This window comes from Haliotis asinina, chromosome 1 (assembly GCF_037392515.1).
Source record: "Haliotis asinina isolate JCU_RB_2024 chromosome 1, JCU_Hal_asi_v2, whole genome shotgun sequence".
Lineage (NCBI taxonomy): Eukaryota > Metazoa > Mollusca > Gastropoda > Lepetellida > Haliotidae > Haliotis > Haliotis asinina.
The window spans coordinates 12,909,917-12,981,583 of NC_090280.1; the positions used below are offsets into that span (position 1 = coordinate 12,909,917).

The 71,667-nt window shown below is 41.7% G+C and overlaps 1 protein-coding gene across 1 annotated transcript; it reads right to left on the reverse strand.

Moving 5' to 3' along the window:
- Positions 1-7,555: 7,555 nt before the first annotated feature.
- Positions 7,556-50,388, reverse strand: LOC137292047 (uncharacterized). Its single transcript, XM_067823624.1, has 9 exons — positions 50,313-50,388; positions 50,106-50,182; positions 12,831-12,840; positions 12,199-12,288; positions 9,975-9,996; positions 9,821-9,864; positions 9,389-9,487; positions 8,596-8,691; positions 7,556-7,786 (listed from the first exon to the last, which is right to left on the reverse strand). The coding sequence occupies exons 1-9, from the start codon at positions 50,386-50,388 to the stop codon at positions 7,764-7,766; spliced, it is 537 nt and encodes a 178-aa protein (XP_067679725.1). The 3' UTR covers positions 7,556-7,763.
- Positions 50,389-71,667: the final 21,279 nt, after the last annotated feature.

Consider the following 71,667-nt stretch of genomic DNA (forward strand, 5'->3'; position numbering starts at 1 on the left):
AACCGAGGACGGGTGGTTAGAAGTTTTTCATAGCATTTTCATCGATACTATGGCAAGGTGTACGTCACCAGAACAACGACCATCTGTACTTTCAGTGTTGGAAAACGTTATTTAAGCAGTTTCGAGACACGAAAATCGTCGTTACATAGGCGATATGTAAACAATGACACACCTCCTACTTTCATCACCGACATGTGCTTTGATATTTCATGTCAGTTCGCTATTACCATGAAATCGTACACCAGAGACCATATATATGGTCTCTGCGTACACATAAAACATAGATCTGAACGACCACACTGATTGGAAATAGTTAGCATCTTCATTTTAGCACGTTTGATAACGAAAATATCGCCCATTTTTACGTCCCGTGTCATCCATCGCGTCAGGGTAGGTTTAGCGGATATATTTTTCGACGGCCTTGCGAAATTACAAGGTAAAGCGCTTAGATTGATAGGAATGAGGTTAATGACAGGTAGGGTTTGGCATTCTGATATTTAGCCTCTACAAAAGAAATTGAAACAGTTAACGTATATGCCAGTATCATTGAGAAATGTTTATGATTATAATAAACATAGTGAATCAAATTATCAATCAATCACTGATTGGAAATAGTTAGCATCTTCATTTTGGGGAAATTTGATGGCGTGTAATTCGTTGATTTGGCCCTATTTTCTCCTGTTATGTGTGTTGGAAACAAACTGAAATTCCAGTCATTGTTACTAGAAAATGGTTCTTACGTTACATTATTATAAGTAATAATAATTAGATCTAACACTTTTGAAACACATAAATGATGTTTTTGCATTTATTATTTGTATCTGTATTTGTATTCATTTGGTATATTATTGGTATTCATTTGGTATATATCATTTCAATATAACACTGGGCTACATCATAGTTGCATTGATCTTCAAAAGGTTAACAGTACTCATGGTTTGGCAATATCTGGGTGATTCTACTGGGAAGTTGATTAGATATTGGAGCATTATATATAACGTTGAATAAACCCAGTTCCCCAACCCATATATAGCTGCAGTTTTGTATACAATATGAAAACAGATACATCATGAAATATTCTTAACTGTGTGTGTATTAGATTGTTTTGAAAGAGCCCATTCATAAAAGGAAAGTGTGATTGTCTAAAAGACACTGATACACACCACTCCAAGATGGGGCTCATGTTTGTTGAAGACATGTTAAGTAAAGAAACAGTCATTGATATTTCATAATGTGTCCATTTCCTATTACATAAAACACTGTAGCTATATCTGGGGTTGGAGAGGGGTGGGGAGAGGGATACATTCAATTTTGATACCTCTTGTTATTGAAATCACAATAAACAGTTTAATACAGACAATGCTGGATTGCATGACACAAGCATGTCAGTGAAGCAATCTATTACAATTCCTTTGGCTTTTTAACATAAATATAGACATGAGTTATATACAGCATCAGAGGTCTGTCTGTCAACGTTTTCAGATAAAAGATGTTGGTTGGTTTGTTGTTTAAGGCTGCACTCAGCTCTAAAAAATGTTATAATGCAGGACTGTACATATCATTGTTTAAGATACATACAAAATTCTAATGGTTGAGTAGTGGTCACATACAAGCAATACATGCATATGAAACTCATATTCAACAAAATATCTTCCCCTTAATATACAAAATTTACAGTCATTAAGCGTTTGGGACATTTGTGTATCTTCCAAAATCGACTGGAAGTTTAAACCTAATACACCTGAAAAGAACTGTGGGTGGTCTAAAGTGTATAGGGATAGGGAATGTAAGATTCTTTTCCACATTTAACAGTGATTTAAAATGCTGTTAATAGAAGGAATCAGACAAACTATTGATAGAACTGCATCGTTGTTGTAGGTTTTAAAATGATCTTTGTTTCGAAAAGTGAATAATTATCTTCACACCTTGTGCCAATCACGTATGTTAAAATTCAAATCTAAACAGAATATTTTAATGAGCAGCCCATCCTGGCGAGACAGTTTGCGTTCATCCAGTTACAGTAGTCTCCACCAATACCTTATAGCCCTTGTGGTGTGCACAAGCTTTTTAACTTGAAGAGGGATTCTGCCACATTCTCCTCAAACAATAGCATTGTTTGCAGTTTTGAGAAACCTTTCACACATTGTTGCAGTACATCTTCAATAATTTTACAGCATCTGTACATCTTCAATAATTTTACAGCATGAGGTCCCCTATACTTCTGCACACTTACACACCATAGGAACAATCATAGCATTAAATATCATATGAATCTTGAGGTTATTTTATTTTCAACTTTCTTTTGACATGTGTACAATACCATAATATCCTTTTCACTGTGTGCACCAAGAGTAGTTAGTGCTTTAGTACAAATAAGTTTAGGTTTTAACATACTACGTACATACTACATATCTACATCAAGACATAATTTCTAGATACACACTGTAAAATTAAGATGTAAAAAAATATAATCACAATAATGAACTGGTTAACAAGAGCAAATGACTCAAAATTCAAAAGCAAAACCACTGATGATGAGTTAATTTATGTATGCATGCACTGATGTAAAGTATAATAAAGTAAAGCAAAAAGTGAAGAGCAGCCTTTAACTTTTTTATTTTATTTATTAAATGATATCTGTCTGAATAATTGCTCATGTCAGATGATTTGTATCAGATGTACTCTGAGAACAGCAGTGTTATCATGCTCAAAATAATCAAAGTACACTGATGCTGGCTTCAAGCCACAAAAAATACAGTTCTCATGACAGGTTTCATAGGTAAAAATCACCCTTAACTCAACAGTTCAGAAACATTGGAATGTTTATCTATCTTATAAGTTCTTAAGAATGAAGATTTTTATGGATATCAACTTCTTTATGAGAGAACACAACGTTTCGGAGTTAATGCTTACTCCTTCATCAGGTGATTGAGAAAGGGATACAGAGGAGTATTTATATGTACAGGTAAAACAATAACAAAGTAACAAGTGGAATGAGTTAACGAAAGCTAGTATAAACAAGCACTGATAGGAAGCCGATAGTTAAGATAACAATGATGGAAGCCAATGGTAATGCATTACAGTTGATTGGATATGTTTACATAACACAGATACGGGGTAAGGACGATGTACATGACTGGGGATAAGGATGGAAGCCAATGGTGATACATTACGCATGATAGGATGATGTACATAACACACGATAGGGGGTGAGCATGTTTACATGAGGGTTGATGATGTACAAACACAAGTAGGTAAGGATGTACTCGGGTAGATTGGCTATACATGAATTACATAGATAGAATGTACACAGATAGATGAGATTAATTTATCAATAAGTCCCAGGCACTTGGTAGGTACACTCCTTGGTCACGGTTGATGGCTGGTTTCTGTCTCCGGATCTCAATGGCCTCTTGCAGTTTCCTTTGGCGCCAGTTGTTGTTGTTGGTAGATAGTATCCTAGTGTCCTCCCATCGAATTGAGTGTTCAGGGTTCTTGAGAATGTGTTCAGAGATGGCCGATTTCTGGTCGAGTTTCCTGACTGAGGTCTGATGTTCCTTCATTCTGGTGTTGATTGGTCTCAGCGTTTCTCCAATGTATAGGTCGCCACAGTTGCAAGGGATCTGGTAGATGCATCCTCTCGGGTTAGGGTGTTCACAGCTGGGTCCTTTACCGTTGGCTTTTAGGTAGGTCTTGATGGTCTTGCCACTGGAGAAGGTGACATCGATGCTGGCTTTGGTCTTGATTAGGCGTGATATTTGATGACTGATGGGGCCAAGGTAGGGTATGGTTACTCTGATGGGTGATGGAGAAGGTTTGGGGCGGGGTTCTCGGTCCTTGAGGGTCTTGTTGATGGTGGCTGTGACGAGCTGGGGAGGGTAACCGTTGAGTGTGGTGAATGTCTTTCTGAGGTGGTCCAGTTCATTGTTTAGGGCATCGGGGTGGCAGAGGGCTTTGGCACGTCTGGTAAGGGTGGCGATGATAGCTTGCTTGATCTGAGGATGGTGGCAGGAGTTGTAGTAGATGTACTGGTCGGTGTGCGTCGGCTTGCGGTAAATTGAGGTTCTAAGTCCATCGTCTGTGTAGTGGAGGGATACATCGAGGAAGGGCAGGTGTTGGTTGGTCTCAGTCTCCATGGTGAACTTGATTCTTGGATGTTGGTCGTTGAGGTGGTTGAGGAGCTCATTGGGGTCGTTGTCATAGGCGATGGTGGTGAAGGTGTCGTCGACTTTGCGGTACCAACAGAGGGGCTGGAACGGAGCTGTGGAGAGGGCTGCTTCCTCGAAGGAGGTCATGAAGATTTCTGTAATGAGAGGAGAAAGAGGTGAGCCCATGGGGAGACCGTGGATCTGCTTGTATATCTTAGCATTGAATGTGAAGTAGGAGGTGTCAAAGCAGCTGCGGGCGAGGTTGGTGATGCTGTCTATGGTGAGCTGGGTGTCCAAGTCTTCTATCCGGTTGGCTAACTTGCTGCGAAGGATGTCCAGGGCTTCTTCTAGTGGGATGTTGGTGAAGAGGTCCACGACGTCGTAGCTGACCATGGTGCCTGTGGGGTTGGATTCTTTCAGCTGGTTAACAAAGGATGAAGAGTCGCTGATGTAGGACTTGCCATCTTTGCCAAGTGGAGCGAGGAGACGTGTGAGGAACTGGGCGGTGTTGTAGAAAACTGAACCTCTTGAGCAGACTAGGATCCGGGCTTTGGGCGGGTTCTTGTGGATCTTGATGGTGGCTCTTCCGTATGGGGCTTGGGAGTTGATAGGGTTCAGCTGGTTGAAGATGATCTCGTTGATTTCTCTCTTCTCATGGAGGTCCTTCAGGGTTTTCTTGTGTTGTCTTTCCAGTCTGGCCGTCGGATCTTTCTTGATGTTGAGGTAGGTGGTGGTGTCTGAGAGGCTGTTGTTGACGAGCTGGAGGAATTCCGGGGTGTCCATGATGACTGTTGCTTTGCCCTTGTCAGCTTCGGTGATGGTGATGCTGTCATCCTTCTTGAGTTCGGTGATGGCCTGTCTCTCTTGGTGCGTGAGGTTGGGGCGGGGCTTGGGAGCTTGCTTGACGGTGTCTATAATGTGGTGTCGGAGGTAGTGCACTCAATTCGATGGGAGGACACTAGGATACTATCTACCAACAACAACAACTGGCGCCAAAGGAAACTGCAAGAGGCCATTGAGATCCGGAGACAGAAACCAGCCATCAACCGTGACCAAGGAGTGTACCTACCAAGTGCCTGGGACTTATTGATAAATTAATCTCATCTATCTGTGTACATTCTATCTATGTAATTCATGTATAGCCAATCTACCCGAGTACATCCTTACCTACTTGTGTTTGTACATCATCAACCCTCATGTAAACATGCTCACCCCCAATCGTGTGTTATGTACATCATCCTATCATGCGTAATGTATCACCATTGGCTTCCATCCTTATCCCCAGTCATGTACATCGTCCTTACCCCGTATCTGTGTTATGTAAACATATCCAATCAACTGTAATGCATTACCATTGGCTTCCATCATTGTTATCTTAACTATCGGCTTCCTATCAGTGCTTGTTTATACTAGCTTTCGTTAACTCATTCCACTTGTTACTTTGTTATTGTTTTACCTGTACATATAAATACTCCTCTGTATCCCTTTCTCAATCACCTGATGAAGGAGTAAGCATTAACTCCGAAACGTTGTGTTCTCTCATAAAGAAGTTGATATCCATAAAAATCTTCATTCTTATGTATTTTCACTTCTAAATGACATTCAAAGACTTATAAGTTCTTCCCTTATATGTATGCCAATGTATTAACATACTAATCATACCATTATTTTTGTGTATTCAGTTTAGGAATATAAAGTACCAAATTCATTTTTTGAGCTGTATATGTGTGTGTATTTTTGTAGATTGATAATTTGATTCACTATGTTTATTATAATCATAAACATTTCTCAATGATACTGGCATATACGTTAACTGTTTCAATTTCTTTTGTAGAGGCTAAATATCAGAATGCCAAACCCTACCTGTCATTAACCTCATTCCTATCAATCTAAGCGCTTTACCTTGTAATTTCGCAAGGCCGTCGAAAAATATATCCGCTAAACCTACCCTGACGCGATGGATGACACGGGACGTAAAAATGGGCGATATTTTCGTTATCAAACGTGCTAAAATGAAGATGCTAACTATTTCCAATCAGTGTGGTCGTTCAGATCTATGTTTTATGTGTACGCAGAGACCATATATATGGTCTCTGGTGTACGATTTCATGGTAATAGCGAGCTGACATGAAATATCAAAGCACATGTCGGTGATGAAAGTAGGAGGTGTGTCATTGTTTACATATCGCCTATGTAACGACGATTTTCGTGTCTCGAAACTGCTTAAATAACGTTTTCCAACACTGAAAGTACAGATGGTCGTTGTTCTGGTGACGTACACCTTGCCATAGTATCGATGAAAATGCTATGAAAAACTTCTAACCACCCGTCCTCGGATTTTTCTATAGTAAATGTATGGCGCGTCTCCCTGCAGTGAACGCCGCCATGCGGCAGTGGTTGCCTGGGTCAGTGTCGGAGCGTTAGCGCAGGCGCATCAGACCCAGGGAACCAGGCTGCATGTAGATGTAATCTATCAGTTCTAAGCCGGGTCTTCTCTGGTTCACACAGACCGAATAAAGATGGGTGCAGTGCCAAACAACAAAAACAAATACGCAGTCAGTACAGTCAAACTTTAATACCATGCAAGTGCAAACACAATCAATTGGTTGTGCACATATCAAAATATCCATAGACTGGATCTCCATTTTACGAATATTCCAAAATGAGCAATGTCACACATCCACCACCATACGACCCGTGAAGGTCCCGGGGTAGAATAGGCTCATGTTGTTGGTCACTGGATTGTCTGGTCCAGACTCGACTGTTTACAGACCGCCGCCATATAGCTGGGATATTGCTGAGTGTGGCGTAAAACTAAACTCACTCACTCACTCCACCAACACACGGTGGGCGTTGTCCCTATGAAATATTCCTGAAATCCCACAGGGTTGTATAGTAATTGTGTCATGTATGATGTGCTAATGTATACTGGGTTTTGCCAAGGTTATGTGCCACATTACAATTAAAGTGAATAAATTAGAGTTAAAACAACTTTAGAAGAAGGAAAGAAAATCTTTAATATAAACAGCACCCGAATAGCAAAACGCACCTGTTCAGCACTTATGCACTCAGATATAGCAATCAAATGAGCCATATGAGTATATTAGCTATGCTCTGGAAATCTCACTTAGCATCGGAATCAATTGGTTGACTAAAAAATTAAAAGGAAATAAAATTATACAAAAGACTATAATGAATACATAATAAAAGTGACCAGCAAAACGTACTAGTATATAGTGTTCAGTGTTATGCAAGCATCTGATGCATGTTGCATAATGAGTGAAGAATCTAATACTAAAGTAGTGATGTTACTGAAAAGTATCTCTCTTTTTACACCACCACCAACAACAACAACAAAATTATGTCTTCTTTTTCAGATCAAACATTACACATAGCACGATTGTAGCAATAATTCTGTGAGCAATACCAGTGTTGACATAAGAATCAGTACAGAAAGGTGTGACTGAAAAAGAGGACATTCGATCATGTTTACAAATGATCACTGATAGGCAAGATCTCATGGTTCAGTTTGATCACAGAAAGCAAGATAAACCATAATTCGACTATTAAAAATATCCATTCTTTGTCAAATACATGGAGTGCTATTGGGCCTGGTCATGTGTTCATGTAGGTAGCATCTGAAACGAAACAGAAACTGGTGATGAATCGTGTCTGAATATATTTAGCAGGTAACAATTATTCTTATCCATTAGATTTCACTGTAAAGTTCAAATCATGATAAAGATGTAGCGTGAGGTAATCACAAGGCCACAAGAAATATATGATCATCGCTTCTTCCAGCTTCTTTTCGTAAACTAAAACATATTTTAAAACTGTTCAAGACAGGACTGCCAGTTGATGTGATTTCAACTTCTCATTCATTGTTAAAGACTCGCACAACATCTGAATAAAGAGACTGGTGATTACGAATTCTGATTATATATACTGTTCTGGAATAATTGATAGTTACGCCAATGGTGGCAAATTTACCTGTGGGTCAGACTGATCTGTTTGAAGATGATTGTCTTCCTTATCAAATTCGAACTTACCTTTACATTCTAGACAGAAAATAACTTCATTTTTCATGCCAAAGGAATTAACCATGTCTCTGGCATTTTAATCTTTTCCCAACCGACCCTATGCTCACTTAAAAGTCCATATATTGAAAACTATTTGATTGAGTTTAGTCAAATTTTGCAAGCATGTAGGTAGCAGTATATGCAATAGCGGTTTCATTTTTTAAATTGGGCCCTTTGGAAGGACTTCGTCCGAAAAACCGCTATTGTATATATTACTACACATGACAAGATTCAACGCCATATTTTGCACAATGTCCGCTTCTGACTCGACTATGTACAGACCATCACCATGAAAGGAGTTTTTGTTAAAATTTAATCTCATCATCATCAGTATACCATATTGTGATCGTGATAATTAGAACATTTACCTTTGCCAGTATTTCCATACATGGCTAATTTGATAGCTTCATAGTGTTGTTGATCTTTCCTTTCAAGACCTTCATACTCATTCGTTGAATCTGTTCCTACAAGAAAATAGCTTAGTCAACACAGAGGCTGGTTTAGGTTGACTGCAGAAATGAGTGAGTTCCAATTCTATCTGACAAAACTATTGGTTTACTGTCCCTCGGCAAATTGAACCTACCTGAACCAATTTTTCTACTGGTCAACACATAATATTTTGTGCATCTTTTATTTCCCCTGACCGAACACTTCACTGGAAACATTAAATAGTGAATCAACCAGACAGTGAATTATTGGATCGTGCCTTCACACATCACAACATACATATTTTGGGCAGTTTCAATGTCAGGCATTGTTTGAGGATATGAGAAAGGTACATCAAAAGTGTAAAGACAGAAGCATCATACATTCAGCTGGGTTGTGTTTTGCTAGGGGGCAAAGAGCAGTGCCATTTTCTTATGAGTACTTCTAAAGTGAGGGCACAAAAGTTCTGAGTGTTTTTAAATCATCAATGATATATTCTACAAGCATTACATCACACATTTTGGGCATGACTAATTCAATTGATAACTCTCAACTAGCTGCAAAAGCAGTCCAGTGAAAACAGGCTTCAGCATGGAAACCAGGGGTATACATAGTCCACATTGATGTACATGTGATATATATTGACACAGGCAGGACTGTATCCCTGTAAATGTGTGATATATGTGACCAACATATATCAGGCTCGCTAATATTAGTCTTTGTCAGGAAGAATACCTGTTGAGGCAGCAACTCCAGCATTTTCATAAGTCTTCAAATAGGTGTAAGTCTGTTTGTCATTCTCCCTGTCTTGTAGGCCACTGTATAGGTTGACATCTTTGTGAAAAAACACAATGAAAAAGGAGTAACAACTGAGGTAAAATGATATATGATATATGATATGACATTTGAAGGATAAATATAAATCATAATGTAAAACTGATCAAGATGAAAGAGACTGACTGTTTTACCATGTAAATGTTCCCTCTGCCACATGAATGTTATTGTGACAATGCTTTACCTCAACAAAAACTTGATACCATGTTTTATAGCAATATATTATGGTGTTTATTATGAGACGTACTGGCGAGATTTGAAATATGTGTGATCATATCATCTACTTCTACATCATGATACCTGCTTTGAATCAATTGTTGATACATTACTTACCTCCTGCTTCCACATGTTCCCTCTGAGTGGCATGGCCCTCAGGTCTATTAGAAAGATAAATGACGTTTGAATCATAAATATCTGGATGTACTGAACCCCAGTTGTTCTCTTATAATAATAAGCAGTAACATTAAACTAAAGGTGAAACACTTACCTATTCTGTAAAACTTTTGAGCCTGTTGATGGAATGAAGATAGCTTGTCAAGACAATACTTATTATATTATATATTGATATGTAATCCAGATATATTTTGTTTAAAAAATTTAAGATCAATTACCAGAAATAATCATACGGGACAATTATGGTGAGTTTTCTAATAGAATGCATTTGATTTCAGCTCCCCATTTGCGCAAAGTTAACACCCATATACAAATAGAGACATAGAGCAAATAGTCAACCAATTACAATAATAGAAGTGTACATGCCTGGTTTCAGGAGCACACATCTGAATCCTTTTCTATGCATGATGACAACAACAACAACAAGAACTGCCAGAACAAGCATCCCAACAGTAACCCCTGCAATCAGTCCGCCTTGTGGAGCAGTTAAACCACCTGCAGGAAGAAAATGATGGAGTAGTGTCACAACTTCCTATGTTAGTGTTGGCTTTACTATGGACTAGGCAATTCTCAAGGAGTTATATTAAAGATAAAACTAAATCAGGGACACCAGAAACAGAGCTTCACACACTGACCCAAATCTTAAGCATGATGAGCCAATGCTTTAACCATTAGGCTACCCTACCGTTTATTTAATGTTTGAAAATTGCGACAGGTCATTTCCACCCCTCATTCAAATTAACAAGAGAAAGTGCATAGCTAACTTTAAAAACAGTATTTTGTGAGTGCATATGTATTTAGGTTGTAAATGACATCAGGGATTAGATTTCCTACAGAAAGGGTGAGGTCCCAGTTGCATTGTTCCAGTTACATTCCACTGTGTCCCTTCACATTTCAGTTGCAGATTGAATTACAAATTTTGATGTTATGAATGTGACAGCACCAGGAAGTCAGTGTCAAGTCAAGATCACATCCACATCTGACAAGTTGGTGTGCAAACACTGAAGCAACAGGTTCAACCAGTACTTTTCAAAGTGATCTGCCTTTCATTTTTGACTGAGTGTTCCAGATCCATTCTAGTGACATTTCACAAAAGTTGAGCGTTGGAAAAAGCCACAGCGATGCTTACTAGTAACTTTCACCTCTTTTCCAGTCAGTCCTCGCACACTGTTTGTACCAAAACGTCTTCCATTGACGTTCTCTGCAGTCACTCTGACATAATAAACAGTCTGTGGCTGGAGACCTGTGATATTTGTCTGGTATTCCTCCAGTCCATTCTCTACATACTTTCCAGCTTCTTTCCAAGATGCATCATCTGTGCTGTATTCTACGATGAATGTTTGAGTATCACCACCATTAAAGCCTTTGATCCAAGACACTTGAAGGGAAGATGGACCAAGAGGAATGACTGTGACATTTGTTGGTGGACCTGGTGGACCTAAATATTTATTATTTATTTCATTTGTATGTGGGTGTCCAATATTCAGTTGAAAAAAATATTGTTTTCAAACTGTTTCAAATATACAGTTGCATTTGTGAAATTGGTGAGATGAGGTAAGCTGAAATGGTGTTAAAAGTCGTGCTTAAGAATATTTCGCATGTGAGTGTATGTGTGGTTGCTTGTACTAACCCTGACTTAAGCTGGTTAAGTAAGGGCACGAATAGCCTACTCAGGCACATTATACTCACTCCGGGCCGAGCAAGCTTGTTGTGCCTATTGATGTTAAGCGCAAGAAAGGGAACAAAGAGTATGATATTTTATCACGTCTTTTAGTATGATGTGACTGGGGTTCAAACCCACAATAAAAATGTGATTGCCAAATAGTCAGATCCTCCGACACTGCATCGTCCATTTTCCAAATATTGTCGTAAAATATGCACCATCCCAGAACAAGAAATGACAAAAACGATAAAAAGTAAAGCTTCCTTTTCTTAAACGTATGTCATTTATTTCAACATCACTTACTGTTCATAAAATCCAAACTATCAAAAGTCAAATGTCAAGGAAAAAACAAAGGTCACTAATCATACTGGGTACTCATGAATGGGTAAACAAATTTGCATAAACTGGTCACTTCCATAACTTGATTGCTGTACACTTTTTAAAACTAAGTGTTACTAGAAACAAAATTTCACATATGTTGTATCTGTATTGCGGTAACAACAAAACTTTGCCATTATACAACTTGAAAGCAAATCTTGTAATCTACCTTGCCATAATACTACCATATTTACAAGGAAATATCAAAAACATACTGGTGAAATGTTGCTATCCTGTGGAAGTGAAGAAGGGCAACCGTCAAAGTTATTCAACATACTATCTCCTACGAAGGAGATATTAAGACCCAGGTTGGACACACTATCTGCTGTGTAGGACTTCCGATCTCCTATGTAGGACTTATTATCTCCTACGCAGGACATTAAAAATTATGAAATAAATTAACTGTTTCTTCCTTCTTTCATTATTATCTCTTACATAGGACTTAATATCTCGTACGTAGGAGATACTAAGTTCTACATGGGAAACATAAAGTCCTATGTGGGAGATATTAAGTACTATGTAGGAGTCCTACGTAGGAAAAACTACATCCTACGGTTGATATACCATGACCTGCATAGGAGACATTAAGTCCTATGTAGGCGATACTATGTCATTATACTATCTCCTCCTAGCTTCTGTACTATTCTGTTACACAGTTACATTACAAAATACAATATAGATTAACTGTTTCTTCTTTCATTCATATTCAAAGAACAGACAATTCATAAGCACAGTGCAAATTCATCCAAATAGTAATCATGTCACCTGTTTACTTTGATATAGATTATCAAGAATTATAGGTCAATAAAAGTAAATAAGTATGAAAAGTAAATTAAAAGTAATTATTTAAAGTTCAGAAGAGGTCATGTCAGAAAAAAAACTTAAAACAGATCCATAGAACTGTCTTACCTGAGTAGCCCTGATAGAGTAAAGCGTCAAAGGTTAGCTGTAAACTGTCACTAGACAATCGTACCAATTTAAATCATGTTACAGAATAAAATGTTCATGATGCCATGTGCTTTTGGTGCTTGGATGACTATTCTGCCAATATAACTACTGGAGCCGTTGGACGATCATGGCCACTGTGTGCAATCCGAGCAAAAGATGATACCTTTTTGGAAATATGGTCATGTAGATTACACAGACATTCTTCACACCCACCAAATGTTAAAAAGGTAAAGGAAGAGTATTTCTTTTGCTTAGGTATTACTATATAATACGTCTGTCCACCTTTAATAGACACTGGGTGTACAGTTTTGATGTTATTGTGGTCATGTAGATTACATCCTGAAAAAAATTATTGCAAATAAACTACAAATGGGGCACATTTGATGAGAACAGGTTTTTCACAACAACAATCTGTTCCATCCAGTCACATGAAATCACCCATACCTGTTGCACCCGTATCCTGACGGATTGTCAAACCAATTGCCAGACATGAATCAGCGTCAGGGCAATGTGATCACCAGAAAGTTCTGGCAGTGCCCATCACTTCATTTACCTTTTCCAGAGATACATGTATGCACAAAGTATGAGGATCCAGAAGTGCAGACGTTGGTTCTCTGAGTTCCTTCATTACCTTAGGTACACTTTTCAGGCAATGTCGGGACTATATATACCGATCATGTATCAAAACTGTTACAGCCAGATTAAGATGAGATATGCTATGAGTTATCAAAACATGTAAATGATGATGGGCATGAAATGGGGTTATAACACAAAAGCAACAGTTCATAATAACAATGTCACAAACTCAAAGAAAATGCAATCATTCATGCTTGTTATGTAAACCTGAAATATTATCAAAACATGTTAGTGATAAAGGGCATGAAATAGAGGTCATGAATTCATAAAGAAAATGTCACAGGTTAAGATAAAATATGATCAAAACGTAAAATTTTACAAATTCTTACACATGAGCATTAATCAAGCAACAGCTACATTTGTACAAACTACAGCGTGAGTCAAAAAACATAAAATAACTCCCCAGAGATTTTAAACTTTTGCTAAGAAACTGGCTTCATCTATGTGTCTTAAGGTAATGATGAGAAGATAACTAATCGTTTGTGGTAGATCATGTGGTGACATGTTGGTTAATTGGATAAACTCTTTAGACAAGCTCACTGTTTGGACTGTTAGGTGAGTCATCAACAAGTAACTAATTAAAGTCCGGAAAAATGCGGCTAGCAAAGTGTCCAACTCCTATTACATGCTAAACTAGCGTCCAACAGAAACGCCAACAAATATTTGTTTCTGGTCCACATCAAAACTTAAGCTAAAAATGGTAACGTTAAATGTTTTATTGGAAAGTCAATTATTCAGCAAACGTTTTTCATGGATAACCGGAAGAAAAATGATGCAGCCCGGGATGTAAGATCACATGAATGACACTAAGGTGTCAATATCCAATATTTGATCACTTGTGCAGAATCGACTGGGAGCTTTTACAACTTTCTGGGCAGCACATATTGGTCAATGCAAGGTGTGCCCACCTCCACCTCTGATGCAGGCCAAAACCCGGCATTGAACTGAGTAGCTCACTAGCTCTTCTAACGTCTTGATTAGGGATCTGACGTCATTCCTGTAGCAGAGCTACTGCCAAGGCATTCCTCGTCTATGGCTGTTTTGGGCATTTCCAAATACAATGTACTAGTTATTCCCAAAGCTGCTCAGTTGGGGGCAGATCTTAAAGAGCTGGAACTTGCTTTCGTCACCAAAGTTCACTCTCTGCAGGTTTTGCTGCTGCAAGCGTGGCACAGTCCTGGTACATCTCAATCTGGCACATCAGTGTTGGCACGTCGACGACATGCCCTTGAAAGGTTAATTGCCAAAGAGGCCATGAATACGGAGTCGTCTAGTCACACTGTCTGCTGACTGAATGTAGAAAACTGTTGGCGGTTAATGGCATCACAGTGACTGATCGGTTCCTCAAGCACAACATCCGCAAGTACCAGTCTTCCTGTTGGGTAGACACCTTCAGTCTGTCACTCTTTTGGCCTTTCTCCAGTACTGCCAGTCAGTCATAGGCATGTGACAAGTCTTTGCAGCACTTCATGGTCCTAGCCACATGCTCTTGTGTCTGTTCCATCTGTAACATACTGATTGCCCTCTCCTTCTGCTCAGGCGTTAAACGAGGCATGTTCCTGGTTGTCAGTCACTCAAAAAATGTAGGATAATAAACCTGGTGAAGCAATTGTGAGGCTTTGAAGCTGTCTGTAACTTTCAAGGGAAGGACATGCCAAATTTGGAAACAGACATAATTGTAAATGTACTGGATTGAGGACATTGAATCAAATACATAATAAAGTTTGGGCCAGTGATTTAGCATTTAATGGTTCACAGGGGTCCTTGATTATATATTATGTCCACATGATATGTTCTGTATGTTCTCATATGTTAGTAACTTCGGTCAGTTTTCTGACCATGCTCCAATCTATGTTGAAATGTCAGCATGGTGTCCACAAAATGTTGAAATCAACACCTGTGGGCACCAGAGTAAAGATCAGACGGACACAAGAGCCATGTCTTCATAAAACACAGAATATCTACAGCAAAGCCATAAAATCACAGCAGTGAATGAACAACCAAATTGATTAACTCACTAACTCGATGACTAATATAATAGGACCATACCTTAAAGTAAAAGGATCAATGAAAGAACCTGTAAACACTGGTACTTACATGCTGGAGGTAAGAACCTTGCTCAACATTTCTAAATTTCTAATGTGGTCAATAATAGACATTCCATTGGATGCCTTCTAAGAACATTTATAAGGAGGTGACTTCTTCCGAGCAGGAGAAAATTTTTCAATCCACAGCTACTGACAGTGACATGATTTATGAGGAGCCTGACTCAGCTATACATATAACGGTTACTGTATCAAGAATCAAGAAAAAACACATGGACCAGACTCTTGCCTCTACTGTATAAAGTTTGTGCTTGTGTATAAATAGTGTGACTCAAACTATTGCAGTATCAGCCATATGTGTGTGTTTTTGTTTTGGGGGAATCTGTTTTAATTTTGTTTGCTTGTTGGTTTGTTTGTTTTTTTGTTTTCTGGTTTTGGTTTTGATTTTGTTTGTAACTTTTGTCATGGTAAGTGAAAATAATATTTTAACTGACACGCAATTTGGTCTCTGTTCGGACCTAATCACAGTTGACCATCATTTGCTCCTCGGGTTTAGACTAATGTTAGGTCTTCTATGCCATTTATAGTTAGTATATTAAGAATACGATCGGAGTATTTCAAAGTGAATTGTTATCACCTGTTGTCTTTTTGAAGTGTATTTTCAGGATATCCATCCACCACATGAATATAAGCAGCTGGGTCTATTTTCACCTGTGTATGCTGATTATCTTGTAATATTTTCTGGAAGCAACGATGCACTTGCTATAAACCTCAGGTATGTGGTTCTCGCAATTTAAATAATATTGAAATACTACATTTCGATGTTTCTATCAAGCTACTTAGTGTAAAACATACAACCTGCACTACCCTCTTAAATGCAAAAGATTTGATGGGATATTGGTTAAAACTGTTGGGAACTGATGTACCTGTATTCTAACAGGTTGCTGTGAATAGTTTAATAATGATGCGGAATTGCGTTCTGTAAAATCACTTGGATTATGAGAATAAATCAAGTTTGACAGTGGTTTTGCTAAAATACGGAACGGAATTATGGCATGAAAAACTGTATATTAAGCCATATGGCATCAATCTGTTCTTAAATCAATCTTGTTATATCGTGTAAAGAATGTTAAACAGTTGTGTAATCTTGGTAAATAACTCTTTAATACATGCAACATAAAAATAAATTGTATCTAACATTGTGTGCATTCTCACACTACCATAATCATCAAATCCAGTCTTCTATATCCACGTATTAATTTATAGTATCATGAACGGCTTCCTAAACCCCTCAGTACACCTCTAAGCCCACATTACTCTAGGCGTTTGTGTTAACTTACAACAGGATCATGTTATACATCATTTCAATATAATCTGTACATTGTTATGAATAAATATCATAATTCAAGTACATGTATTATAGAATTAAAAAAAGTAACACGATACTGATTTATTGTGATGTATACACTTGTAGTTGAATCTCTCCAAATATTTATGAAGATGGGCATACTTATATTTGTTTTGAAAGCAAACGAGGTTCAGAAGATTGACAATGGGCGTGACTCCACAAAACAGGTTGTCCAATGATGTAACAGCGCATAAGTTTGTTTTACACTTGTCACAGGACAAGTTTACCTGGACATGCATTCGACCAGAGGCTGTTACTTTTGAGGTTGAAAGAGATGTTCATATATTTAGTGTTGTCTGATTGAATGATTATACGCATCAATTCCGTAACTGATATATTCTCCTCCTTTTATTGACGATGGATCTGATACACGTGTTCATTACACAGGATAAGATAATTACAGAGATCAAATACAAACGTTTCTTACACATGCTTATGTAAATTGCATTGAAAAATCACATTTCAAATAAGCATGAAACAGCTTGAACAAAATACCCCAGTTACCTTTGTATGGTTTATGTGTACTATATATGTATATTATGAGTAGATGCAAGAGTTATCACTTCATATTCGATTATGTATTATTGTCAACTTTCAAAATCAATAGTCGCAAATGAATTAGGTCTAAATTAGTAACTTGGTTTATTTCAAATCTACATGAACATGTGTGTAATACAGTATTGCTATTCATCTCTACAATTCATTATATGAACTATTACAACGAATGAATGAATGATTTAATTTAGAAGAAGGTTTCGTAACCTTGTCACCGTTAATTCAATCAATGTGCAAACATAGTATCTTAGTATTCACTCCCAATGACGAGTAACAAACACGTACCTCCTGTAACAACATCCCATAATCCCTTTTCTCGCAGACATGTGTTCATTTGCCTGTATAAGCCCCCGACATTGCAAGCAATTGTTATCAAAACACATTAATAGTTTTCTGATTAAAACAGAAGGTAATCTCTCTAGTAAGAAAGGCTAATCTTTGATCATTACTGCTAAATTGATTGAAATTGAAATTAAAGGTAATGTACGAATATAAAATGTAAAACCCCCAATACGCGGCTCTCGCTGAATGAGAGGTGCTTTCATAACCCCCAATATGCGGCTCTCGCTGAATAAGAGGTGCTTTTTATTACCCCCAATACGCGGCTCTCGCTGTGAGAAGCTAATTAATTTGCCGGATATATGCGGCTCTCGGCCTTAATGAGTTAAATCAGGCTATTCTTATGCCATCATTGATACGGATATCAAAAAGAGGCAGTGAGAAGAGCAGTGTCAGGTCAGTCCATTTTAACACCAAACTCAGTGGCTGGATCAAGTACAATCGACACCCTTCATCATTTGACATAGCATCTGTTTTGTGCGTCTCAAACTGTAATTGACACTGATGTCATATTAATCTGTGGAGAGCGAAATCTTTCGTAGGCATATTTACATCCTGGTATACGAGGATTATGTTTCCTTCAGAGCTGTATAAGGGAGTTAAATAACACTTTCGCCTGTATCGCTGCCTAGATTCTAGATACATGATTATCAGAACATAATCCAAATAGACTTGTTATGAAAAATAATATGTTTCACAGATATAGATTGAAATGCAACAGAGAGGGTTTGGGTGATCTTGGCACAGTCAGGATGATAAAGCTCATCATCAGCTCAGGGTCCTTGCCCCTTCTACACACAGTGAATGGTACTTCTCCCAGGAAACACTGCCTGGTCGAGGCACCCGTGGCGAGCCACCTCCTCGTGGTGGGTGCTGGTAACGCTAAGAGCTCGCCGACACCCCCGTAGTGGACCCAGGGGGATATTTGGTCCACCAACCCGTTTGCCGTGGGTTGCGGCCCTGTGTCGGTGGAGGAGGGGATCCTGGTGGCTGAGGACATGGGAGCAATGAATAGCGTTACTGTGCCCAACACGCCACTTTGGCCCTAACTTCACCTAGACGGGTGGTAGAATGGGCTCGATTCTATCAATCGGCTGGTCACGCCGAGCCCTGTGGTATGTAATTTTGTTATATCTTGACTCGGCACCTTCATTCTGAATACTCAGAACGTTCATGAATTTGTTTTATGTTCTTGCCTAGAGCTTATTCCCAGAAGGCGGAGGCTCATGGGCCAATCTGGTTGATCCTTTGGATTAACTGGAGTGTATCATTTCTGTAACCCTTTGGTGTCAGTTTGCTGGAACTCCGCTTACGCATGACATCGCCCTTGTAGGCGCTCCATGGTGGGCAGGGAACAGATTTGATGAACCATTCTACTATTCATTATGAGTGAGCAAAATCCAAAAAAAACCAAACGGCAACTTTCAGAATCTGATTCTGAGCTTGACTCTGATGAAGATGACGTTGTGACGAAATTGTTATATTCTGAGAGGGATACTTGGCCACGCTTTCTTGTTTTGGAAGCAAAGGGTGAACGAACCCTTGCTTCCTATTCCCCATTTCTGTTAGAAAAGGGCCTACAAGGTAAAGCTGGTGAGTCGAAGAATGTTTCCAAATTACGGTCTGGGGGTCTTCTGTTTGAATGTGTCAGGAAGTCACAGGCCATTAATCTCATGACGTCAACCAAATTAGCTGACATTCCAATTACATGTTCAGCACACAAGACACTTAACTTTTCCAAAGGACTAATCCGTGACAGAGACCGAAGTCTCGGTGACATTTCTGTTGAAGACATTGTCTCTCAACTCAGAAGTCAAGGTGTCATTGAGGCAAAAAGATTCACATACCGTAAAGATGACCGTGTATTCCCGTCCAATACATATCTTTTGACCTTTGACACCCCAGTTCTGCCTCCTTCTATTAAGGTTGGATGTTTCTCTATGACTATAGATCTGTTTATCCCACGCCCTACTCGTTGTTTTAACTGTCAGAAGTTCGGCCATGGGCAAAATTCTTGTAGGAATAAGCTAGCTTGCTTTAGATGCGGAGAACCTGACCATCATGGGAAAACATGTACCAACACCATCAAGTGTTTAAATTGCAAAGGAGACCATATGACATCTTCTAAAGACTGTCCTCTTTGGAAATATGAGGCCACTGTGCAGAGATTAAAACGTGAAGACCGACTGAGTTACTCTGATGCCAGAACACAAGCCAGACTTCTTGCACCTATTTCAGAAAGTCCATCATATGCTTCAGTAGCTAAAAAGGTCACGGTGTCTATACCCTGTCAGACAGATCTTTCCTGGGTACATTCCGACCATCCCAAATCCTTTTCAGATCAATTACAAAATACCGTAAGTTCCAAACCGGTCACAGATCCATCACCAAAAACAGAAAGGAACATCTTCTACACAGACAGACTCAAATCAAATCAAATCGTCCAAATCTACCAAAGTGGATACAAAGAAAAAACATATTCAGTCTGACAGATTGCCAAAAGCACTAAAAGATACAGTGCAATTTCATAATAAATATGGATTGCTCGAAGATATGGATACTGAAGTATCCACCCGTGTGAGCGCTGGTGGCCATTCAAATGGTCACTCGCCCAAAAAGAAAGGTAGAGCAGTATCTCCTGTTACTGCTCCTTAGATACCTATCCCTCCATGAGCCATTCAGCTAATCTAGTACAATGGAATTGCAGAGGACTTAAACATAACTTTCATGTTGTACAGTTGTTAGTGCAAGACCTTAAACCGTCAGCACTATGTCTCCAAGAGACGTATCTCAAACATACTGGTACATTTGATTTAAGGCAGTACACTTGTTATCACTGTTTTTCTCCACCAGGTGATAAAGCGACTGGAGGTTCAACTATATTAGTAAGACGTAACATCATTCACAGCGATGTTCATTTGAATACCAATCTCCAAGCCATAGCTGTTCGCCTCAGCCTGCACATTGCGTTTACTCTGTGCTCTTTGTACATTCCACCTTCATCTGTTCTCCGACAAACTGATCTCCAAAATCTCTATGATCAATTACCAAAGCCCTGTATCATCATGGGCGATTTGAACGGGCACAACCCTCTATGGGGAAGTACAAGCACAAACCATAAAGGTCAGATTATTGAGGATTTTATATTTGATAATAGCTTGTGTGTTTTTAATGACGAATCAAACACCTATTTACATCCTGGAACAGGAACCTATTCTGTACTTGATCTGTCCCTCGTTGATTCGAACGTTTACAACGAATTTGACTGGACTGTTCATGATGACCTTTGCGGAAGTGACCACTTCCCAACTGTCCTAAAAGCTATCAAACCCGATGATGATCCCCCTTTATCACGGTGGAATTTTAATAAAGCCAATTGGCCTTTATATGAAATGCTGTGTATGGAAAAATTAATACCGGTAAACTTTTAAACGTTTTCAGCTGAGTTAAATGAAATCGCTGACCAATCAATTCCGAAATTCCACACCTTCGTAAACCATGGTTCAACAATGAATGTAAACAAGCAAGAAAGTGTAGGAAGAAAGCAGAAAAATACTTTCGCAGACATCCTACCGTTCACAACTTAAATACTTTTAAAATTACGAGTGCCAAAGCACGACGAACTTATAAACAAAACAAGCGCCAGTCTTGGAGGAAATATGTTTCCAATATTAATTCGCGCACACCCATGTCTAAGGTGTGGAATATGGTCCAAAGAATAAAAGGCAAAGGTTCCAAATCCTCTGTTAAACATCTCAAAGAAGGTGATAAATTGATAACTGGTAAGGGTGACATTGCCAATAAAATTGGTGAAACTCTTTCCAGAAATTCATCATCATCAAATTATATACCTGAATTTCAGAAATATAAAAATCGACAAGAAAAACAAAGAATTAACTTTGACTCTAATAACGGTGAAGATTATAATGAAGTATTTTCATTACATGAGCTACGTACTGCTCTCGAGCAATCTCATGATACTGCAGCTGGTGATGACAACATTCATTACCAGTTACTGAAACGTTTACCTGAGACATGTCTTTTGACACTTTTGGAAATATTTGACCGTATTTGGATTTCAGGAAATTTTCCTCAGTCGTGGCACAATGCCATTGTAATCCCCATACCAAAGCCTGGCCGGCATCATACAGATCCCTCAAACTACCGCCCTATATCGTTAACCAGTTGCGTTTGTAAAACCATGGAACGAATGGTAAACCATAGATTAGTCTGGTATTTGGAAACGAATAATCTTATCACAGATATTCAATGTGGTTTCCGGAAAAACCGAAGTACTATTGATCATTTAGTACGATTAGAATCCTATGTTAAGAATGCTATTGTAAATAAACAAAACGTTGTATCAATTTTCTTCGATCTGGAGAAAGTATATGATACCACTTAGAAGTATGGCATTTTAAAGGATTTATACGATTTCGGTTTGAGAGGTCGTTTGCCTCATTTTATCTCACAATTTTTAAAAGACCGGCAATTTCAAGTCCGAGTGGGATCATCCCTGTCTGACCATTATAATCAGGATCAGGGTGTTCCACAAGGCAGTATTTTGTCTGTAACACTCTTTAGTATCAAGATTAACAGTTTATCCAAGGTTTTAAATGATTCAATCGATGGATCACTTTTTGTGGATGATTTTAATATTTCTTGTCGTGGAAAAAATATGCATACTATTGAACGGCAACTGCAGTTGTGCTTAAGCAAAATTAACAAATGGTGTCTTGAAAACGGCTTTAAATTTTCTAAATCGAAAACCAAGTGTATACATTTCTGTAGAAAATACAAACCGCATAAAGATCAAGAATTGTTTTTAAATAACACTCCCATCAAAGTCGTTAAGGAGGCAAAGTTCTTGGGTTTGATTTTCGACTCACATTTAACGTTTCTCCCCCATATCAAATCTTTAAACAATAAATGCCTGAAGGCGCTGGATTTATGAAAAGTAGTTTCTAATTCAAAGTGGGGAGGTGATCAAGCTACCCTCCTACACTTATATCGATCACTTGTCCGCTCAAAACTTGACTATGGTTCCATCGTGTATGGTGGAGCCTGCAGAAGCAACCTGAAACTATTAGATTCAGTCCATCACCAAGGTCTAAGACTTTGTCTTGGGTCCTTCAGAACTTCACCTATCGACAGTCTCTACGTTGAAGCAGACGAACCATCTCTTACCAAACGCCGTATAAAATTATCCTTACAATATATTACAAAGTTATATTCTAATGAGTCTAATCCTGCATTTCACTGTGTCTTTAATTCAACTTATGAAGATTTATATAACAAGAAATCATCTCTTGTTCCACCTCTTGGGCTGAGAATTAAGCCTTTCATTACTGCTGCCGGCATTGAGCTAGATAATATAGCTCCTTCCCGTCTTCTTTCTTCTCCTCCTTGGCAGTTAGTTAGACCACAAGTTGACCTAACGTTAACATCATTTAAAAAATCAGAAACCAATGACTTACAATATAAACAAGAATACCATCAATTAAAAAACAAATATAACAATTACAAATCCTCATTTACAGATGGATCCAAGGACGGTGGCGCAGTAGCTTGTGCCACGGTCATTGGATCCAGAACAATATCTTCTAGAATATCATATAACAGCTCTATTTTTACTGCAGAGGCTAACGCCATATTAACAGCTCTCAAATATATTCAAAGACACCCTAAACATAAACAATACATAATTTTTTCTGACTCTCTTTCGTGCCTTCAGGCTATTAAAAACCTATTATGTAAACATCCACTTTTAATTGAAATTCTTGAATTGTATAATTATCTTGCTACTGGTCAATACGACATCGTCTTCTGTTGGTTACCCAGCAATGTTGGGATCTCTGGTAACAATTTGGCTGACCTTGCTGCTAAAGCAGCACTCAACAAATCTGTGACACCACTTCTTATTCCCTATACTGATTATAAAGCTACCATTAGATCTTACATCCGTGATCTGATGCAAAAGAAGTGGGATACCCAAGTAGATATCAATAAATTACATGAAATAAAACCATATGTTGGTTACACCTACGTGGGTTGTCAGTCCAGATTTGCAGAGGTCATTATACGGCGATGTCGTATTGGCCACACCAGGTATGCGCATGAATATCTTTTGAAAGGTGAGGCTCCTCCGTTCTGTATCCCTTGTGATGAGATAGTCACGGTCAAGCATGTCTTGCTTGACTGTGTTGAATATTCCATCACAAGGGACAATTATTTCAAGTAAAAAACTATAAAGGACCTTTTTAGTAACGTAAGTTCTCATTTAATTATTGCATTTTTAAAAGAATTGGATTTATTGACTGACATGTAAATAAATATTTTTTATGATTCGAAGTTGAATTAGTAACTGAGATTGTTAGTGGCTGTATCCTCGAGGGGGGTTGAAGTACCGTAAAATTATTGTCCTCCTGAGAGGGTACGTAAGTCCAAAAACATTTGAAGTCAAATTTAGTCTTCCATTTCTTTTTAGCCGTAGTATTTCTGTCATTTTAATTTGTGGCTAATCTTGCATACAATCGCCAGCAGCTGAGGGGATGGTGTAAACCCAGTTAGGGACCATGCAGGTAGCAGAAGTACTGTAAGTCCCCATGGTCCCTAGTATGGTGATCTACCTTCAGCTGTTGGCAGTCTATAGCCTGTTTTTATATTGTATTGTCTGAATAGTGATATTGGTTTTAATTTTTTTTGACGCTAGTTTTAATTCTTATTGTGATATTCTAGTTGTTTTACTGTCCTTCGTTGACAGGTTTTTACCATATACATAAATTCCTTCTTCCAAGAATCTTTTCGTCACGATATGGCGGCAATATTGCCGATGTGACGTTAAATATTAACTCACTCACTCACTCACTCACTGCCTGGTCGAACCCACCAAGAACTTTCCGGAGAACACTCTCACCTACATTTCTACCTTAATCTGTGAAACATAATAAAAACATGTGCATTTATATTGCGCCAAACTCCATTCACGAGGTGAATGCTCATAGTGTCAAAAGTCAAAGCAGGCATATTATTACCCTTGATAACCCAGGCTGCCTGTTTGGCGCTAAAAGGTTTTAGTCTAACATACATGACTAATCCCATCGGGTAGCCATTTTCTGCTGAGTGAACACAGGCAATTTTGAACAAACACACTCCCCTAAGGTAACACCTCATTCGCCATATGCTTCGTTTTTGTGCAGGACTGAAGTCCTACAAACTCTCAGGAGTCAGGCTATCCATCAACCATCACTTTATGAAGGCCCTTGGGCAAGCTCATGACACCGCTTCAGGGCCCGATAATATGCATTATCAGCTGCTTAAACATTTACCTGAATCATCTTTAGAAACATTATTGACTATCTTTGACAATATATGGACTTCTGGCCATTTCCCATCATCATGGAGAAATGCTATTGTCATTCCTATCCCTAAACCTGGCCGGGATCATACAGATCCTTCTAACTACCGACCAATATCACTTACTAGCTGTGTTTGCAAGACTCTTGAACGCATCATTAATAACCGTTTAGTTTGGTACCTGGAAACCAACAACCTCATCACTAACATTCAGTGTGGTTTTCGCAAAAACCGAAGTACCATCGATCATTTGGTACGGTTGGAATCTTTTATTAAAATTCCATTTTGAATAAACAGCATGCTGTATCAATTTTTTTCGACCTTGAAAAGGCATATGATACGACATGGAAGTATGGCATTCTAAAAGATCTCCATGACTTCGGTTTGAGGGGCCGTTTACCCCAATTTATATCTCTGTTTTTAGAAGACAGACAATTTCAAGTAAGAGTAGGCTGTACCCTGTCTGACCATTACAATCAGGATCAGGGCGTCCCACAAGGAAGTATTTTGTCTGTTACCTTGTTCAGCATTAAAATCAATAGTTTATCAAAAGTCTTAAATGATTCAATCGATGGATCACTCTTTGTGGATGATTTTAACATTTCTTGTCGCGGTAAAAACATGCATACTATTGAAAGGCAGTTGCAGTTATGTTTGAATAAGATTCATAAATGGTGTCTTGAAAATGGTTTCAAATTCTCAAAAGCCAAGACCAACTGCATTCATTTTTGCAGGAAGAATAAACCACATAAGGATCCAGATCTATTATTGGATGGATCTCCTATCAAAGTTGTGAAAGAGGCCAAATTTCTTGGCGTTGTCTTTGATCAACACCTGACCTTCCTTCCGCACATAAAACAGTTAAAGACTAAATGCATGAAGGCAATGGATTTATTAAAAGTAGTCTCAAATAGCAACTGGGGAGGGGATCAGAAGACCCTTCTCCAACTGTACAGATCCCTCATCCGATCAAAACTTGATTACGGCTCCATTGTATATGGTGGAGCATGCAAAAGCAACCTCAAACTATTAGATTCGGTGCATCATAAAGGTCTAAGACTTTGTCTTGGATCATTTAGAACTTCTCCTATTGACAGTCTTTACGTCGAGGCCGATGAGACATCTCTTACTCAACGACGTATAAAACTCTCCTTACAATATATGACAATACTATATTCTCTTACACAACGCAGTATTAAATTATCTTTACAATACATTACAAAATTACACTCTAACAAATCTAATCCTGCATATAGCTGTGTTTTCAATCCTCTATATGAGGATTTATACAATAAGAAATCTTCTCTTGTTCCGCCTCTTGGTATAAGAATTAGACCTTTTTTATCTGCTACCGGCATTGAGCTGGGAAGTATAGCTCCTTCCCGTCTTCTTTCTTCTCCTCCTTGGCAGTTGGTTAGGCCACAAGTTGACCTAACATTAACTATGCTTAAAAAATCAGAAACTAATGATTTACACTATAAGCAGGAATATAATCAATTAAAAAGTAAATATAGCAGTTACAAGTCCTTATTTACAGATGGATCCAAGGACGGTGGCGCATTTGCTTGTGCCACTGTCATTGGATCCAGAACAATATCTTCTCGATTACCTGATAACAGCTCCATTTTCACTGCAGAAGCAAACGCAATATTAACGGCTCTTCAATATTTTCAAAGACATCCTAATCATGTACAGTATATAATTTTTCCGACTCTCTTTCTTGCCTTCAGGCTATTAAAAATTTGTCTTGTAAACATCCACTTTTAATTGACATAATTGAATTGTATAATGATCTTGCAACTGGCCAGTGCGACATTGTCTTTTGTTGGTTACCCAGCCATGTAGGTATTTCTGGGAATGCAATGGCCGATCTTGCTGCTAAGGCTGCACTCAACAAATCTGTGACACCACGTCTTATTCCATACAGTGACTATAAAGCTAGCATTAGACTTACATTCGTGATCTGATGCAAAAGAAGTGGGACACCCAAGTGGGAATAAATAAATTACATGCCATAAAACCTTATATTGGTTACACTCACTTGGGCTGTCAGTCCAGATTTGAAGAGGTCATTATGGACCGAAGAGAACCACGGTCAAGCATATCCTGCTTGACTGTGTTGAATTCTCCATCATAAGGGATAACTATTTCAATGTCAAAACAATGAAGGATCTTTTCAGCACAGTTAGTACTCATTTAATTCTTGGATTTTTAAAAGAAATTGATTTTCTTATTGAATTTTAATTGATATGTTCTGTAGATAGTTGTATTTTAATGATTGGTAGTTTAAATTAGTAACTTAGATTGTTAGTGGCTGTACCCTCAAAGGGGGTTGAAGTATTGTAAAATTATTGTCCTCCTGAGAGGGTACGTAAGTCCAATACTCTCATAGTCAATTTAAATCTACTACTAGTTTTTAATCGTAGAATATGTGTTGTTTTAAGTAATGGCTAAATTTCAGAATAATCGCCAATAGCTGAGGGGATGGTGTAAATCCAGCTAGGGTCCATGCAGGTAGCAGAAGTAATGTAAGTCCCCATTGACCTTAGTATGGTGATCTACCTTCAGTTGTTGGCGATCTATAGCCCCGGTTTTTTGTTGTATTGTCTTCTCTAATTCCAGTGTTTTAACTTTCAATGCTAGTTTTATGTTCTGTGATACCCTAGTGTTTTTACTGTCCTTCGCTGACAGGTTTTACTTTTTCTCTTTTCTCATCTTAACATTACTATAACTTATATTGTTCTCGTCACGATATGGCTGCAATATTGCCGATGTGACGTTAAATGTTAACTCACTCACTCACTTTATGAAGACTATATGAGTAGTATATACAATGACAGTTCTGGACCACTTTCAAGAAATGTCTCTACAAAGCCTTATTTAGTAAATAAGGCTTTGGTTGGGGCCTTAGATCTTGCTACTATTACCCCTATTACAAAAAGGTTGGGTGTCTATGAAACAGTTTACCGTGTATTGGTTGGAGGTAACACTGTGCCGTACGGTACGATCAATAATTCTGCTCTTACAAACCCCCTACCCGGCCCATCCCTCAAGTAGTATAAGTTAGGTTCGTCGGCTTTCATATCCACTTTATCTATGTTGTAAGTTTTGACTGACCATATAGGATCGGTGGCCCGCTTACGGCTATCACCCTCGTGTTCCCCCGGCTGGTATAGATACCTCACACTATAAAAAGTTGGCGGCCTATGTCATGTTTATATCGATGAAACAGTTTAACGTGAACCGCGTACAATCTCTTTGGTGTTCATAATAAAGGCTTGCTGGGCTTTTTGTATCCCCTGTTCTATGTACTTTTTTTTCTCGTCCTCGCTGATAGCAGACTTACGAGACTTGGATCGAATATCTTGTTTCATTCCGTTATATTTTTTGAGTTCAGAGAGGATTGAACGAAACTCCTCTTCTGAGATCTTACTATCAGAGAGTGCCGTGGAAATACGCTCACTCACTGTGTTCAGCTTTGCTTCGGCCAGAACCCTGATCTCGTCGTGTTTCAATGCCTTACGATTAAGTCTGCGTGATACTAACTTAAGCGCCAACCCTGCCAACCCTGCCACCCCAGCTGTTATTTCAATACCTAGCACTATAGGTGCAGCCACGATGGTAGCTAATAATCCAACGCCTGCCGCCCCTAGTCCCATGCTGGTTGCCATAAGGGTAGTGTCAGCCCCGTCCACGATATTGAAAGCTCTATTGTACTTTTTACATAGTGCTTTCCGCGTGTCACGGTCTTGTTCTAGTTGACGTTTCACATCACATAACTGCCTCAAGCGGAACCCATCTACGGTTTCCAGCGTCTTCGCTACTTCCTCTACGACTGGGTACAGACCCATCCTATAATATATATTTTGAAAGATATTTTAATTGGGTTTCAGTTAATACTCTATTAATGTATTTGAAGTCTACAAGATCTAGACTACTACTCAGGGCAATAGGTGAGAGGTCAATAGACTTTCCTGTTGTAATAAAAAACCCACTGAGGCTTATTAAGCGGTTTATAGGACCCGTGGGGGTATCCTGTTGTATAACAATACGACAATATTGGTCTAGGTGTTCTTTATACCAGTGTATTGACACCCCGGGTAAAATTTGGTGTACTCTTGAGGTGTTTTCATTGTCTAAAACCCAAAAGAAGACTTCTATGATGAGTGTGAAAGGGGAGTATATATCAAGAGTTATGTTTAAAGAATACTTGATAAATACTAATTTATTTTTTACTACAGACCTTAACCTATTTTTTTCGGTATTAGTAGTTCCTATGAAAACCCCTTCCAGAATGAAATCCCCGATCCAGACACCGTTGTTCCTAATCTTAGAGATAAACTCATTTTCGTCTATTATGATATAAGGTGAGGCGAGTGTTAAGTTGATCAGCCATTTGGGCTCTTTTAAATCTGATAACGGCACCAGTCTGTACACGTTGTCTTTGAAGTGCAGGATGTATAATTCATCTTCCTCACCAGGCTGATCGAATCCCTCCGTATCTCCTAGGTCGTTAAGCGTAGTGTTGGGACGATGATTGGCCATTATTATACTATTACGATATAATTTCCAACTGGTTTTTTGATAATAATTCAGGGGTGAACTTCATACCCATGAAGTGTATGTTGTCAGGCAGGAAGATCTTGGTTAGTGATATCTTGTTTTCCACGATCACGTTGACCCCCTCCATACTGGTGTCGGCTCCAACACCCACCCGCACGTAAACGTTGCAAACTTGATACTGGTGTCGTTTCACCCACCCGAGTTTGATCCCCTTCACGATCTCGACATCATTCACCGATGGTTCCCCTAGGTAGACTTTGATGATCAGTGTTGAGTTTGCCGGTAGACTCTCTAGTATCTTGACCACGCTTTCGAATTCAGACACCAACTGCAATGTCACGTTTTGTATGGCCGGTTTACTCGATAGCATGTGGGCTGCCATAGTGTTGACTGGGCTGACGACTACGCTACGTCTCTGAGTTGGGACATAAGCCACAAGCAGGGTTCCATTGTTCACGACTTTATTTAGGTGGTTGTCTTTGTTATCCGTAAACACGTAAGGGGAGACGAGTCTAATATTGAGAAGCCAGTCGTCGTTATCGGGTAACAACACCCACTTGCTATCTTCAGTGAAGACGAGCATATATGGTTTGTTTTGGGCGACGGTAGTGCTCTCAACATCGTCTAAGTCGAACAGTTTACCACCGAACGATGGGTATATTATCCAATTATTATCACCGGTGTTGACAAGGGCGTACTTAGTGTTGACTGTTGCTCTTGTGGTATCTATCATATCACTTAGGGTTCCACCGGAGGGGATTTCAATGCGTTTGTAAATGTTGTTTTTCAGTTGCAAGGCGTACGATTTACCATCTACTCCGGGAGCGTCGAAACCGCGCGTGTCTCCGAGGTCGGAGATCCCGATATTGACGCATTTTTTCACTCCGGGCCCTTGTGCGCTGGTCATTTTACATGAAGCGTTAAGCTGAGGTATCCTATATTTACATGATTATGATTTATATCTAACACCGATATTGTCAGCTCAGGTATGTTGCCCTGGGTTAATCTCTTATACTGCCGTGGTGAAAACGACTCGGTTCTACCGTCGTTGTATTTCTCAGTTTTCACCGGCAGTGCTCTCAGTATAGTGGAAGGGTGACCTCCTTGAATGTTGTACGTTGTGCTCACCTGACCGAGATGAATGTACAGCTCTCGGTACGGTACTAGGTCGGGTAACTTCGTGCCTGTGACGGTTGTTGTTGGTTTTATCTCGTCAGGAGACATACCGAGTATCCTCGCTAATGGTCGGCCGAGCCTCAAGGAGGTTCTTCCGTTGTTGATTAACACCACTGTACCGTTTGAGTCGTTCATCTTGAGTTCGGCTCCCAGGGGTTTGAAGACCTCGTCGTTTAGAGAGCACACGCTGTAGTAGCCGTCAGTTATCTGACTGCGAGCCCCACTGACGAACAGCTTATTGTTGCTGATGTTAATGTTAGTCCATTGCGGTAGGTAGGTGATATCGCAGAGTGCGACTTCGAGTTGACCTGACGTGTTATCGATCGCGTGCGTCAGCTGAACGGCCTCACTGCTCGTTATCCCTGGAAGTGTTATGTACATATTATAATATATAATTTATATATTATAATATGGATTTAGCACACTTGAAAATCGTGGTGAATGCAGATGGTACGGGGTTTAAAACAACCTTTATTAATATCTTTGAAAACTATATCGTGTCCGTTAATAACGCGCAGGCGGTGGTAAACTGGAATCAAAACCCAATGCAGTTTTGGCAGAACCAACTCAACTTTGCTGTGTGGTGTGCGACGACAGGGTCGGGTGTGACACCAGACTACGGTATAGATGAACTGAGTAAGGCGGTTATTTTGTTTCATATTTATTATCAAACGAGACGAATATTGAAGGAAATAAGTGCTCCTCTTCCCCAAGATAAAGCGTGGAGTATGACGAATAACCCCTATGATAGACGCGCTTATGAACGTATTTGTGGGGAGTTTGAGATTCCAACGAATAAAGACTTTCGCCTTCCTGGTGTGAACCATGGTCTCGGTATAGTTCTCGTGTACTTCTACAGGTCCGGAACATATCAGGCCGGTTCTAAAGATGGTTCATACAACCCAAACCGTCATACATTTACAGGTCCCACAACGAATGAAAAGATCCATGTCAGCTGTATAAAACAAACCAATCCTGATGCAGCCACAGCCTGGACTAAAATGATTTCAAAAACATTGAAAGAATTCACTCGTGCTGGTACAATACGCTTGAACGACTCGATTCGAACGTACGTGTGGGCGCTGTTGGGTGCGCAGTCGATGACGCGTTCCAACATCCTCGGTAAGGGAACTGCTTACGACGCTCAGACACAATTCGTTTCCAACGTTGAGGATGCTATCAATTCTCCAGTTGATCTCCCGCGGGCCATCGACCGTTACCAAAACGTGTTAGAATATGCCAGATCGAAAGTCAATTACGTGTTCGGCGTGGGGTTGTACATGGCTCCGAGTGATATGCAACTGAGAATAAAAAAAGTGGTGGGTTATAACAACAAAATAGTCATAGCCACGGCGGATCAAAAGTTGGGTATCAACCCCGATATTAACACCCCCTATATCCCACACATCCCACCACGTGAAAAGGGTATAGTGGCGCCACCCCCGGAGTCTAAAGTTCATGTGCCCCCCACACACCCCCATATGCATGTGGGGGTACCCCCCTATCAGCAGCATATTGATAATAAAACGGCCCTGGTGGTTGGTGGGGTAACTTTGGGACTTATTTGGTTAAAGATTTCTTAGCCGCTACGTACACCAGACCCGCCACGGCGACGATGGCTGCCCACATGTTTTGACTGAGCCACATGGTAGTTTTAGCCAGAGCGCCCAACAACCACGAGACGATGCTACCCAGGATGCCGGGAAGGGCTTCGGCGGCTTTACCAGCTAGTTTAGCTAGGCGTTCCCCGAGTTTTTTTATCCAGTCTTTAACACCACCGCCTGTGGGAGTGGGAGTTCCCCCGCCGGCAGGTGTGGGGGTTCCTCCCACCAGTGACACCACCAGGGTTGATATAATGAAACCCAATGCAGTCAGAATGCTGGCGATGGTGATCCCTTGCTCCCGGAATAATATCCGAATCCTGTTGGCTAAAGTTGTATCCTCATTCAGTATTCTATCGATTGTTTCCCGAATGCGACTGATCTGGGATCGAAGCTGTTCACGATTCGAGGAAGCGGATTCCAATCGTGTACGTCTCTTGTCTTCTAAATCGCGTAGTCGTTCATTGATACGACGCTTCATATCATCGTTTTCAGTTTCGTTGAGTTTGGTTTTTTCCCTAGCGATGTGCTCGTCGATTTCGTTCAGTTTCCCCATGTTGTTCACGAGTTCTCCACGCACGCGTTTCACGGCTTCGTCTAAGCCGTGCAGTTCCCTTACTGGAAAGTCAAACCCCGGTAAGGGTTTGTCCCAGTAGGTGCTCAACAGTTTTTCTATGCTGTCCGAGGCTTCTGTAGCACGCTGTGGTGTCATTTCATCTCTAGTGGTGAGGTGGGATCTGGTAGCTTGCAGATCTTCTTTAACGGCCTTAGGTATTGCACCACCGTAATCATTCATGTTTAGATTTTTACGGATAAATTCGACACCATGGCGGCTGGCTAGAGTTGATAAGGCCAGTGTTTTTTTATTGCTCTTGTTAAAGAGGTCAACCCCTGGGTCAGACTTAAGGCGTAGAACACCCTTTGTATCAATAAAAAAATTCTTATGGTATCGACCATGTGGTTCAACGTAGTTTTTATCTCTTCTTAAACTTTCGTAATAATCATTTACCGTTGTTTCCAAGAGTTCTTGGTTCAATGGTGAACTAGTAAATGAGGTCTCCTGCTCATCATCGAATGCCTGGGCACTAGCGCCCGGTATCTCCGTCATATCTATGTCTTCATCCATTAGTATTAAAAATATATTTCTTTTATATAACAATGTACGGCAGAAAATTAGATCCTTTCAGAAGATTGAGAGAGCCATTAGGCGCCAGAGCCGTGCGACAGTCGGTGACCATCACCAACAATCCCAGCAAGATAGACCAGAATCAAACTCTGCTGGTTAGATTTCCAAACCTTGGTGAGAATGACCTCATTGTACCAGGCACTGTTCGACTGGCGTTCAATATCACGTTGACCTCCGACAACGACAAACGCGAGCTAGTGCGTAACGTGGGTCGAGCCATCATCAAGAAAACGACCGTCAAGATCAGCGGTAACGAGGTGCTGAGCATCGACGACAGCGACGTGTTTCACTGCTACAGGGATCTCTGGAAAAGCGAGGGAGAACGAGTCAATGATGTGTATCAGCAAATCAACCCGGGCGCGCATAGGGTATGCCTTCACGCCAGACCAGCAAGACAAGCTATCGGACGGTGAAAAGGCCATCGCTCGAGCATACGGGAATCGATTCTGCGTGCCGCTCGACTTCGAGTTGCTCACAGGACACGCGCCGTTTTACCAGGCCGCGCTGGGTGATAGGCTCGAATACGAGCTCACGTTTAACGACTATAGCAAAGTAGTGCGTACGCCGAACGGTGATGAGGCCAGTTATGCCATAGACAACATCTCTCTGGAGTTCGACATGGTCACTAGCCCGGAGCTGGCCAGGCAGGTTCGAAGCCAGTACTCTGGGAAGATGGCTATCCTGTACGATCGCGTACTGAGGCATAGATCAGTCGTGCGAGATAAGAGCGACACTGTGTGGAATATCAACCTGAACGTGCCGGCGCGATCGATGAAAGGTATCCTGGTCGTCCCCGTGGAGGATTACGATCCATTCCGGAGGGACAGCGAGAAGTTTTTCAACCCCGAGATTGAAAAGGTGGAAGTGACCATCGAGGGCGTGCCCAACCAGCTGTTCAGTCATGGTATGAGACCACACCAGCATTGGGATGAGATAAAAAAGCTACCAGTTGGGGACTACATAACAAAGGACCTGGACCTAGGCTCCGTGCAGATCGGTGAATACCTGACCACCAAGTACGCCCTATGGTTGGACATGCGATCCACGGATGATGATAAACTGCACGGTAGCGGGCGCCGTATAGATAACGGCAGCGAAGGGATAACCATCCAGATTACTAAGAAGGCTCAAACCGCTGGTAAGTTGAAATTATATCTGTACGTTATTATGGACGCGCAACTTAATATAGACAATGGGAGATTCGTGCAAGCCATCTACTAGTGGGGGAGACCCCCCCACACCCCCCAACAATAAACTGCCACAACTACCCACTGACCCACACTGCGCCATAGTGTGCGGGCAGACTGGCTGTGGGAAGACCGTTTTCGTGTTGGATATGTTGGAGGGTTACTACAATGATGTGTTCGATAACATCGTTATCATGTGCCCTACTCTGAGCATGAATAAAACGTACGCGCGACCTTGGGTGATGACGGACCCGGACGTACACAAAATCGACCCTGGAACACGCCTGCAGGACTGGTTGAAAGCTCTTCACGAGAAATTTAAAGGGGAACCGACGCTGTTCATACTGGACGACTGCAGCGCTAATCGCGAGATAACAAAAAAGAGAGACATGCTATCGTACCTGGCCTTCTCCGGCCGGCATGCAAATCACAGCGTCTGGGTGCTAACGCAGAAGTTCAACTCGGTGTTGAAAGACCTCAGGGAGCAGACGCGATGGGTGGCCTTATTTCACTGCAAGGATAGGGATTCGTTTGAGGAGTGTTTGAGAGAGAACGATGTGATGAGTAAATTAGAACGGGAACGGGTGAAGAAACAGCTCGCTGAAACTAAACACGCTAAGCTCGTGCTCAAGACCGACCAACCAGTAGCATATATAGTATGCTAAAGCTAAGCAAAGCTAAGCAAAGCTAAGCAAAGCTATGATATTTGAAGTATTTGTCGTGTGCAACTTAACCTTCATTTCTCTGTGTTTTGTCTGCATCGGGTATTATATAGTTAAAACTAAATCTTACTTGTTATATTATAAGATGGAGTGTGAGGAATTGCTCGAACAATTGTCTCTGGATGGTTCCCCCACTGGGGGTGTGGGGGATTCCCCCAAGCGAGAGAAACTGGTGGCGTTGGCTGTTGGTGGCAAAGCCAAACATTACTTTGGAGACTACACTCCGGATAAAATTCACAAAATGTCAGCCAAAGAAATCGATAAGCTGTACGCTAGATACGAGTCCCGGCTCGGAGCAGAAATGACAAAGACAATAGGATCGGCTATGACCCAGATATACACCGGTATTGTATCATACTTCTTTCCCATTCCACCAGAGCGCCGACTTTACCTGTGGGAAGACCTCGAGAAAGACCCTTTTATCGAACACGCCGTGAGCTCTATCAGCTGCGGGCTGTACCACAAATATGGTATGTTGTTGGCTCCAGTGACGGCGGCGATTATCACGGCAAAGCATTGTCAATTTGAGAGAAAAAATAATAATAATAGTATAGATGGATGCTGCTCCCGAGGTGATACCCCCCACAGTGAGGGAAACCCCTCCCGAGGTGACGGTGGAGACCCCTTCAGTGGGGGTACCCCCCACAGTAACCAGGCAGAAGAATCCTAAGAGAGTAGCTGCCGGTAAAAAACGGTGGTGTAACCAACATAAAGTGACCAACCCCCGACTGTTGTTGGTTGTAGGCGTAACTGCTGCCATGGTTATAACATGGTTATACGTGGGGGTACCCTCCCACAGTGAGCCCCCACCCAATAGTGAGACCCCACCCCCACGGTAGACCCGCATATCATGTTATAATTTAAAATATTTTTATATATACATAATGTCTGAGGGGAAAACGTTCGTCAACGACGCATACCACGCCACAGTGGTAGCCAGTCTAGCAGTAGGGTACGCTCCGTTGACTAAAATGGTGCTTAAACAACCAACTATCAAGCTAGATTTCAACCTGCAGGATATGGGTATGCTCATAATGAACCTTGGTATGGCGATGGCCACAAAAGACATCCTAGTAAAACAAGGAATAATACCTGATAATATAATGAAATAAATATAGGGATGGCCACGATAGCTATGATGGTCGGTGGGGCGTTAGTGAATGCCCTGGCATTTTCCGGGAGTAATTTCCTCTTCTCGAAACTACGAGATGATCACGCGGCTGAAATACAGGAAGAAAGGAAGCGGCACGATCTCGCTACTGAGAAATTACAAAGAGCACAGGCCGATTACGCTAAAAAACGCCTCCAGAGGATCGATTTTATTAACGAACAACTCAAGCGTGAAAACCATGCCATTAAAACATTCTACGATGTCGATGAAGCAATGAAAGAATACTACCTACTAACTGGTAAACAATTGGAACCGCTCAATAAACCCACACTCGCTCAGTACTACACACCATCCAAGGGACAAATGAATCGTGAACTGGGCTTCATAGTGTTGGGTATAGCAGCTACTGCGTTGGTTGCGAAGCAATTAAATTAAAATACCTATATAAGTAAACATGAGACCCGCTCCATACCGATGCGAATACATACTTATGGGGAAGACCGAGGCCTGTGGTAGGAAATGCAGGAATCAGGGGTTCTGTTGTTTCCATATGGGAAGTCCTAACTACACGTGTTCTGTGTGTGGTATCGGGGTTAAAGGACACTACTGTCTATGTAAAGCTCACGGAGCGAACGTAGTCAGACATCAACTCATCTACGAGAATAAAAAAGGCTACATAAAAGAACGTAGGCGACTGCTCAAGATAGCCACTTAAGGGTTACCTCCCTTTACTGTGAACCAATTAGACATTGGTTCTCTTAGGTGTAAACACAATGTCTACTGTACGCGAGCTCAAGCGGGTCGCAAAACAGAGAGGTGTGATCGGGTATTCTCGAATGCGGAAGTCAGCATTGTTGAGATTACTAGGTTTAGAAACCCCTCCTACGGTAAAACAATTAAAAGCTCAAGCAAAACAGCTTGGATACACGGGTTATTCAAACCTGGGGAGAGCCGGGTTAACCGCATTGTTATCACATGCCCCCGTAGCAAAACCTCCCACTGTAAAACAACTGAAAGCCGAGGCACACGATTTGGGTTTAGGCGGGTATTCCCGTATGAGAAAACCACAGCTTGTAGAATTATTACGACAGAATAGAGCTATTGACCTACAGTTCGTGCGCACTGAGCGCGCTGTAGGCAACTATTTGAGAGGTTGGCGCATGCACGTTGATAGAAACATAGACATTACAGATATCAAGCCTCTAGGAAGTATCAAGTTTCAAATCACAGTGAAAATGTCGCTCGATAAGCAGGTTGGGAGTACCACTGAATATGTTCAGCCTTACTTCCGAGGTAAACAAGAGGTCGTCACACATACAGAGACCATTGACGCATCAATCGATACCAGTTTTCAGCAGATACGAGAATACCTAGAACGCTACACACACTTGGGGTCCGGGTGGGCTGTAGATAAAATCGATAATGTCTATCTAGACATAGCTAACTACGTGCCGTTCAGAGGCGGGTCATACCTAGCCTTGCCTCCCTACTATAGGAACAAACATGCCATAGTAAACGTTAAGAATAGAGGAAACGATTGCCTGAGGTTAGCTATCAGGTCAGCCTTATTTCCAGCTGACACTCATTCAGATAGGCTTTCTAGCTATCCCCAAGACGATGGGCTCAACTGGGATGGTATAGATGAACCCACCCCCATATCCCAGATCACTAAAATAGAAAAACAGAATAATATGGCTATAAATGTCTTTGGGCACGAAGGTAACAAAACAATAGTACACAGGGTCAGCCCGGTGAAGGATCGCCAAGTTATCAATATATTCATGATCCAACGAGGTGAAAAGTATCACTACACGTGGATAAAACATCTCAGCCGGTTGTTGCACGACCAGTCGAAACACGATGGGGAAAAACACTTTTGTGTACGATGCCTACACGGTTTCAGTCGAGCTGATTTATTAGAATCCCACCGGGAGGATTGCCAAGGTGTGGGGCAGACGGCCATACGAGTCGACATGCCTAAGGAAGGTGATAATATCCTAAAATTCAGTAACCACAAGAACCAAATGTCTGTGCCTTATATCATATACGCCGACTTCGAAGCCTTAGTTGTGGGTGGGGATTCCACCAGTGATGCCGCCGTCGAGGCTCCCTTCACCCACAAAACACAAGAGCATAAAGCCTGTTCGTTTGGATACATTGTCGTCCGTTGTGACGGGGAAACGAAAGCTCCGGTAGTATATAGGGGGCCTGACGCTGCTGAAAGGTTTCTAAAGTGTTTGCAGGAGGAAGAAAAAATTATTAGGAATGCATTGTATAGAATCGCTCCCATGCGTCTGACCCGAGTCGACAGGCTAGCCCACGCTAGTAGCACTAACTGTCACGTGTGTGACTCACCACTTAACGGTGATTCGGTGAGAGATCACTGCCACATAACTGGTAAGTATAGAGGCGCCGCTCACAACGCGTGCAACCTCAAGCTTAAAATCAACCCTAAGACAATAAACATCCCCGTTGTCTTTCACAACTTGAGAGGGTACGACTCACACTTGATCATGCAGGCCATCGCGAAAATCGATGGTAATATAACGTGCATCCCCAACAACATGGAGAGATACATCTCCTTCAGCTTAAACGGACTTAGGTTCATTGACTCGTTTCAGTTCCTCCTGTCGTCACTCGACAGTCTGGTCAAGGTCAACAATACCTTCCCTATCACCGATCGATACACAGACGCCGAGACTAGACCCCTGCTTATGAGGAAGGGTGTGTACCCCTATGAGTACATGGATAGTTGGGCCAAGTTCACCGAGACCAGACTACCCCCTATTGACTGCTTTTATAGCAAGCTGAATGAGGCGTCCGTCTCACGAGATGATTACTCGCACGCGACTAACGTATGGAATAAACTGGGTTGTAAGAACCTGGGTGATTATCACGACCTGTACTTGAGGACAGATGTACTGCTGTTAGCCGACGTGTTTGAGACGTTTAGGCGGACATGTTTCAAGCAGTATAAACTCGACCCCGCATGGTATTACACCAGCCCAGGTCTGTCGTGGGACGCCTTGCTTAAAAAGACCGGAGTTAATTTGGAATTGCTCACAGATTACGACATGCACCTATTCATTGAGAAAGGCTTGCGAGGTGGGATTTCCATGGCATCCAAACGATACGCGAAAGCAAATAATCAATACGTGAAAGGTTACGATCCTAACAAGCCAACCAATCACATTCTCTACCTCGACGCAAACAACCTGTACGGCTGGGCCATGAGTCAGTATCTACCTACAGGGGGATTCGAATGGGTACCCCACGTTGATGTTATGGGGGTTGCACCAGATTCGAACAAAGGGTATATCCTCGAGGTTGACTTAGAGTATCCCAAGGAATTACACACATCGCACAACAGCTACCCCCTGGCCCCCGAACGTATGAGGGTTAACCCAGACTGGATGTCTGAGTACCAACATAACTTGTCAGGTGGTCGTGTGACAGACGTTGAAAAACTCGTGCCTAACTTAATGAATAAGACCAAGTACATCGTTCACTATCGCAACCTACAGCTGTACCTGTCGTTGGGTATGAGGCTGACCAAAATACATAGGGTGCTCATGTTCGACCAGAGCCCATGGATGGAGCCCTACATCAGAATGAACACAGACCTACGAAAAAAAGCCACCAGTGATTTTGAGAAAAATCTCTACAAGCTCATGAACAACTCGGTGTTTGGTAAGACTATGGAGAACCTGAGGAAACGCGTGACCGTGAAGCTGGTTCGGTCGAGTGAGGAAGACAAGCTCAGGAGATTGATAGCCAGTCCGGCATTCAACCGTAGTAAGATATTCACAGACAACCTGGTTGCCCTACACATGAAGAAAAGTCACATAAAATTCAACCGGCCTGTTTACGTGGGGATGAGCATCCTCGATTTATCCAAACACCTGATGTACGACTTTTACTACAACGAGCTCAAGAAACAGTACGGCGACAGGTGTGAAGTGCTGTACACTGACACGCATTCCCTGCTGATGGAGATTCGAACCGAGGACGTGTACGAGGACATGAAAAAACACCTTGATTTATACGACACCAGCGACTACCCTAAGACCCATACCATACGCAGTACAGTAAATACAAAGGTCCTAGGTAAGATGAAGGACGTGTGTGCTGGCACGCCCATAGCCGAGTACATAGGTTTGAGACCTAAGATGTACTCCATACTGAAAGCCGACAATAGTGAGATCCGGAAGGCTAAGGGGGTTAAGAAGTATGTGGTGAAACAACACATCAAACACGCCAGATTCAAGGAAGCCCTGTTCAAGACCCGTACCTTTAGACATAAAATGAACACACTTAGAAGTGATGGACATAAGATATACGGACTGACTATAAACAAGACGTCCCTGTCGCCTATGGACACGAAACGTTGGATAGCTATTGATGGGATAAACACATACGCGTATGGACATGAAAAAATTTGAGGCTATTTACTACAGCCCGCGTGGGTACTGGAAAGGAGCTAGCGCAGTAGATAAGCTAGCTAAAATAGCGCGAGTACCCCCGGAGGAAGCCAAAGCGTGGCTTGAAAAACAAGCCCTGTGGCAGATCTATTTGCCGGCACCACGCTACGTGCCTAGAAGGAGGTTCGGTATTAACATACCTAATAGCGTTCACCAGGCAGACCTACTGTTCCTACCCCACGACAAGAGGTACAAGTATGCCTTAACCGTAGTGGACGTAGCCAGTCGTTACAAGGAAGCCGAACCCTTGACCACGAAAGATTCGGCCCAGGTAGCCAGAGGATTCGAACGCATATACAAACGCAGTCCGCTGACGTGGCCAACAGAGCTGCAAGTTGACCCCGGACGGGAGTTCATGGGTGCCGTGTCACAACTGCTAGCCAAACACGATACAAAGGTCAGGCGTGGCACGGCCGGAGCCCATCGCAGCCAAGCCATAGTTGAGAGATTTAATAGGACTTTGGCTGAGCGCTTGTTCGGCCATCAGTATGCTAGGGAGATGGTCACCCCTGGAAAACGATCGACTGAATGTGTCACGAGGTTACCCAAGGTGGTGTCGGCAATCAACCATGAAGTCACCCGTCTCACCGGTAAGAAACCGGCAGACGCTATCAAACTAAAATCAATAGTTGCAGAGTCGGCCGCTCCATTGCGTGGGAAGGAGAAACAGATACCAGATAGGGCCCTAGTGAGGTATCTATACCAGCCGGGGGAACACGAGGGCGATAGCCGTAAGTGGGCCACCGATCCTATATGGTCAGTCAAAACTTACAACATAGATAAAGTGGATATGAAAGCCGACAAACCTAACTTGTACTATTTGAGGGATGGGCCGGGTAGGGGGTTTGTAAGAGAAGAATTATTGATCGTACCGTACGGCACAGTGTTACCTCCAACCAATACACGGTAAACTGTTTCATTGTAGTAGGGGTAATAGTAGCAAGATCTAAGGCTATTTAGTAAATAAGGCTTTGTAGAGACATTTCTTGAAAGTGGTCCAGAACTGTCATTGTTTATACTACTATATGAGTATAGCATCCCTGTAACCCTGGTGTCTGTAGTTGACACTCCATGGTGGGTGGGGAGCAGGGCTGTTGAATATATTTCCTTCGTTATGGCTACCCCACAACTAACTGGTTCTCGGTCAAAAACTAAGAGAAGACACGTTGATGCAGATATTGCTACTTCTTCGGATGAGGAATCTGTACACAATACTGATTACTGGCCACGATTTTTAGTCGTAACAGGTGTTGATGGTGAACCCCTCAAAATCAATCCCTTCGTAATTTCGAAGTCAATTGAGGGCATATGTGGCAACGTAAAGAATGTTACCCGTCTCCGCTCTGGTTCATTGCTTGTGGAATGTGCTCGCAGACAACAGTCTGTGAATCTCCTCAAAGCCCATCATTTTGCAAATACTGAGATTGTTGTTTCAGTACACAAAACTTTAAATTCATGTAGAGGTATTGTCCGTGACCGTGAAAAGTGCCTCTCAGACATGTCAGAGGATGAGATTACAGCAGAGCTGCAGAGTCAAGGCGTTACGCATGTGAGACGGTTCACTAGGAAAGATGGTGAGAGAGTTATCAAAACAAACACTTACCTTTTCACGTTTGCACTATCAAAAATACCATCATCAATTAAAGCCGGGCATTTCAAAATTGGAGTTGATGTATATATCCCAAATCCTCTCCGGTGTTTCAGATGTCAACAATTTGGACATGGTGCAAAATGTTGCCGTAACTCTCCAGTTTGCTCCCGCTGCAGTGGGAAACATGACGGTACAGACTGCACAGATGTAATCAAGTGTGCAAACTGCAGCGGCGACCACATGTCCTTCTCAAAATTATGCCCATGCTACATGCAACAAAATAAAATTCTCACCATAAAATATTCTAAAGATGTTTCTTTCTCTGAGGCCAAAAAAATAGTAGAAAAGGAGTCCTCTTCTTCCACTTCTGCAGTGTCTTACTCTGCTGTAGTTTCTTCCTCACGTACAAAGGTTGATCAAGGATGTCAAACGTCAATTAACTGGATATCTGATGTACAGACGGTTCTTTATGAAATAGATGCTGAAGTCACACCTTCCCGTTCCACATCTTCCTCACAAACGACTGTGTCTGCTGAAACAGTACCAGAAACTGAAAGTCAGCCTGAACCTGAGATAAAACGAACTACTTTGCTCACAAAGAAGGAAAAACAAAAGCTCAAGAAAAAAGAATCAAAGGGCCTGAAACATATTGAGGTGCCTTTACCCTTGACTGTTCCTCTGGAGGTTCACAATATCTTCGAATCTCTAGATATGGAGGTCTCTCCATCGCTGCCATTGCAGCATAAAGGTCCTCCTCATTCACGATCTCCTATTATGCCCCCATGAACTGCCCTGACAGTTTATTACAGTGGAATTGTAGAGGTCTTCGGAATAATTTATCTGATCTTTAGCTATTGATCCAAGATTTAAAACCTTCTGCTCTTTGTTTACAAGAAACATTCCTCAAAAACACAGATAAAATTGATTTAAGACAATATGACTCATATCATCACTTTTCTCCCCCAGGCGATAAAGCAACTGGGGGATCTTCTGTTTTGGTGAGGCAGGGTGTCATTCATAGCCCTGTCCCTCTTCGTACCCCTCTCCAGGCTGTTGCAGTTCGTGTGACATTGAATGTCGTGTTCACTTTATGTTCTTTATACATCCCACCGTCATATTGTCTTCAACAATATGATGTTCAGTCACTTTATGACCAACTCCCGAAACCCTGTATAATCATGGGAGATTTAAATGGTCACAACCCACTTTGGGGTAGCAATGACAGCAATACGAAAGGTAAAGTTTTGGAGGATTTTTTCTTAAACAATGACTTATGCATATTCAATGATGGTTCTTCTACATATTTGCATCCAGGAACTGGAACGTATTCGTGTCTTGATTTAGCTGTTGTCGATTCTCATCTGCTAGGTGAGTTCGAATGGTCAGTTCACAATGACCTCTGTGCAAGTGATCATTTTCCCACTTTATTACAATCTGTGACACCATCGGATGTCTCTCCATCATCACGATGGAACTTTGCTAAAGCTAACTGGGCTTGGTATGAAATTCTTTGTTCTAGTAAACTAACACCTGATGTTTTTCTTGTCCATCATCTTAAACATGGAGATCAATTACTTACTGATAAATCAGATATTGCAAATAAACTGGGTGAAACGCTTGCTAAACATTCTTCCTCTTCTAACTATATGCCGAAATTCCAACAGTATCAAAGACAACAAGAAAAGAAACCTATTAATTTCCATTCAGATAACGGGGAAGATTATAACGAACTATTTTCTATTCATGAGCTTCATACTGCTCTTAAGCAAGCTTACGATACTGCTACAGGGCCTGATAACATACATTATCAACTCCTGAAGCATTTACCAGAATCCTGCCTAGAAACTCTTTTAACTATTTTTGATGATATTTGGGCATCAGGTAAATTTCCTCCCTCATGGCATGACGCTATAGTAGTACCCATACCTAAACCTGGACGTGATCATACCGATCCGTGTAATTATAGACCCATTTCACTAACTAGCTGTGTTTGCAAGACCATGGAGCGCATGATTAATAATCGACTTGTTTGGTACTTGGAAACCAATAACCTTATAACAGATATACAATGTGGTTTCCGTAAAAACAGAAGTACTCTTGATCACTTAGTGCGTTTGGAATCATTTGTCAAAAACGCTCTAATTAATAAACAACACGCTGTGTCTATCTTTTTTGATCTTGAGAAAGCATATGACACAACCTGGAAATATGGCATTTTAAGCGATTTACATGATTTCGGTTTGTGAGGTCGTTTGCCTGAATTCATATCCAACTTTTTAAGTAACAGACAATTTCAAGTCCGAGTGGGTTCTACCCTGTCTGATCATTACAATCAGGATCAGGGTGTTCCACAAGGCAGTATTTTGTCTGTCACTCTTTTTAGCATCAAGATCAACAGTCTATCTAAAGTTTTAAACGATTCAATAGATGGTTCGCTATTTGTGGATGATTTTAATATTTCTTGCCGAGGTAAAAATATGCATACTATTGAACGACAACTGCAGCTGTGCTTAAACAAAATAGATAAATGGTGTCTCGAAAATGGCTTCAAATTTTCTAAATCAAAAACCAAAGAACTATTTCTCAGTGGCACCCCTATCAAAGTTGTCAAGGAGGCTAAGTTCTTGGAACCTTTTTTTGATTCACATTTGACCTTTGTGCCCCATATTAAATCCCTAAAAGCCAAATGCTTAACGGCTCTCGAATTATTAAAGGTTGTGTCCAATTCAAAATGGGGAGGAAATCAGACTACCCTCCTTCACTTATATAGATCACTTGTGCGGTCAAAACTTGATTATGGTTCCATCATATATGGTGGAGCCTGTCAAAGCAACCTAAAACTACTTGATTCTGTCCATCACCAATCCCTAAGACTTTGTCTTGGTTCTTTTAGAACCTCTCCTATTGACAGTCTTTATGTTGAAGCCGATGAGCCTTCCCTCAACCAACGCCGTATAAAACTGTCTTTACAATACATCACAAAATTAGCTTCCAATGAGTCTAATCCCGCATATAATTGTGTCTTTAATCCTCTCTATGAGGATTTGTATAACAAAAAGTCTTCTCTTGTTCCGCCTCTTGGTCTCAGAATTAAGCCATTTCTTGCTGCTTCCGGCCTTGAGTTGGAAAATATAGCTCCTTTCCGACTTTTTTCTTCTCCTGCTTGGCAGTTGATTAGGCCACAAGTTGACCTAACATTAACTACATATAAAAAATCAGAAACGAATGAATTACAGTATAAACAAGAATATAATCAATTGAAACATAAATATAGCAATTATAAATCCTTATTTACAGATGGGTCCAAGGACGGTGGTGCAGTGGCTTGTGCCACTGTCATTGGATCCAGAACAATATCTTTCAGATTACCGGATAATAGTTCTATTTTCACAGCGGAAGCAAACGCTATACTAACGGCTCTTAAATATATTGAAAGACATCCTATACATAAACAGTATATTATCTACTCTGATTCTCTTTCTTGCCTCCAGGTAATTAAAAACCTGTCATGTAAACATCCATTTGTAATAGAAATAATTGAACTATATAATAATCTTGCTACTGGCCAATACGACATCATCTTTTGTTGGTTACCAAGCCATGTGGGCATTTCTGGCAACACAATGGCTGATCTTGCTGCCAAGGCAGTACTCAGCAAATCTGTGACTCCACTTCTTATTCCATACTCTGATTATAAAGCTACTGTTAGAGCGTATATCCGTGATCTGATGCAGAAGAAGTGGGACACCCAAGTGGGTATCAATAAACTACATGAAATAAAACCTTATATTGGTTATACCCACTTGGGTTGTCAGTCCAGATTTGAGGAGGTCATTTTACGGCGATGTCGTATTGGCCATACGAGATATACTCATGAATAACTTTTGAAAGGTGAGGATCCTCCGTTCTGCATCCCTTGTGATGAAAGAATGACAGTCAAGCATATCTTGCTTGACTGTGTTGAGTATTCCATCACAAGGGATCAGTATTTTAATTCACAATCTGTGCAGGATCTTTTTAGCAATATTAGTCCTCATTTAATTATTGCATTTTTAAAGGAATTAGATTTGTTAAATGAACTGTAAATAGATAAATATTTTACAATTGGAAGATTAAAATAGTAACTCAAAGCCACTAACGATGGTTGAGGGAAGGCTCATCGGCTTCAACATAAAGACTGTCAATAGGAGAGGTTCTAAAAGAACCAAGACAAAGTCTTAGGCATTGGCGATGGACAGAATCAAGTAGTTTTAGGTTGCTTTGACAGGCTCCACCATATATGATGGAACCATAATCAAGTTTTGACCGCACAAGTGATCTATATAAGTGAAGGAGGGTAGTCTGATTTCCTCCCCATTTTGAATTGGACACAACCTTTAATAATTCGAGAGCCGTTAAGCATTTGGCTTTTAGGGATTTAATATGGGGCACAAAGGTCAAATGTGAATCAAAAATAAGTTCCAAGAACTTAGCCTCCTTGACAACTTTGATAGGGGTGCCACTGAGAAATAGTTCTGGGTTTTTATGGGGTTTATATTTACGGCAGAAGTGTATACAATTGGTTTTTGATTTAGAAAATTTGAAGCCATTTTCGAGACACCATTTATCTATTTTGTTTAAGCACAGCTGCAGTTGTCGTTCAATAGTATGCATATTTTTACCTCGGCAAGAAATATTAAAATCATCCACAAATAGCGAACCATCTATTGAATCGTTTAAAACTTTAGATAGACTGTTGATCTTGATGCTAAAAAGAGTGACAGACAAAATACTGCCTTGTGGAACACCCTGATCCTGATTGTAATGATCAGACAGGGTAGAACCCACTCGGACTTGAAATTGTCTGTTACTTAAAAAGTTGGATATGAATTCAGGCAAACGACCTCACAAACCGAAATCATGTAAATCGCTTAAAATGCCATATTTCCAGGTTGTGTCATATGCTTTCTCAAGATCAAAAAAGATAGACACAGCGTGTTGTTTATTAATTAGAGCGTTTTTGACAAATGATTCCAAACGCACTAAGTGATCAAGAGTACTTCTGTTTTTACGGAAACCACATTGTATATCTGTTATAAGGTTATTGGTTTCCAAGTACCAAACAAGTCGATTATTAATCATGCGCTCCATGGTCTTGCAAACACAGCTAGTTAGTGAAATGGGTCTATAATTACACGGATCGGTATGATCACGTCCAGGTTTAGGTATGGGTACTACTATAGCGTCACGCCATGAGGGAGGAAATTTACCTGATGCCCAAATATCATCAAAAATAGAGTTTCTAGGTAGGATTCTGGTAAATGCTTCAGGAGTTGATAATGTCTGTTATCAGGCCCTGTAGCAGTATCGTAAGCTTGCTTAAGAGCAGTATGAAGCTCATGAATAGAAAATAGTTCGTTATAATCTTCCCCGTTATCTGAATGGAAATTAATAGGTTTCTTTTCTTGTTGTCTTTGATACTGTTGGAATTTCGGCATATAGTTAGAAGAGGAAGAATGTTTAGCAAGCGTTTCACCCAGTTTATTTGCAATATCTGATTTATCAGTAAGTAATTGATCTCCATGTTTAAGATGATGGACACTAGATTGTGTACCCTTACCTTTAATTTTCTGTACCATGTTCCACACTTTAGACATGGGCGTTCGAGAATTTATTTTGGAGACATAATTTTTCCAAGATTGACGTTTATTCATTTTAAAGGTACGCCTCGCTTGAGCATTTAAAATTTTACATTTATTTAAATTATGCACCATAGGATGGCGACGGAAATACTGTTCTGCTTTCTTTCGTGCCTTCCTAGCTTGTTTGCAGTCATCAGTAAACCATGGTTTACGTATATGTGGATTAGAAGAGGACTTCGGAACACATTCATCAGCTATTTTATGAAGTTCGGTAGAGTAAGAATTTATAGGATCAGGAACATCAAGAAAAACATCAGGTGTTAGTTTACTAGAACAAAGAATTTCATACCAAGCCCAGTTAGCTTTAGCAAAGTTCCATCGTGATGATGGAGAGACATCCGATGGTGTCACAGATTGTAATAAAGTGGGAAAATGATCACTTCCACAGAGGTCATCGTGAACTGACCATTCGAACTCACCTAGCAGATGAGAATCGACAACAGCTAAATCAAGACACGAATACGTTCCAGTTCCTGGATGCAAATATGTAGAAGAACCATCATTGAATATGCATAAGTCATTGTTTAAGAAAAAATCCTCCAAAACTTTACCTTTCGTATTGCTGTCATTGCTACCCCAAAGTGGGTTGTGACCATTTAAATCTCCCATGATTATACAGGGTTTCGGGAGTTGGTCATAAAGTGACTGAAGATCATATTGTTGAAGACAATATGACGGTGGGATGTATAAAGAACGTAAAGTGAACACGACATTCAATGTCACACGAACTGCAACAGCCTGGAGAGGGGTACGAAGAGGGACAGGGCTATGAATGACACCCTGCCTCACCAAAACAGAAGATCCCCCAGTTGCTTTATCGCCTGGGGGAGAAAAGTGATGATATGAGTCATATTGTCTTAAATCAATTTTATCTGTGTTTTTGAGGAATGTTTCTTGTAAACAAAGAGCAGAAGGTTTTAAATCTTGGATCAATAGCTAAAGATCAGATAAATTATTCCGAAGACCTCTACAATTCCACTGTAATAAACTGTCAGGGCAGTTCATGGGGGCATAATAGGAGATCGTGAATGAGGAGGACCTTTATGCTGCAATGGCAGCGATGGAGAGACCTCCATATCTAGAGATTCGAAGATATTGTGAACCTCCAGAGGAACAGTCAAGGGTAAAGGCACCTCAATATGTTTCAGGCCCTTTGATACTTTTTTCTTGAGCTTTTGTTTTTCCTTCTTTGTGAGCAAAGTAGTTCGTTTTATCTCAGGTTCAGGCTGACTTTCAGTTTCTGGTACTGTTTCAGCAGACACAGTCGTTTGTGAGGAAGATGTGGAACGGGAAGGTGTGACTTCAGCATCTATTTCATAAAGAACCGTCTGTACATCAGATATCCAGTTAATTGACGTTTGACATCCTTGATCAACCTTTGTACGTGAGGAAGAAACTACAGCAGAGTAAGACACTGCAGAAGTGGAAGAAGAGGACTCCTTTTCTACTATTTTTTTTGGCCTCAGAGAAAGAAACATCTTTAGAATATTTTATGGTGAGAATTTTATTTTGTTGCATGTAGCATGGGCATGATTTTGAGAAGGACATGTGGTCGCCGCTGCAGTTTGCACACTTGATTACATCTGTGCAGTCTGTACCGTCATGTTTCCCACTGCAGCGGGAGCAAACTGGAGAGTTACGGCAACATTTTGCACCATGTCCAAATTGTTGACATCTGAAACACCGGAGAGGATTTGGGATATATACATCAACTCCAATTTTGAAATACCTGGCTTTAATTGATGATGGTATTTTTGATAGTGCAAACGTGAAAAGGTAAGTGTTTGTTTTGATAACTCTCTCACCATCTTTCCTAGTGAACCGTCTCACATGCGTAACGCCTTGACTCTGCAGCTCTGCTGTAATCTCATCCTCTGACATGTCTGAGAGGCACTTTGCACGGTCACGGACAATACCTCTACATGAATTTAAAGTTTTGTGTACTGAAACAACAATCTCAGTATTTGCAAAATGATGGGCTTTGAGGAGATTCACAGACTGTTGTCTCCGAGCACATTCCACAAGCAATGAACCAGAGCGGAGACGGGTAACATTCTTTACGTTGCCACATATGCCCTCAATTGACTTCGAAATTACGAAGGGATTGATTTTGAGGGGTTCACCATCAACACCTGTTACGACTAAAAATCGTGGCCAGTAATCAGTATTGTGTACAGATTCCTCATCCGAAGAAGTAGCAATATCTGCATCAACGTGTCTTCTCTTAGTTTTTGACCGAGAACCAGTTAGTTGTGGGGTAGCCATAACGAAGGAAATATATTCAACAGCCCTGCTCCCCACCCACCATGGAGTGTCAACTACAGACACCAGGGTTACAGGGATGCTATACTCATATAGTCTTCATAAAGTGAGTGAGTGAGTTAACATTTAACGTCACATCGGCAATATTGCAGCCATATCGTGACGAGGACAATATAAGTTATAGTAATGTTGAGATGAGAAAAGAGAAAAAGTAAAACCTGTCAGCGAAGGACAGTAAAAACACTAGGGTATCACAGAACATAAAACTAGCATTGAAAGTTAAAACACTGGAATTAGAGAAGACAATACAACAAAAAACCGGGGCTATAGATCGCCAACAACTGAAGGTAGATCACCATACTAAGGTCAATGGGGACTTACATTACTTCTGCTACCTGCATGGACCCTAGCTGGATTTACACCATCCCCTCAGCTATTGGCGATTATTCTGAAATTTAGCCATTACTTAAAACAACACATATTCTACGATTAAAAACTAGTAGTAGATTTAAATTGACTATGAGAGTATTGGACTTACGTACCCTCTCAGGAGGACAATAATTTTACAATACTTCAACCCCCTTTGAGGGTACAGCCACTAACAATCTAAGTTACTAATTTAAACTACCAATCATTAAAATACAACTATCTACAGAACATATCAATTAAAATTCAATAAGAAAATCAATTTCTTTTAAAAATCCAAGAATTAAATGAGTACTAACTGTGCTGAAAAGATCCTTCATTGTTTTGACATTGAAATAGTTATCCCTTATGATGGAGAATTCAACACAGTCAAGCAGGATATGCTTGACCGTGGTTCTCTTCGGTCCATAATGACCTCTTCAAATCTGGACTGACAGCCCAAGTGAGTGTAACCAATATAAGGTTTTATGGCATGTAATTTATTTATTCCCACTTGGGTGTCCCACTTCTTTTGCATCAGATCACGAATGTAAGTTCTAATGCTAGCTTTATAGTCACTGTATGGAATAAGAAGTGGTGTCACAGATTTGTTGAGTGCAGCCTTAGCAGCAAGATCGGCCATTGCATTCCCAGAAATGTTAGGTCAACTTGTGGCCTAACCAACTGCCAAGGAGGAGAAGAAAGAAGACGGGAAGGAGCTATACTTCCCAGCTCAATGCCGGTAGCAGATAAAAAAGGTCTAATTCTTATACCAAGAGGCGGAACAAGAGAAGATTTCTTATTGTATAAATCCTCATATAGAGGATTGAAAACACAGCTATATGCAGGATTAGATTTGTTAGAGTGTAATTTTGTAATGTATTGTAAAGATAATTTAATACTGCGTTGTGTAAGAGAATATAGTATTGTCATATATTGTAAGGAGAGTTTTATACGTCGTTGAGTAAGAGATGTCTCATCGGCCTCGACGTAAAGACTGTCAATAGGAGAAGTTCTAAATGATCCAAGACAAAGTCTTAGACCTTTATGATGCACCGAATCTAATAGTTTGAGGTTGCTTTTGCATGCTCCACCATATACAATGGAGCCGTAATCAAGTTTTGATCGGATGAGGGATCTGTACAGTTGGAGAAGGGTCTTCTGATCCCCTCCCCAGTTGCTATTTGAGACTACTTTTAATAAATCCATTGCCTTCATGCATTTAGTCTTTAACTGTTTTATGTGCGGAAGGAAGGTCAGGTGTTGATCAAAGACAACGCCAAGAAATTTGGCCTCTTTCACAACTTTGATAGGAGATCCATCCAATAATAGATCTGGATCCTTATGTGGTTTATACTTCCTGCAAAAATGAATGCAGTTGGTCTTGGCTTTTGAGAATTTGAAACCATTTTCAAGACACCATTTATGAATCTTATTCAAACATAACTGCAACTGCCTTTCAATAGTATGCATGTTTTTACCGCGACAAGAAATGTTAAAATCATCCACAAAGAGTGATCCATCGATTGAATCATTTAAGACTTTTGATAAACTATTGATTTTAATGCTGAACAAGGTAACAGACAAAATACTTCCTTGTGGGACGCCCTGATCCTGATTGTAATGGTCAGACAGGGTACAGCCTACTCTTACTTGAAATTGTCTGTCTTCTAAAAACAGAGATATAAATTGGGGTAAACGGCCCCTCAAACCGAAGTCATGGAGATCTTTTAGAATGCCATACTTCCATGTCGTATCATATGCCTTTTCAAGGTCGAAAAAAATTGATACAGCATGCTGTTTATTCAAAATGGAATTTTAATAAAAGATTCCATCCGTACCAAATGATCGATGGTACTTCGGTTTTTGCGAAAACCACACTGAATGTTAGTGATGAGGTTGTTGGTTTCCAGGTACCAAACTAAACGGTTATTAATGATGCGTTCAAGAGTCTTGCAAACACAGCTAGTAAGTGATATTGGTCGGTAGTTAGAAGGATCTGTATGATCCCGGCCAGGTTTAGGGATAGGAATGACAATAGCATTTCTCCATGATGATGGGAAATGGCCAGAAGTCCATATATTGTCAAAGATAGTCAATAATGTTTCTAAAGATGATTCAGGTAAATGCTTAAGCAGCTGATAATGTATATTATCGGGCCCTGAAGCGGTGTCATGAGATTGCCCAAGGGCCTTCATAAAGTGATGGTTGATGGATAGCCTGACTCCTGAGAGTTTGTAGGACTTCAGTCCTGCACAAAAACGAAGCATATGGCAAATGAGGTGTTACCTTAGGGGAGTGTGTTTGTTCAAAATTGCCTGTGTTCACTCAGCAGAAAATGGCTACCCGATGGGATTAGTCATGTATGTTAGACTAAAACCTTTTAGCGCCAAACAGGCAGCCTGGGTTATCAAGGGTAATAATATGCCTCCTTTGACTTTTGACACTATGAGCATTCACCTCGTGAATGGAGTTTGGCGCAATATAAATGCACATGTTAGTATTATGTTTCACAGATTAAGGTAGAAATGTAGGTGAGAGTGTTCTCCGGAAAGTTCTTGGTGGGTTCGACCAGGCAGTGAGTGAGTGAGTGAGTTAATATTTAACGTCACATCGGCAATATTGCCGCCATATCGTGACGAAAAGATTCTTGGAAGAAGGAATTTATGTATATGGTAAAAACCTGTCAACGAAGGACAATAAAACGACTAGAATATCACAATAAGAATTAAAACTAGCGTCAAAAAAAATTAAAACCAATATCACTATTCAGACAATACAATATAAAAACAGGCTATAGACTGCCAACAGCTGAAGGTAGATCACCATACTAGGGGCCATGGGGAGTTACAGTACTTCTGCTACCTGCATGGTCCCTAACTGGGTTTACACCATCCCCTCAGCTGCTGGCGATTGTATGCAAGATTAGCCACAAATTAAAATGACAGAAATACTACGGCTAAAAAGAAATGGAAGACTAAATTTCACTTCAAATGTTTTTGGACTTACGTACCCTCTCAGGAGGACAATAATTTTACGGTACTTCAACCCCCCTCGAGGATACAGCCACTAACAATCTCAGTTACTAATTCAACTTCGAATCATAAAAAATATTTATTTACATATCAGTCAATAAATCCAATTCTTTTAAAAATGCAATAATTAAATGAGAACTTACGTTACTAAAAAGGTCCTTTATAGTTTTTGACTTGAAATAATTGTCCCTTGTGATGGAATATTCAACACAGTCAAGCAAGACATGCTTGACCGTGACTATCTCATCACAAGGGATACAGAACGGAGGAGCCTCACCTTTCAAAAGATATTCATGCGCATACCTGGTGTGGCCAATACGACATCGCCGTATAATGACCTCTGCAAATCTGGACTGACAACCCACGTAGGTGTAACCAACATATGGTTTTATTTCATGTAATTTATTGATATCTACTTGGGTATCCCACTTCTTTTGCATCAGATCACGGATGTAAGATCTAATGGTAGCTTTATAATCAGTATAGGGAATAAGAAGTGGTGTCACAGATTTGTTGAGTGCTGCTTTAGCAGCAAGGTCAGCCAAATTGTTACCAGAGATCCCAACATTGCTGGGTAACCAACAGAAGACGATGTCGTATTGACCAGTAGCAAGATAATTATACAATTCAAGAAGTAGTATAGGGAATAGGGGTTTTGGCTCACTTTCAAGAAATGTCTCTACAAAGCCTTATTTAATAAATAAGGCTTTGGTTGGGGCCTTAGATCTTGCTACTATTACCCCTACTACAAAAAGGTTGGGTGTCTATGAAACAGTTTACCGTGTATTGGTTGGAGGTAACACTGTGCCGTACGGTACGATCAATAATTCTTCTCTTACAAACCCCCTACCCGGCCCATCCCTCAAGTAGTATAAGTTAGGTTCGTCGGCTTTCATATCCACTTTATCTATGTTGTAAGTTTTGACTGACCATATAGGATCGGTGGCTCGCTTACGGCTATCACCCTCGTGTTCCCCCGGCTGGTATAGATACCTCACTAGGGCCCTATCTGGTATTTGTTTCTCCTTCCCACGCAATGGAGCGGCCGACTCTGCAACTATTGATTTTAGTTTGATAGCGTCTGCCGGTTTCTTACCGGTGAGACGGGTGACTTCATGGTTGATTGCCGACACCACCTTGGGTAACCTCGTGACCCATTCAGTCGATCGTTTTCCAGGGGTGGCCATCTCCCTAGCATACTGATGGCCGAACAAGCGCTCAGCCAAAGTCCTATTAAATCTCTCAACTATGGCTTGGCTGCGATGGGCTCCAGCCGTGCCACGCCTGACCTTTGTATCGTGTTTGGCTAGCAGTTGTGACACGGCACCCATGAACTCCCGTCCGGGGTCAACTTGCAGCTCTGTTGGCCACGTCAGCGGACTGCGTTTGTATATACGTTCGAATCCTCTGGCTACCTGGGCCGAATCTTTCGTGGTCAAGGGTTCGGCTTCCTTGTAACGACTGGCTACGTCCACTACGGTTAAGGCATACTTGTACCTCTTGTCGTGGGGTAGGAACAGTAGGTCTGCCTGGTGAACGCTATTAGGTATGTTAATACCGAACCTCCTTCTAGGCACATAGCGTGGTGCCGGCAAATAGATCTGCCACAGGGCTTGTTTTTCAAGCCACGCTTTGGCTTCCTCCGGGGGTACTCGCGCTATTTTAGGTAGTTTATCTACTGCGCTAGCTCCTTTCCAGTACCCACGCGGGCTGTAGTAAATAGCCTCAAATTTTTTCATGTCCATACGCGTATGTGTTCATCCCATCAATAGCTATCCAACGTTTCGTGTCCATAGGCGACAGGGACGTCTTGTTTATAGTCAGTCCGTATATCTTATGTCCATCACTTCTAAGTGTGTTCATTTTATGTCTAAAGGTACGGGTCTTGAACAGGGCTTCCTTGAATCTGGCGTGTTTGATGTGTTGTTTCACCACATACTTCTTAACCCCCTTAGCCTTCCGGATCTCACTATTGTCGGCTTTCAGTATGGAGTACATCTTAGGTCTCAAACCTATGTACTCGGCTATGGGCGTGCCAGCACACTCGTCCTTCATCTTACCTAGGACCTTTTTATTTACCGTACTGTGTATGGCATGGGTCTTAGGGTAGTCGCTGGTGTCGTATAAATCGAGGTGTTTTTTCATGTCCTCGTACACGTCCTCGGTTCGAATCTCCATCAGCAGGGAATCCGTGTCAGTGTACAGCACTTCACACCTGTCGCCGTACTGTTTCTTGAGCTCGTTGTAGTAAAAGTCGTACATCAGGTGTTTGGATAAATCGAGGATGCTCATCCCCACGTAAACAGGCCGGTTGAATTTTATGTGACTTTTCTTCATGTGTAGGGCAACCAGGTTGTCTGTGAATATCTTACTACGGTTGAATGCCGGACTGGCTATCAATCTCCTGAGCTTGTCTTCCTCACTCGACCGAACCAGCTTCACGGTCACGCGTTTCCTCAGGTTCTCCATAGTCTTACCAAACACCGAGTTGTTCATGAGTTTGTAGAGATTTTTCTCAAAATCACTGGTGGCTTTTTTTCGTAGGTCTGTGTTCATTCTGATGTAGGGCTCCATCCATGGGCTCTGGTCGAACATGAGCACCCTATGTATTTTGGTCAGCCTCATACCCAACGACAGGTACAGCTGTAGGTTGCGATAGTGAACGATGTACTTGGTCTTATTCATTAAGTTAGGCACGAGTTTTTCAACGTCTGTCACACGACCACCTGACAAGTTATGTTGGTACTCAGACATCCAGTCTGGGTTAACCCTCATACGTTCGGGGGCCAGGGGGTAGCTGTTGTGCGATGTGTGTAATTCCTTGGGATACTCTAAGTCAACCTCGAGGATATACCCTTTGTTCGAATCTGGTGCAACACCCATAACATCAACGTGGGGTACCCATTCGAATCCCCCTGTAGGTAGATACTGACTCATGGCCCAGCCGTACAGGTTGTTTGCGTCGAGGTAGAGAATGTGATTGGTTGGCTTGTTAGGATCGTAACCTTTCACGTATTGATTATTTGCTTTCGCGTATCGTTTGGATGCCATGGAAATCCCACCTCGCAAGCCTTTCTCAATGAATAGGTGCATGTCGTAATCTGTGAGCAATTCCAAATTAACTCCGGTCTTTTTAAGCAAGGCGTCCCACGACAGACCTGGGCTGGTGTAATACCATGCGGGGTCGAGTTTATACTGCTTGAAACACGTCCGCCTAAACGTTTCAAACACGTCGGCTAACAGCAGTACATCTGTCCTCAAGTACAGGTCGTGATAATCACCCAGGTTCTTACAACCCAGTTTATTCCATACGTTAGTCGCGTGCGAGTAATCATCTCGTGAGACGGACGCCTCATTCAGCTTGCTATAAAAGCAGTCAATAGGGGTAGTCTGGTCTCGGTGAACTTGACCCAACTATCCATGTACTCATAGGGGTACACACCCTTCCTCATAAGCAGGGGTCTAGTCTCGGCGTCTGTGTATCGATCGGTGATAGGGAAGGTATTGTTGGCCTTGACCAGACTGTCGAGTGACGACAGGAGGAACTGAAACGAGTCAATGAACCTAAGTCCGTTTAAGCTGAAGGAGATGTATCTCTCCATGTTGTTGGGGATGCACGTTATATTACCATCGATTTTCGCGATGGCCTGCATGATCAAGTGTGAGTCGTACCCTCTCAAGTTGTGAAAGACAACGGGGATGTTTATTGTCTTAGGGTTGATTTTAAGCTTGAGGTTGCACGCGTTGTGAGCGGCGCCTCTATACTTACCAGTTATGTGGCAGTGATCTCTCACCGAATCACCGTTAAGTGGTGAGTCACACACGTGACATTTAGTGCTACGCTTGTGAGCTAACTTGTCGTCTTGGGTCAGACGCATGGGAGCGATTTTATACAATGCATTCCTAATAATTTTTTCTTCCTCCTGCAAACACTTTAGAAACCTTTCAGCCGCGTCAGGCCCCCTATATACTACCGGAGCTTTCGTTTCCCCGTTACAACGGACGACAATGTATCCAAACGAACAGGCTTTATGCTCTTGTGTCTTGTGGGTGAAGCTACCACTGGGAGCCTCGCCGGCGGCAGCCACTAAGGCTTCGAAGTCGGCGTATACGATATAAGGCACAGACATTTGGTTCTTGTGGTTACAGAATTTTAGGATATTATCACCTTCCTTAGGCATGTTGACTCGTATGGCCGTCTGCCCCACACCTTGACAATCATCCCGGTGGGATTCTAATAAATCAGCTCGGGTGAAGCCATGTAGACATCGTTCACAGAAGTGGGTCTTTCCTTTGTATGCTGATTGGTCATACAACAGCCTGCTAAAGTGTTTTATCCATGTGTAGTGATACTTGTCACCTCGCTGGATCATGAATATATTGATAACTTGGCGATCCTTCACCGGGCTGACCCTGTGTACTATTGTTGTGTTACCTTCGTGCCCAAAAACATTTATAGCCAGATTATTCTGTTTTTCTACTTTAGTGATCTGGGATATGGGGGTGGGTTCATCTATACCATCCCAATTGAGTCCATCATCTTGGGGATAGCTAGAAAGCCTATCTGAATTAGCGCCAGCTGGAAATAAGGCTGACCTGATAGCTAACCTCAGGCAATCGTTTCCTCTATTCTTAACGTTTACTATGGCATGTTTGTTCCTATAGTAGGGAGGCAAGGCTAGGTATGACCCGCCTCTGAACGGCACGTAGTTAGCTATGTCTAGATAGACATTATCGATTTTATCTACAGCCCACCCGGACCCCAAGTGTGTGTAGCGTTCTAGGTATTCTCGTATCTGCTGAAAACTGGTATCGATTGATGCGTCAATGGTCTCTGTATGTGTGACGACCTCTTGTTTACCTCGGAAGTAAGGCTGAACATACTCAGTGGTACTCCCAACCTGCTTATCGAGCGACATTTTCACTGTGATCTGAAACTTGATACTTCCTAGGTTATTTAGTTTCTGGTTGACCTTATCAGCTATCAGAGGCTTGATATCTGTAATGTCTATGTTTCTATCAACGTGCATGCGCCAACCTCTCAAATAGTTGCCTACAGCGCGCTCAGTGCGCACGAACTGTAGGTCAATAGCTCTATTCTGTCGTAATAATTCTACAAGCTGTGGTTTTCTCATACGAGAATACCCAGCTAAACTCAAATCGCGTGCCTCGGCTTTCAGTTGTTTTACAGTGGGAGGTTTTGCTACGGGGGCATGTGATAACAATACGGTTAACCCGGCTCTCCCCAGGTTTGAATAACCCGTGTATCCAAGCTGTTTTGCTTGAGCTTTTAATTGTTTTACTGAAGGAGGGGCTTCTAAACCTAGTAATCTCAACAATGCTGACTTCCGCATTCGAGAATACCCGATCACACCTCTCTGTTTTGCGACCCTCTTCAGCTCGCGTACAGTAGACATAGTGTTTACACCTAAGAGAACCAATGTCTAATTGGTTCACAGTAAAGGGAGGTAACCCTTTCACGCATTGGAGTCTATCTTGAGCAGTCGCCTACGTTCTTTTATGTAGCCTTTTTTATTCTCGTAGATGAGTTGATGTCTGACTACGTTCGATCCGTGAGCTTTACATAGACAGTAGTGTCCTTTAACCCCGATACCACACACAGAACACGTGTAGTTAGGACTTCCCATATGGAAACAACAGAACCCCTGATTCCTGCATTTCCTACCACAGGCCTCGGTCTTCCCCATAAGTATGTATTCGCATCGGTATGGAGCGGGTCTCATGTTTACTTATATAGGTATTTTAATTTAATTGCTTCGCAACCAACGCAGTAGCTGCTATACCCAACACTATGAAGCCCAGTTCACGATTCATTTGTCCCTTGGATGGTGTGTAGTACTGAGCGAGTGTGGGTTTATTGAGCGGTTCCAATTGTTTACCAGTTAGTAGGTAGTATTCTTTCATTGCTTCATCGACATCGTTGAATGTTTGAACGGCATGGTTTTCACGCGTGAGTTGTTCATTAATAAAATCGATCCTCTGGAGGCGTTTTTTAGCGTACTCGGCCTGTGCTCTTTGTAATTTCTCAGTAGCGAGATCGTGTCGCTTCCCTTCTTCCTGTATTTCAGCCGCGTGATCATCTCGTAGTTTCGAGAAGAGGAAATTACTCCCGGAAAATGCCAGGGCATTCACTAACGCCCCACCGACCATCATAGCTATCGTGGCCATCCCTATATTTATTTCATTATATTATCAGGTATTATTCCTTGTTTTACTAGGATGTCTTTTGTGGCCATCGCCATACCAAGGTTCATTATGAGCATACCCATATCCTGCAGGTTGAAATCTAGCTTGATAGTTGGTTGTTTAAGCACCATTTTAGTCAACCGAGCGTACCCTACGGCTAGACTGGCTACCACTGTGGCGTGGTATGCGTCGTTGACGAACGTTTTCCCCTCAGACATTATGTATATGATATAAAATATTAAAATTATAACATGATATGCGGGTCTACCGTGGGGGTGGGGGGCTCACTGTTGGGTGGTGGCTCACTGTGGGAGGGTACCCCCACGTATAACCATGTTATAACCACGGCAGCAGTTACGCCTACAGCCAACAACAGTCGGGGGTTGGTCACTTTATGTTGGTTACACCACCGTTTTTTACCGGCAGCTACTCTCTTAGGATTCTTCTGCCTGGTTACTGTTGGGGGTACCTCCACTGGGGTCACTGGTTCCTGTGAAGGGGTCTCCTCCACTGTTGGGGGTACCTCCACTGGTTCCTGTGCAGCATCCATCTATACTATTATTATTATTCTTTCTCTCAAATTGACAATGTTTTGCCGTGATAATCGCCGCCGTCACTGGAGCCAACAACATACCATATTTGTGGTACAACCCGCAGCTGATAGAGCTCACGGTGTGTTCGATAAAAGGGTCTTTATCTAGGTCCTCCCACAGGTAAAGTCGGCGCTCTGGTGGAATGGGAAGGAAGTGTGACACAATACCGGTGTATATCTGGGTCATAGCCGATCCTATTGTCTTTGTCATTTCTGCTCCGAGCCGGGACTCGTATCTAGCGTACAGCTTATCGATTTCTTCGGCTGACATTTTGTGAATTTTATCTGGAGTGTAGTCTCCAAAGTAATGTTTGGCTTTGCCGCCAACAGCCAACGCCACCAGTTTCTCTCGCTTGGGGGAATCCCCCACAGTGGGGCCTGCCGGCGGCATGGGGGAGACCCCCAACTGTTCGAGCAATTCCTCACACTCCATCTTATAATATAACAAGTAAGATTTAGTTTTAACTATATAATACCCGATACAGACAAAACACAGAGAAATGAAGGTTAAGTTGCACACGACAAATACTTCAAATATCATAGCTATATGCTTAGCTTTAGCTTAGCTTTGCTTAGCTTTGCTTAGCTTTGCTTAGCTTTGCTTAGCTTTGCTTAGCATACTATATATGCTACTGGTTGGTCGGTCTTTAGCACGAGCTTAGCGTGTTTAGTTTCAGCGAGCTGTTTCTTCACCCGTTCCCGTTCTAATTTACTCATCACATCGTTCTCTCTCAAACACTCCTCGAACGAATCCCTGTCCTTGCAGTGAAATAAGGCCACCCATCGCGTCTGCTCCCTGAGGTCTTTCAACACCGAGTTGAACTTCTGCGTTAGCACCCAGACGCTGTGATTTGCATGCCGGCCGGAGAAGGCCAGGTACGATAGCATGTCTCTCTTTTTTGTTATCTCGCGATTAGCGCTGCAGTCGTCCAGTATAAACAGCGTCGGTTCCCCTTTAAATTTCTCGTGAAGAGCTTTCAACCAGTCCTGCAGGCGTGTTCCAGGGTCGATTTTGTGTACGTCCGGGTCCGTCATCACCCAAGGTCGCGCGTACGTTTTATTCATGCTCAGAGTAGGGCACATGATAACGATGTTATCGAACACATCCTTGTAGTAACCCTCCAACATATCCAACACGAAAACGGTCTTCCCACAGCCAGTCTGCCCGCACACTATGGCGCAGTGTGGGTCAGTGGGTAGTTGTGGGTACCCCTGGGGGGTGTGGGGGTCTCCCCCACTAGTAGATGGCTTGCACGAATCTCCCATTGTCTATATTAAGTTGCGCGTCCATAATAACGTACAGATATAATTTCAACTTACCAGCGGGTTGAGCTTTCTTAGTAATCTGGATGGTTATCCCTTCGCTGCCGTTATCTATACGGCGCCCGCTACCGTGCAGTTTATCATCATCCGTGGATCGCATGTCCAACCATAGGGCGTACTTGGTGGTCAGGTATTCACCAATCTGCACGGAGCCGAGGTCCAGGTCCTTTGTTATATAATCCCCCACTGGTAGCTTTTTTATCTCATCCCACTGCTGGTGTGGTCTCATACCATGACTGAACAGCTGGTTGGGCACGCCCTCGATGGTCACTTCCACTTTTTCAATCTCGGGGTTGAAAAACTTCTCGCTGTCCCTCCGGAATGGATCGTAATACTCCACGGGGACGACCAGGATACCTTTCATCGATCGCGCCGGCACGTTCAGGTTGATATTCCACACAGTGTCGCTTTTATCTCGCACGACTGATCTATGCCTCAGTACGCGATCGTACAGGATAGCCATCTTCCCAGAGTACTGGCTTCGAACCTGCCTGGCCAGCTCCGGGCTAGTGACCATGTCGAACTCCAGAGAGATGTTGTCTATGGCATAACTGGCCTCATCACCGTTCGGCGTACGCACTACTTTGCTATAGTCGTTAAACGTGAGCTCGTATTCGAGCCTATCACCCAGCGCGGCCTGGTAAAAGGGCGCGTGTCCCGTGAGCAACTCGAAGTCGAGCGGCACGCAGAATCGATTCCCGTATGCTCGAGCGATGGCCTTTTCACCGTCCGATAGCTTGTCTTGCTGGTCTGGCGTGAAGACATACCCTATGCGCGCCCGGGTTGATTTGCTGATACCCTGGTACACATCATTGACTCGTTCTCCCTCGCTTTTCCAGAGATCCCTGTAGCAGTGAAACACGTCGCTGTCGTCGATGCTCAGCACCTCGTTACCGCTGATCTTGACGGTAGTTTTCTTGATGATGGCTCGACCCACGTTACGCACTAGCTCGCGTTTGTCGTTGTCGGAGGTCAACGTGATATTGAACGCCAGTCGAACAGTGCCTGGTACAATGAGGTCATTCTCACCAAGGTTTGGAAATCTAACCAGCAGAGTTTGATTCTGGTCTATCTTGCTGGGATTGTTGGTGATGGTCACCGACTGGCGCACGGCTCTGGCTCCTAATGGCTCTCTCAATCTTCTAATTAGGATCTAATTTTCTGCCGTACATTGTTATATATAAATAAAATATATTTAAATACTAATGGATGAAGACATAGATATGACGGAGATGCCTGGCGCTAGTGCCCAGGCATCTGATGAGCAGGAGACCTCATTTACTAGTTCACCATTGAACCAAGAACTTTTAGCAACAACGGTAGATGATTATTACGAAAGTTTAAGAAGTGATAAATACTACGTTGATCCACAGGGCCGATACCTTGATAATTTTTTTATTGATACAAAGGGTGTTCTACGCCTTAAATCTAAACCAGAGGTTGACCTCTTTAACAAGCGCAATAAAAAACCACTGGCCTTGTCAACTCTAGCCAGCCGCCATGGTGTCGAATTTATCCGTGAACATCTAAACATGAATGATTACGTTGGTGCAATACCTAAGGCCGTTGTTGAAGATCTGCAAGCTACCAGATCCCACCTCACCACTAGAGATGAAATGACACCACAGCGTGCTACAGAAGCCTCGGACAGCATAGAAAAACTGTTGAGCACCTACTGGGACAAACCGTTACCGGGGTTTGACTTTCCGGTAAGGGAACTGCACGGCTTAGACGAAGCCGTGAAACGCGTGCGTGGAGAACTCGTGAACAACATGGGGAAACTGAAAGAAATCGACGAGCACATCACTAAGGAAAAAACCAAACTCAACGAAACTGAAAACGATGATATGAAGCGTCGTATCAATGAACGACTACGTGATTTAGAAGACGAGAGACGTACACGATTGGAAGCCGCTTCCTCGAATCGTGAACAGCTTCGATCCCAGATCAGTCGCATTCGGGAAACAATCGATAGAATACTGAATGAGGATACAACTTTAGCCAACAGGATTCGGATATTGTTCCGGGAGCAAGGGATCACCATCGTCAGCATTCTAACTGCATTGGGTTTCATCATATCAACCCTGGTGGTGTCACTGGTGGGAGGAACCCCTGTGGGGCCTGCCGGCGGCGGGGGAACTCCAAGTGGCGGTGGTGTTAAAGACTGGATAAAAAAACTCGGGGAAGGCCTAGCTAAACTGGCTGGTAAAGCCGCCGAAGCCCTTCTCGGCATCCTGGGTAGCATCGTCTCGTGGTTGTTGAGCGCTCTGTCTAAAACTGCCATGTGGCTCAGTCAAAACCTGTGGGCAGCCATCGTCGCCGTGGCGGGTCTGGTGTACGTAGCGGCTAAGAAATCTTTAACCAAATAAGTCCCAAAGTTACCCCACCAACCACCAGGGCCGTTTTATTATCAGTATGCTGCTGATAGGGGGGTACCCCCACATGCATATGGGGGTGTGTGGGGGGCACATGAACTTTAGACTCCGGGGGTGGCGCCACTATACCCTTTTCACGTGGTGGGATGTGTGGGATATAGGGGGTGTTAATATCGGGGTTGATACCCAACTTTTGGTCCGCCGTGGCTATGACTATTTTGTTGTTATAACCCACCACTTTTTTTATTCTCAGTTGCATATCACTCGGAGCCATGTACAACCCCACGCCGAACACGTAATTGACTTTCGATCTGGCGTATTCTAACACGTTTTGGTAACGGTCGATGGCCCTCGGGAGATCAACTGGAGAATTGATAGCATCCTCAACGTTGGAAACGAATTGTGTCTGAGCGTCGTAAGCAGTTCCCTTACCGAGGATGTTGGAACGCGTCATCGACTGCGCACCCAACAGCGCCCACACGTACGTTCGAATCGAGTCGTTCAAGCGTATTGTACCAGCACGAGTGAATCCTTTCGATGTTTTTGAGATCATTTTAGTCCAGGCTGTGGCTGCATCAGGATTGGTTTGCTTTATACAGCTGACATGGATCTTTTCATTCGTTGTGGGGCCTGTAAATGTATGACGGTTTGGGTTGTATGAACCATCTTTAGAACCGGCATAATATGTTCCGGACCTGTAGAAGTACACGAGAACTATACCGAGACCATGCTTCACACCAGGAAGGCGAAAGTCTTTATTCGTTGGAATCTCAAACTCCCCACAAACACGTTCATAAGCGCGTCTATCATAGGGGTTATTCGTCATACTCCACGCTTTATCTTGGGGAAGAGGAGCACTTATTTCCTTCAATATTCGTCTCGTTTGATAATAAATATGAAACAAAATAACCGCCTTACTCAGTTCGTCTATACCGTAGTCTGGTGTCACACCCGACCCTGTCGTCGCACACCACACAGCAAAGTTGAGTTGGTTCTGCCAAAACTGCATTGGGTTTTGATTCCAGTTTACCACCGCCTGCGCGTTATTAACGGACACGACATAGTTTTCAAAGATATTAATAAAGGTTGTTTTAAACCCCGTACCATCTGCATTCACCACGATTTTCAAGTGTGCTAAATCCATATTATAATATATAAATTATATATTATAATATGTACATAACACTTCCAGGAATAACGAGCGGTGAGGCCGTTCAGCTGACGCACGCGATCGATAACACGTCAGGTCAACTCGAAGTCGCACTCTGCGATATCACCTACCTACCGCAATGGACTAACATCAACGCCAGCAACAATAAGCTGTTCGTCAGTGGGGCTCGCAGTCAGATAACTGACGGCTACTACAGCGTGTGCTCTCTAAACGACGAGGTCTTCAAGCCCCTGGGAGCCGAACTCAAGATGAACGACTCAAACGGCACAGTGGTGTTAATCAACAACGGAAGAACCTCCTTGAGACTCGGCCGACCATTAGCGAGGATACTCGGTATGTCTCCTGACGAGATAAAACCAACAACAACCGTCACAGGCACGAAGTTACCCGACCTAGTACCGTACCGAGAGCTGTACATTCATCTCGGTCAGGTGAGCACAAGGTATAACATTCAAGGAGGTCACCCTTCCACTATACTGAGAGCAGTGCCGGTGAAAACTGAGAAATACAACGACGGTAGAACTGAGTCGTTTTCACCACGGCAGTATAAGAGATTAACCCAGGGCAACATACCTGAGCTGACAATATCGGTGTTAGATATAAATCATAATCCTGTAAATATAGGATACCTCAGCTTAACGCTTCATGTAAAATGACCAGCGCACAAGGGCCCGGAGTGAAAAAATGCGTCAATATCGGGATCTCCGACCTTGGAGACACGCGCGGTTTTGACGCTCCCGGAGTAGATGGTAAATCGTACGCCTTGCAACTGAAAAACAACATTTACAAACGCGTTGAAATCCCCTCCGGTGGAACCCTAAGTGATATAGTAGATACCACAAGAGCAACAGTCAACACTAAGTACGCCCTTGTCAACACCGGTAATAATAATTGGATAATATACCCATCGTTCGGGGGTAAACTGTTCGACTTAGACGATGTTGAGACTACCGTCGCCCGAAACAAGCCATATATGCTCGTCTTCACCGAAGATGACAAGTGGGTGTTGTTACCCGATAACGACTGGTTTCTCAATATTAGACTCGTCTCCCCTTACGTGTTTACTGATAACAAAGACAACCACCTAAACAAAGTCGTGAACAATGGAACCCTGCTCGTGGCTTACGTCCCAACTCAGAGACGTAGCATAGTCGTCAGCCCAGTCAACACTATAGCAGCCCACATGCTATCGAGTAAACTGACCATACAAAACGTGACATTGCAGTTGGTGTCTGAATTCGAAGGTGTGGTCAAGTTACTAGAGAGTCTACCAGCAAACTCAACACTGATCATCAAAGTCTACCTAGGGGAACCATCGGGGAATGATGTCGAGATCGTGAATGGGATCAAACTCGGGTGGGTGAAACGACACCAGTATCAAGTTTGCAACGTTTACGTGCGGGTGGGTGTTGGAGCCGACACCAGTCTGGAGGGGGTCAACGTGATCGTGGAAAACAAGATATCACTAACCAAGATCTTCCTGCCTGACAACATACACTTCATGGGTATGAAGTTCACCCCTGAATTATTATCAAAAAACCAGTTGGAAATTATATCGTAATAGTATAATAATGACCAGTCATTGTCCCAACACTACACTTAACGACCTAGGAGATACGGAGGGATTCGATCAGCCTGGTGAGGAAGATGAATTATACATCCTGCACTTCAAAGACAACGTGTACAGACTGGTGTCGTTATCAGATTTAAAAGAGCCCAAATGGCTGATCAACTTAACACTCGCCTCACCTTATATCACATTAGACGCAGATACGGGGTGTACCACTAAGATTAGGAACAACGGTATCTGGCCCGGGGATTTCATTCCGGAGAGGGGATTACGCATGATAACTATTTGGGACAGGAAAAAAAATGGGTTAAATACTAGGTCAAACAATAAATTAACATTTAGTAATCCTGAAAGAATATTAGTCCCTTTCACACTCATCATAGAAGTCTTCTTTGGGTTAGACAATGAAAACACCTCAAGAGTACACCAAATTTTACCCGGGGTGTCAATACACTGGTCTAAAGAACACATACACCAATATTGTCGTATTATTATACAACAGGATACCACCTGGGGTTCTATAAACCGCTTAATAAACCTCAGTGGGGTTTTTATTACAACAGGAAAGTCTATTAGCCTCTCACCTATTATCATTGGTAATAATCTAACCCTTGTAGACTTCAAATACATTGAAGGACTATTAACTGAAACCCAATTAAAATATCTTTCAAAATATATATTATAGGATGGGTCTGTACCCAGTCGTAGAGGAAGTAGCGAAGACGCTGGAAACCGTAGATGGGTTCCGCTTGAGGCAGTTATGTGATGTGAAACGTCAACTAGAACAAGACCGTGACACGCGGAAAGCACTATGTAAAAAGTACAATAGAGCTTTCAATATCGTGGACGGGGCTGACACTACCCTTATGGCAACCAGCATGGGACTAGGGGCGGCAGGCGTTGGGTTGTTGGCTACCATCGTGGCTGCACCTATAGTGCTAGGTATTGAAATAACGGCAGGGGTGGCAGGGTTAGCAGGATTGGCGCTTAAGTTAGTATCACGCAGACTTCATCGTAAGGCATTGAAACACGACGAGATCAGGGTTCTGGCCGAAGCAAAGCTGAACACAGTGAGTGAGCGTATTTCCACGGCACTCTCTGATAGTAAGATCTCAGAAGAGGAGTTTCGTTCAATCCTCTCTGAACTCACAAAATATAACGGAATGAAACAAGATATTCGATCCAAGTCTCGTAAGTCTGCTATCAGCGAGGACGAGAAAAAAAAGTACATAGAACAGGGAATACAAAAAGCCCAGCAAGCCTTTATTACGAAAACCAAAGTGATCGTAGGCGGTTCACATTAAACTGTTTCATCGATATAAACATGACATAGGCCGCCAACTTTTTATAGTGTGAGGTATCTATACCAGCTGGGGGAACACGAGGGTGATAGCCGTAAGCGGGCCACCGATCCTATATGGTCAGTCAAAACTTACAACATAGATAAAGTGGATATGAAAGCCGACGAACCTAACTTATACTACTTGAGGGATGGGCCGGGTAGGGGGTTTGTAAGAGAAGAATTATTGATCGTACCGTACGGCACAGTGTTACCTCCTACCAACACACGGTAAACGTGACATAGGCACGCCAACTTTTTTGTAGTAGGGGTAATAGTAGAAAGAGCTAAGGTCCCAACCAAAGCCTTATTTAGTAAATAAGGCTTTGTAGAGACTTTTCTTGAAAGTGAGCCAAAACCCCTATTCCCTATACTACTCAAGAATTTCAATTAAAAGTGGATGTTTACATAATAGGTTTTTAATAGCCTGAAGGCACGAAAGAGAGTCAGAAAAAATTATGTATTGTTTATGTTTAGGGTGTCTTTGAATATATTTGAGAGCTGTTAATATGGCGTTAGCTTCTGCAGTAAAAATAGAGCTGTTATATGATATTCTAGAAGATATTGTTCTGGATCCAATGACCGTGGCACAAGCTACTGCGCCACCGTCCTTGGATCCGTCTGTAAATGAGGATTTGTAATTGTTATATTTGTTTTTTAATTGATGATATTCTTGTTTATATTGTAAGTCATTGGTTTCTGATTTTTCAAATGATGTTAACGTTAGGTCAACTTGTGGTCTAACTAACTGCCAAGGAGGAGAAGAAAGAAGACGGGAAGGAGCTATATTATCTAGCTCAATGCCGGCAGCAGTAATGAAAGGCTTAATTCTCAGCCCAAGAGGTGGAACAAGAGATGATTTCTTGTTATATAAATCTTCATAAGTTGAATTAAAGACACAGTGAAATGCAGGATTAGACTCATTAGAATATAACTTTGTAATATATTGTAAGGATAATTTTATACGGCGTTTGGTAAGAGATGGTTCGTCTGCTTCAACGTAGAGACTGTCGATAGGTGAAGTTCTGAAGGACCCAAGACAAAGTCTTAGACCTTGGTGATGGACAGAATCTAATAGTTTCAGGTTGCTTCTGCAGGCTCCACCATACACGATGGAACCATAGTCAAGTTTTGAGCGGACAAGTGATCGATATAAGTGTAGGAGGGTAGCTTGATCACCTCCCCACTTTGAATTAGAAACTACTTTTAATAAATCCAGCGCCTTCAGGCATTTATTGTTTAAAGATTTGATATGGGGGAGAAACGTTAAATGTGAGTCGAAAATCAAACCCAAGAACTTTGCCTCCTTAACGACTTTGATGGGAGTGTTATTTAAAAACAATTCTTGATCTTTATGCGGTTTGTATTTTCTACAGAAATGTATACACTTGGTTTTCGATTTAGAAAATTTAAAGCCGTTTTCAAGACACCATTTGTTAATTTTGCTTAAGCACAACTGCAGTTGCCGTTCAATAGTATGCATATTTTTTTCCACGACAAGAAATATTAAAATCATCCACAAAAAGTGATCCATCGATTGAATCATTTAAAACCTTGGATAAACTGTTAATCTTGATACTAAAGAGTGTTACAGACAAAATACTGCCTTGTGGAACACCCTGATCCTGATTATAATGGTCAGACAGGGATGATCCCACTCGGACTTGAAATTGCCGGTCTTTTAAAAATTGTGAGATAAAATGAGGCAAACGACCTCTCAAACCGAAATCGTATAAATCCTTTAAAATGCCATACTTCTAAGTGGTATCATATGCTTTCTCCAGATCGAAGAAAATTGATACAACGTTTTGTTTATTTACAATAGCATTCTTAACATAGGATTCTAATCGTACTAAATGATCAATAGTACTTCGGTTTTTCCGGAAACCACATTGAATATCTGTGATAAGATTATTCGTTTCCAAATACCAGACTAATCTATGGTTTACCATTCGTTCCATGGTTTTACAAACGCAACTGGTTAACGATATAGGGCGGTAGTTTGAGGGATCTGTATGATGCCGGCCAGGCTTTGGTATGGGGATTACAATGGCATTGTGCCACGATTGATGAAAATTTCCTGAAATCCAAATACGGTCAAATATTTCCAAAAGTGTCAAAAGATATGTCTCAGGTAAACGTTTCAGTAACTGGTAATGAATGTTGTCATCACCAGCTGCAGTATCATGAGATTGCTCGAGAGCAGTACGTAGCTCATGTTATGAAAATACTTCATTATAATCTTCACCGTTATTAGAGTCAAAGTTAATTCTTTGGTTTTCTTGTCGATTTTTATATTTCTGAAATTCAGGTATATAATTTGATGATGATGAATTTCTGGAAAGAGTTTCACCAATTTTATTGGCAATGTCACCCTTACCAGTTATCAATTTATCACCTTCTTTGAGATGTTTAACAGAGGATTTGGAACCTTTGCCTTTTATTCTTTGGACCATATTCCACACCTTAGACATGGGTGTGCGCGAATTAATGTTGGAAACATATTTCCTCCAAGACTGGCGCTTGTTTTGTTTATAAGTTCGTCGTGCTTTGGCACTCGTAATTTTAAAAGTATTTAAGTTGTGAACGGTAGGATGTCTGCGAAAGTATTTTTCTGCTTTCTTCCTACACTTTCTTGCTTGTTTACATTCATTGTTGAACCATGGTTTACGAAGGTGTGGAATTTCGGAATTGATTGGTCAGCGATTTCATTTAACTCAGCTGAAAACGTTTAAAAGTTTACCGGTATTAATTTTTCCATACACAGCATTTCATATAAAGGCCAATTGGCTTTATTAAAATTCCACCGTGATAAAGGGGGATCATCATCGGGTTTGATAGCTTTTAGGACAGTTGGGAAGTGGTCACTTCCGCAAAGGTC

Excerpts from the sequence above, each read along its gene's own strand:
- LOC137292047 (XM_067823624.1), bottom strand. The coding sequence starts at position 50,388 with ATGTCAGAGGATGAGATTACAGCAGAGCTGCAGAGTCAAGGCGTTACG. Across the intron at positions 50,183-50,312 it reads ACGGTTCACTAGGAAAGATG|ATGTCAACAATTTGGACATG; the intron begins GTGAGAGAGTTA and ends CCGGTGTTTCAG. Across the intron at positions 7,787-8,595 it reads GTATGGAAATACTGGCAAAG|ATGCTACCTACATGAACACA; the intron begins GTAAATGTTCTA and ends GTTTCGTTTCAG.